This window comes from Coffea arabica, chromosome 1c, assembly GCF_036785885.1.
Source record: "Coffea arabica cultivar ET-39 chromosome 1c, Coffea Arabica ET-39 HiFi, whole genome shotgun sequence".
Taxonomy (NCBI): domain Eukaryota; kingdom Viridiplantae; phylum Streptophyta; class Magnoliopsida; order Gentianales; family Rubiaceae; genus Coffea; species Coffea arabica.
The window spans coordinates 58,750,826-58,820,728 of record NC_092310.1 but is presented as its reverse complement, the minus strand read 5'-3'; the positions used below and the strand labels follow the sequence as shown (position 1 = coordinate 58,820,728).

General features: G+C 37.5%; 6 protein-coding genes and 1 non-coding gene across 49 annotated transcripts in view; 3 read left to right on the top strand and 4 right to left on the bottom strand.

The window, feature by feature from the left end:
• Positions 1-7,693, bottom strand: part of LOC140004228 (lysine-specific demethylase JMJ31-like) — an 8,485-nt gene extending 792 nt beyond the window's left edge. For 4 of the 36 annotated variants that reach the window (XR_011841803.1, XR_011841804.1, XM_072083086.1 and 1 more), the window contains exons 1-15: positions 7,389-7,679; positions 7,187-7,264; positions 6,903-6,986; positions 6,654-6,809; positions 6,394-6,462; positions 6,143-6,269; positions 5,088-5,163; positions 4,841-4,957; positions 4,142-4,261; positions 4,005-4,023; positions 3,803-3,884; positions 3,372-3,643; positions 2,019-2,134; positions 1,817-1,910; positions 559-654 (exon numbers count right to left, since the gene is read on the bottom strand). Coding sequence is in view for 24 of the 36 variants with exons in the window: in XM_072083086.1 (XP_071939187.1) it covers positions 595-654; positions 1,817-1,910; positions 2,019-2,134; positions 3,372-3,643; positions 3,803-3,884; positions 4,005-4,023; positions 4,142-4,261; positions 4,841-4,957; positions 5,088-5,163; positions 6,143-6,269; positions 6,394-6,462; positions 6,654-6,809; positions 6,903-6,986; positions 7,187-7,264; positions 7,389-7,499 (1,581 nt within the window). In the remaining 12 variants the exon portion in view is untranslated. Of the gene's footprint in view, positions 655-1,816; positions 1,911-2,018; positions 2,151-3,371; positions 3,644-3,802; positions 3,885-4,004; positions 4,024-4,141; positions 4,262-4,840; positions 4,958-5,087; positions 5,164-6,142; positions 6,270-6,393; positions 6,463-6,653; positions 6,810-6,902; positions 6,987-7,186; positions 7,265-7,388 lie in introns of those variants that run through there. The other 32 variants (XR_011841793.1, XR_011841796.1, XR_011841797.1 and 29 more) reach the window with 22 other exon arrangements.
• A 4,657-nt stretch (positions 7,694-12,350) lies between these two features.
• Positions 12,351-32,063, top strand: LOC113696244 (protein SPIRRIG-like). Its single transcript, XM_072083054.1, has 19 exons — positions 12,351-13,286; positions 15,769-15,838; positions 15,929-16,014; positions 16,435-16,570; positions 16,657-16,713; positions 17,093-17,269; positions 17,453-17,644; positions 17,766-17,831; positions 18,920-19,034; positions 19,298-20,472; positions 20,954-21,650; positions 21,727-21,829; positions 21,919-23,027; positions 23,149-24,796; positions 24,999-28,034; positions 28,594-28,902; positions 29,034-29,340; positions 29,431-29,577; positions 30,226-32,063. Exons 1-19 carry the CDS (start codon positions 13,102-13,104, stop codon positions 31,399-31,401), a joined length of 10,791 nt encoding a protein of 3,596 aa, XP_071939155.1. The 5' UTR covers positions 12,351-13,101; the 3' UTR covers positions 31,402-32,063.
• Positions 32,064-33,199: 1,136 nt separating this feature from the next.
• Positions 33,200-33,271, bottom strand: TRNAE-UUC (transfer RNA glutamic acid (anticodon UUC)). The gene has a single exon. It is a non-coding gene; the product is annotated as a tRNA-Glu (tRNA).
• Positions 33,272-33,348: 77 nt separating this feature from the next.
• Positions 33,349-36,620, top strand: LOC113733017 (pentatricopeptide repeat-containing protein At3g63370, chloroplastic-like). The gene has a single exon (XM_072083050.1). It carries the CDS (start codon positions 33,386-33,388, stop codon positions 36,245-36,247), a length of 2,862 nt encoding a protein of 953 aa, XP_071939151.1. The 5' UTR covers positions 33,349-33,385; the 3' UTR covers positions 36,248-36,620.
• A 7,854-nt stretch (positions 36,621-44,474) lies between these two features.
• Positions 44,475-47,580, bottom strand: LOC113690254 (uncharacterized). Of its 2 annotated transcripts, XM_072049147.1 has the most exons (7): positions 47,273-47,580; positions 47,068-47,173; positions 46,371-46,459; positions 46,252-46,291; positions 46,102-46,163; positions 45,423-45,535; positions 44,475-44,906 (listed from the first exon to the last, which is right to left on the bottom strand). In XM_072049147.1, exons 5-7 carry the CDS (start codon positions 46,102-46,104, stop codon positions 44,684-44,686), a joined length of 339 nt encoding a protein of 112 aa, XP_071905248.1. In that variant the 5' UTR covers positions 46,105-46,163; positions 46,252-46,291; positions 46,371-46,459; positions 47,068-47,173; positions 47,273-47,580; the 3' UTR covers positions 44,475-44,683. The 2 variants fall into 2 exon arrangements, with proteins under 2 accessions (XP_071905248.1, XP_071905249.1); XM_072049148.1 differs by having other exon boundaries at positions 45,423-46,163.
• Positions 47,581-50,959: 3,379 nt separating this feature from the next.
• On the top strand, positions 50,960-57,630 carry LOC113732984 (peptidyl-prolyl cis-trans isomerase CYP63-like). Of its 7 annotated transcripts, none has more exons than XM_072083019.1 (14): positions 50,960-51,121; positions 52,638-52,732; positions 52,881-52,935; positions 53,209-53,297; positions 54,245-54,269; positions 54,378-54,416; positions 54,500-54,617; positions 54,796-54,956; positions 55,063-55,420; positions 55,521-55,603; positions 55,753-55,957; positions 56,047-56,397; positions 56,479-56,559; positions 57,023-57,630. In XM_072083019.1, the coding sequence occupies exons 2-14, from the start codon at positions 52,655-52,657 to the stop codon at positions 57,372-57,374; spliced, it is 1,995 nt and encodes a 664-aa protein (XP_071939120.1). In that variant the 5' UTR covers positions 50,960-51,121; positions 52,638-52,654; the 3' UTR covers positions 57,375-57,630. The 7 variants fall into 7 exon arrangements, with proteins under 7 accessions (XP_071939120.1, XP_071939115.1, XP_071939124.1 ...); XM_072083014.1 differs by having other exon boundaries at positions 52,630-52,732; XM_072083023.1 differs by having other exon boundaries at positions 52,615-52,732.
• A 317-nt stretch (positions 57,631-57,947) lies between these two features.
• On the bottom strand, positions 57,948-63,584 carry LOC113715900 (2-methyl-6-phytyl-1,4-hydroquinone methyltransferase, chloroplastic-like). Its single transcript, XM_027240208.2, has 3 exons — positions 62,762-63,584; positions 61,997-62,303; positions 57,948-58,544 (listed from the first exon to the last, which is right to left on the bottom strand). The coding sequence occupies exons 1-3, from the start codon at positions 63,325-63,327 to the stop codon at positions 58,389-58,391; spliced, it is 1,029 nt and encodes a 342-aa protein (XP_027096009.1). The 5' UTR covers positions 63,328-63,584; the 3' UTR covers positions 57,948-58,388.
• Between the last annotated feature and the right edge of the window lie 6,319 nt (positions 63,585-69,903).

Below are 69,903 nucleotides of genomic sequence, written 5' to 3'. Positions count from 1 at the left end.
GAAGGAAATCAGATAGAAATTAGTAGCGTATACACCCTTTATTTTCATATATCCATGAAAGTTTAAGCATAAAAATGTCAGCTTTACATTTTAGATGATTCATGCACACCTCTTATTGCTGGTTCACTAACACATGTAAAGCTTGGAAGTAGAATATCTCCATGGACATTGGACAAAACAAATTTGGCATTAACAAAGGGGATCAGACGAAATAATGGTCCAGATAGAAATACAGATACTTGATTATCTACGTTTCACTTAACTATTGAGGATCAAGGATCAGTTACTCCAGAATCAGGTTCCTTGCCAAATAAAGCCAAAAAATAAATTATAAAAGGCAGAAGAAAGGCACTTCCTGTAAATGTATCTGACAAAACCAATTGCAGTAGAAGTCCCTAGGATACATCAGTAATTACCAACAACAGGATCAGGTATTGTACAAGGCATATTTCTTTTTCCTGTCTAACACATGCACAAGCGCAAACCAATAAAAAAGAGTCACCTCAGAAGTGAATTTGAATAAGTTAGGGACCAGTAGTCCTTAGAAAAGCCAAGTACCAGTCAACGTCTCATTTAACCAAAGGTTTTGAACCATCAAAATGTACTCCCAAATACTGGTCCAGCACATTCTTGAATGCCTGAGGCAACAGACAACTAAAAATAAAGGCTAGCACTATGATCATGAAGTAGCACACAGTCATTTCTAATTCTTTTCAAAACGAAAGCATATGATTGTGCATTATTGACCAACATCTTCAGAGACAAATGCGCATAAAGAACAATCATACCAGAAATGTGTGCTCACATTCTTGAAATGTTATATGCAAGTAACTAAAAGAAAAATAAATGTCATGGTCAAAATAATGCCAGTAAAGACTTCTCTAATAAGCTAACATACATAAAAACCAAAATTAACAAAAGAAGTAGAATGGTCAAAGTTTGTGGCTCAAAAGCGGAAACGAAGTGAAGGCAGCAACAAGTGTACAAATGGAGTGCATAAGGCACCTTGATGTGATAAAATCAGCGATCTCATACCACCACGTTTTTCCTCTAGTAATAACACATTGACGAGAGATGAAATGCTAGCTCTCTTAGCATTTCAACTCAGGATGCATCAACAGCCAAGTATTTCTACCACTAGCTTAACTACAAAAGATCCTTTCCGGAAAAGTAAACTTTATAAATGGAGCAGTACATAAGGAAATTCAATCTTGTCTTAGAACAAGGATTCCACTCTCCATTTTCCTATGTTCAGATTAAAAGGACTTTGAACATGATGAATGTATTTTAACTTCATATTGTTAAAAGGACTTTCAATATGAATGTATTTTTTTATTGTTCACAGCAAATTATGATGTCAATACTAGAGCAACACCGAGGTCATAAAGATTCAAATGATTCAAAAGAATCCTAGACACTAGACACTGCAGCTTAATGCAATGGATCTGCCAGTCAGCTGCAAAAGCATTGAGAAAAACATTATTGGCATACACAATCGTATTATATCTCCCTCAAGCAACTCTGAAGTATAGAGAAATACAATGACAATCTCCAAAATATATCGTCTATACTGGTTAATATAATCAGAAAACTAATGTCTCAAATCTTCACATGTAATGACATACTTTTAACTGCCAAACCCCCTGCCTCCATATAAACCACTAATAAATAAAATAAGAAAAGAGGAGGAATCACTTTAAGCTTGTGCAGGAGCAAGTAGTTAAAGTTCAAATTAAGATTCTAATTTTCAGCATATCAGGTCAATGATTCAAAGCTACTGAAGTTACCCAAACTTCAAGTACAGGACTTCTCATACCTGACGTGCAAATGACTCTTTTCCATTCAAAAGTGCATCCATTGCAGCAATCTGGTTGTCGAAAACACCATAGAAAATCTGGAAAAACTGGCTTCTGTAAGAGTCACGTATTGAAGGATAGGGGAAAAAGTCAGCAAATATCTTACTTCAAAAGAAGATAAGAAATCAATAACCAATATAAATAACAACTATCCAACCATACCGATCTTCTTCACCAATCAGCTGATCCATCTCCTCAAACTTTCGAGTAAGGACCTCTGCCCCAACGGGTGAGAGCACAAGCAATATCAAGGCCTCAAGAGTTCTTGGGAAATTGTGCTGTAATTGCAAAAGGCTGTAAAATGAATGCAAAGCAGAAGGGAAGAAAAGAAGGAGAAGGCAGCATCTAAGCATGCTGATTCACAATGATGCTTGATATTACAAGCACTTCAAAGAAACAATCAAAAACTGGAACAGCAAACTGTAGATAGATCGAACCTGAATAAATACAGATGACATGTGAAGAAACAAAATGTGGTCTCTGGGCCTAAAAGTGGGAAGAAGATAAAAACAAAAATGAAAAGAAACAAAAGGACAAACTCTCTCAATTGTCTTAAATTCCAGTATCTAGCATTTAACTGGTATTAACTCAAACATGATCAGTTTCACTTTACATTTTCTCAAAAGGGAATCTCTAACCAACAAAGGAAAGTACAATGAACTTCCCGATTGCTTACAATGGAGGGCATCTCTATGCCAAACTTACACCGTCTCCTAACAACAACGAGACAGGCACTTCCATTTCTATATTCACCTTTGGCAAGTTCAACTGCAACTAAAACTAAGCTTGTGACTTCACATCTTCTCTATCCAGACACTAGCAAGTAAAGGCCTGTAAAAGCTAATCCAACGCAAACTACTTTTTAAAGAATGATCATGTGGCTAAACTACTTTTAAGGATGATCATTTGGCTTGTTATAAAGCAGAGCAGATGTCAAAAGTCTAGATTGCTTCCAGTGAGACCCAGCGGCATGTTTGACAAGTCCAGAACTGGCTTCAGTGCACTACATGGTGACAATGCCACCAAAATACTCTAGACAGTTAGAATGAGCTCTCTATAGTCAAATGGATTTGCTTCAGAATGGGGATCTTAATCTGTCAAGCTATCAAAAATTGGCAGTCATAAACTCAACATTAGTTTTTCCTTGACCAATTCAACCTAGAAAGTCCCTCTGTCAAAGCTAAATGCAAGTAAAAAGGTGAGGATAACCTGAATTACGATTAGATTACACAGCACAAAGGACTCACCTGAATTTTCAACTAGCAGATAGTTCTCAAATACCAATTGTCATCTCTACCTAGAAGATCCCCCTATACGTTATATAATGTTTATCTCAAAACAGTTCAGTAAACTTTAGAGCTCTATAAGACAAGAAAGAAACTGCCCACAGGGCATCAAGTATAAGGCAGAAAACATAAACAAGGAGCATGTCCAGATGAATATAATCGAATGCATAGTACATCAAAGAGTCTAGTAAATAAAAAACCAGCTTTGAGGGAATTATATGCAACTTACTGCCATTGCAAGCAATACACATCGAAGGGCAAGCGGTTGGAGAGTCCACAACAGCAATGCAACTGGGTCATCTTTCAAGTTGAATAAGTCCGGTTTCATTATTTCATTACTTTCATCTTTCCCTTCAACAGCCAAATTATTTGCTGGGGTGCTATTCACTGGTTGGTTTGGATTGACACGTTCATGAACCAAAGAAACAAGTTTCTGAAGAGCAGAGACTGCAAGTTGATCCGTTTCATGCAACACGCTCATTTGCCTTAGCTGTACCCCTCCTGAAGAAAATTTGCTTACCCAGTCATGATCCAGAAGATGTTTACTGCAATCTGTCAGTTGCAGGAATGCCAGAACCAGTTTTCTCCAGAAGAAGGCCCAACAAATAATAACTGAATTTTGTCATTTAACAAAAAAATAATCATCTCGAAATTCTTTACCTGGAACCCTGGTGTTTGGTTGGTCGCTTTGATTACCATCTATTTTGTCGTCCACAAGAGAAGGCAAATGCAGCAATTGGTTCTACCCTAATCATAAAAGGAATGGTCATTATTCTCAATGCTCAGTTTATACTACATCATCAAGTCTGTTAAATCCAGAATTATTATATGATAGATGATAGCTTAACAAAGAATTGCTTACCATCTCTTTGTCAATCAATCTTCAATCCAAGGTTAAAAAGATGGAAAGGGAACATGCAGAGAGAAAGAAAATTAGCTTATTGCCAGAGTAATTAATCAATAAAGATCAAAAGGTGAAGAAAAATATTATAGGACAACCTTCTCAGTATTCTACGCAAATAATAGGAATCCATGTGGTCTGACAAACCAGACATCATGTCTGAGCGCCACCAGAAGTTAACAGCAATGGTCAAAGTTTCACTGTCCACTTGGTGGTACCTGGTAAGGAGAAAGAGATAAAGTAAAAACTAAAATAAATATACTTTTGCTCAAGTACAAGTACATTCTCATATAGGAAATCCTCTTTCTCCTAAAACACAATGATACACAAGCACATATATTTAAATTCTTTATATACTTTCGGAAACATATACCCATGGCTCATGGCTGTCTCAAAATCTTACTATTATACAGCATATTTCTCCTAAAAAGAAATATATCAAATTCAAGACTAGTTTATAAACCCAGAAATAGGTTTAACAATAATTACAAGATTGTACATTTGTTGCATTTAGTGAGTTATCACACCATGCCTCAAAGGCATAGTCACATATTACAAAATATTGGGATGCCTCAACTTTCTTTTTTTAAGCCCACCAGAAAAAGATACTTGCAGAATGATCTTGGTGCAATCTGTTACCTGGTACCTCAATGACAATATAATCCTACAGTAGTGCATAAAAGAAAGGTACAACAAAGCTAGCAAAGAAAGAACAACTGATTTTCAGTACAACGTTCTTCCATATTAACAGAATCAGGAAACAATTCAAGAAGAGAAACAAAAACATATGAAATTACCACCCCTCAGGAATGAAAAGAGCATCGCCGCCATGAAGAATAATCTTCTGGGAATATTCATCAGAATGTTCTGCCCTTGGATGTGCACAAAAGTTTGGTTCGTCTAAATCTAGGGTGCTGAAAAAAAAATAAGCAAAGAAAAATGCAGGCAGGCAACAAAATACCTAACAACAAAGAATTAGACAAAAGAGCAACTCTTTCCATTTCAGACTTCCATTCTCCACTCCAAGGATATATAGTGAAATACCTGTGATTTGAAGCCTCCCCATATATGGGGCGTGGATACAGAAAGGGACATGCAGAAGGTGGCCATAACACAACTGCTAACAAAGCAAGTTGAGAAACATACACAGGATCAGCCTAGATAAGATTGCCAAAATCCAAAAAATACATATACACTATTACTGTCAGCACCCACTACATAAAATGCAATACATGATACACGTATGTTTGAATGTATATGTATTGTGTATTATGACTCTTTTCATGCACCTGCTACTTTATATTGTGTATATAAGTACATAAGCAGTCATACACTATCACCTTCAGCAACTAGTTTGAGCACTCATAGATGAGAAAGAAATAAAAGGTTGAAGAATCATAAGCCCCTCATCTATCACTACCTTCTCTCTTTTTTCTATGGGAATCAATAAGCAAAGATCACAAAGATGTGATGCCGTGAAATCAAACAAAAGCAAAACCAACCTAATTTCAAAAGTTATTTACACATTCGATATACACATAACAGATTCAATTAGTGTTTATCTAGCAAAATGATGCATTGACTCAATATTTTGTAAGCATAGACTGAAAAATGCATTTTAGGGGGCACACATTTCAAAGTTACATGCATGGTTGATAAGCAACTAAACCTACCACAGTAAAACCTCACTTCAATTATATGAATCTAGAAAAGGACTTGAAAGAAAATCCAATAACTTTGTTTTGGTGTTTAAGTGAAACCACAAAGGCATTTTTACAGTGATGGACAGGATTCTGCAAATGTATGAACTATGATCTTTTTGCATGAGATAACATATCTATGAATAAAAAACAAATGTAAATGGATCACTTTAAGCTGCCTATTCTGAAGATGATAAACAAAAAAGAATCCCATGTGCAGCTTAATAATCAACCTGAGAGCTAGTAGATACAATTCACCAATATGTGCTATAAACAGAATGCTAATACCAATTCCCAGGACAGCAGGAGGGACCCACAAGAGAAGATGAGAGTAAACACCAAAACTAAAAACCATTTAAAGCTGAAAAACCAATAACGAAGAACCATAGAAAATCAAACCTTGCTTACATCCAGAGACTATACATAGAAGGTTATGGTGTGGATCGTAGTGAGTGCTTGATCTACTTTGAGCACTATTCATCCACAAATTGATAGATGATATGGTTTTACTCTCCAAAAATGGAGGCTGTACAGATGAATGAAATCTGTTAGACAGCTAGGCAGCCAATACAAGCATTAAAAAATTTTAAAAAATTAAAAAAGTTAGGCAACCTAGATTTATTTTAAAAAATGAACCGAGAAAGCAGTACCATTTCAACGTCCTCCCTCAAGCATTCCAACTGAACCTTCTCTGTGCACTCAATATTCAGAATTGGCACCTGATTCAGTAATCAAAGATTAATACCAGTTTAGGTCATCATATGCCTTAAGCAGTCTACATAATCTGCACACTCCACTATGAGACTAACAGAAAGTTGCTTGAATAGCTCTAGATGTTGGAACTTAGATGATATGATATCGAGCAGAATTGGAAAAATCTCTCAATATGTATTTTCCAAGAATTTGGTACCTGTGCAAGATAAATCTGCTCAGGAAATTCAAATTGGCCAGTATGAGATTCTGTGAGAGTATGCTTCTTTGATTCAAGAAAACTATCTTCACCATCACATCTATCACATAAATTGTCCTTGCAATATCCAATAAACGTAGAGAAAGGCAATGAAACCTATAAAACTCCAATGAACAAAAATGAGTAGAAGTGAAACCAAGACCAGATGATTCACATCCATGAGACAAGTTTTAGAAGCTAAATAATTACCCTTTCATGGCTTCTAATGTCTCCGTAAAATACTGGCGCTTGTTGGGAAAGCATGGCCTCCACTGTCGATGACCCTGCCTTTTCCTATTTCGAGTAGTATAGATATGCAAGTATGAAATTCCAGATGGCTCAAATGAGTTAGCAAGATATAATTCAGCATTTTAACAGGTGGTAGAACTTGAGCTGGTGGTATTTTATCCTACACAAGAAAAGCGATAGCGCCTAGACTACATATTCAATGTTGATTTCAGACAGACAGACAGACAGAAGGGAAGGAAAAAAACCTGCAAATAGTCGAGACCGCCATTTGAGGGGTTCCATTGAGAAAAAGCCTTCCAATTTTTTATACAGCCGCTGAATACCTGTTTCATAAATGGTACAAGCGTGCATATTCGGAGATTGTTCATGAGCAATAAACAATATTTCCTTTAAACAAAGATAAGTTTATTGAGATTTATATGAAGGACTATTGAGTGGAAAGCATACCGCGGGAACGTTGAGAGGCTCAATCTCTGAAATGAACTCTTCAGCCGACGGAATTTTGTCAAACATCCGCATTCGCGGCAAGGATGCCGCCGACGATGACGACAAAGACATTTTGCTGCCAATGCTACCCTAAAGCTGAACTGAGTGGTAACGAGTTCTCTTTCCCGATGATGCTCTGCCCGCCGTTGTCTCGTGATCCTCCGGATGGTACAGCTGGGGTTACTCTATTTTCTCTCTCTCCTTTTTTGGATTAATTACAAAAACTACCCCGCCGATGTTTTTTCTTTTACCTTATCCTTTACATTATTACTCAATTCCATGTTACCTAACGAAATGTCAAATATCAAAAAGGTGTAACCTATTTTGCACTTTACCCTCTAATACCATTTTTTTTTTATTTGCCTGTTTATCCCAAAAATCATTAGTCAATCCCAATCTTCTTGTACCATTCAAGACAAATAATGTTTTAAAAAAATCAATATCCCTGCTGTAATCTTGAAATTTATCATATATGCATGGATAAAGGCCTTGTTAATTTTATCCCTATAATTATAGATTTCTTAGATAGAGAAAAATATCTTGCTCATTTCATGCAATGAGGAAAAAGCATTAGTGCAAAATTAAACAATTAAAATGTAGTTAAAGGTCGGGTTTATTACTTTATTTATATTATAGAAAATTAAACTATAAATGTTCAATGGGCACTCTTTTAGATAGGCCTTGGATGTTAATTTTTAGAAAAGTGATGTCAATTTTAAAAATTACTCGTACTCTAAGGAGTTTCAACAAATATACTACAACCCATGGTAATAAGCTCCCATTTTATATTTCCATGGCAATCCATGGTAATTATACTTTCAAAACATAATATAACACTCCCAAATGTTAATTGGGAGAAGAAAAAAATTATAATGTGGAATATATCAAATTTCATGTTAAAATCACGTCTACTATTATTAGGATTAATTTCAATTTACACTCATAAATTTGTTTTACTTTCTCATATTGTATTCTAAACTTCAATTTTGAGCATTTTGCGCCTTAATTTCTCAAGTTTCTCCTACTTAAACCTGATCAATAATTACATTCACAAAATTAATGAGATGAGAGATAGTGAAAATTGATCATAACGTGCCATATTGTTGAACTTTTTGATTACTTTCAACATATTGCTATCGATTTATATGATCTGAATTACTAATATTGTTAGCAAAATTAATGATGTAATAGATATTATAAATTAATGATAATGTATTATTTTTATTTTTACTATAATATCTTGGTAACTTTTGACCACATTTGGCACATTATCGTTGATTTTTTGAATCATCTATGCCTTTAATTTTGTTAAAGCTATTATTAATTAGATTTAAATAGAACAAATTTGAGAACTTAACGTGCAAAGCGTTTAAAGTTAAAATGGAGTTAGTCCTTATTAATGTGTAAAAGAGTTTTCTATATAATAATAATAATAATAATACACCGCTTAATTCTCAGTAGTCAGGTACCTCATGTAGTGACAATAAAATATAGCAGACCCCCGTGCAATTTGATTTTTAAGCGGTTAAACGTATTTTATTTTTCTACATGCTTGCATCAACTCCAAATTAGAAATTACGAGAACCAGATACGTTTTCTCCCGTATTTCAACTCACAAATTCAAAACGCGTGGAGCCGCAGTCAAAGCTTTATTATTAGTAGTATCTTTTATTTCTTTTTTATTGATCAAATGGACCCCGCTTCACACTTTTCCTGTTTTCCTAAAATAGCATAATCTCGTTGAAATGTGGTAAGGTACGCGGAGATCGTATTGAACGGATTGCCTATCAATAATGTTAACCAACAAATTGAAGCCAAAAATGCAAAAGAAAAAGAGGGTGGAAGGAACATGAGAGAAACAACATGGCTGGGATTTTCTTAGTAAGAAGCTGATAAGATAAAATTTCACTGCTCTTCAAGGTATTTAAAATCCCGTGAACAAATCCTACTGCCTTACCCTGTCAAAGTGACCGAATGTCTCCGAACTTACACGTTTGCCTTCCCCCGCAGAATTTTGATGCCAGCTTACAAGCTTTTGAAATTATCCTGTGTAATGGGAGCCAGCCCTTTTTTCGCTTGCCATTTAAAGCTTGTCTTGAGTCCAGCTTTTACTCACCATTTAACGCAATTAAACCATCTGATGTTTGAAAGCAAATACCGATCAAAAAGTACATAACCAAGCAGTTGTAAGTAGTCCATCAAAGGTTCCTCATTGATGGTTGAAACTCAAGGAAAATAGATCTAGTCCTAGCTTCCACTATCGGCGTTAATTAGATAGCGCAAAGTTGAAAGTCGTTTGCCATAATCACCGTAATTTTCACACGAGTCATCAAATTTATCACAAGTATTATTAACTAGTTTCAGCACGTTTTAAATGTGTGCTTATTCAAAATGTATATATATATATATTTTTTATTTGTGCAGATAAAAGGGAATGCATGTGTAAATGAGTAATAATCAATGTACTGATTTATTTATCTGATGAATTTGACGTCATACATGCGAGAGCAACAGTCACTTGATATGGAAGAAAGACCATGTGAAGAAGCAGTAAAATTACCAATTACTGAGCAAAATTTTTGGAAAAGGGTTGATTAAATAGCAAAGAATTTGTCAAAAGGCTATTAGCAAATGGTCTGGACAGTTAAAAAATAAAAGGTCACAGAAAAGGTTTACACCAAATGTTTCTGTACAGAGGTTGAGAGATGTTCAAAGTTGACACCGTCTTGAGTTTGGCTCACATGATGGACACCGTCTCTTAACCCCATGTCACCTGAGCATTAATAAAAAGGGGGATTTTTGGTGAAGACTTGTCAGCAGTGTTGTGTGGATTTGTCCTGATCGGTGATCATCACCTTACACCGCCATTGCCGCGTGTTTTCTTACCTGACGGCTGACGCATTGAAAGAGAAATTTCGTAAAGAGTAGATGAAGGCTTTGTTTCTGTTGCAATCCAAGAACTTTGATATTGACTTTTAATGGTAATGTCGTGGTTTAATTGATAGGTTTGATACCTTCTACTCTCTCTCTCTCTTTTTTTTTTTTTTTATTATTTTCCGGCTACCATCTAGTTTGCATACTTTTCCGTGATTAAAAAAAAAACGCAACAAACATGATGGTTTTGGTGACCCAGTCCATTCAACTTAATGGGCTGGCAGCTAATGCTTCCAATTGCATTATAGATAATGTGCGCGTAAAAGAAAAATCAGACTGCGCAATCAACGGGTATAATTTTCTAAAAGGTGCTACAAATTATCCAGTATTAATTAAATAAACCTTTCTTATTTTTAAATTTTAAAGAAATACGATGAGTTTCTTTATACTTTTAGGTAATAAAATGAGTTAAATCCTTTTGTATATTTTACGTGCTTCTCAGTTCATCATCTAACTAATTGGCTATCTTCTTGTTGACCACAACCTCGAATTTTCACATCACCTTTTAATTTCATTTAGTACTTTTTTTTTTTTTGGAGGAACTTTTATTGCATTGACTTCTTTTTTTTTTTTAAGTACGACAAAATCTATTCTATACCATGGGAGGGAAACCTAAAAAGATTCAAAAAATATCCAAAGAGAACTGAATTACCATCAGTCCAGACGAGTGCCTACACACCCGTTGATGAAATCTTTAGAAAAGTCTGGATTTTTACTACTCTAGAGTAGTTGGGTTTTTACTGCATTAACTCGTTGCGGTGAGATGTTGTCACATGGCATTTATAGAGTTTCTATTAATGAAATGAATTAATTGGTAGGCATACAAGACATATATGATCATTTATAGTTCAGCAGTTATTGAGTAGGTGAAGTACTATCATACAAAAAAAAAAAAGGTACTATGGTACATCACAACTGGAAGATGTAATTTATTTTTACTTGTGATTATAGAAAAGTGAAAACTGTGAAAAACCACGAATCATGTACGTAATTAAATTATGAGTTACTGTAAGATTTTTGTACTTAACAAGCTTAGAAAGTTTGGAACTTTTAAAGAAGAATAATATATGATCATTGTACCAAATGCAATCTTTTCGGTTTAATGTGAATCGATAAAATTATGGCTACATGCGTGATTGCCACCAGCTAAACGAACTCCATAGTTATTACTTGCGCTTTATTAAACTAAGAATGAAGCACGACTCAAAAATCCAAATACGATATCTTTGTAAGTGTTGCAACGTTAATATTATTTAAAATAATTACTATTGCATTTTTTGTGATATGATATATGTGAGATAAAAAGGTGATTGAAAATAAAAAATGAACAACCCTTCAATTTAGGTTGGGAGGGAGTGCACGTGAAAGATTTCGAATTTGAACCCTTCAATTTATATTAAAAAAATCAACATTTCCTCAATTAGACAACCCACAAATGAACAATTACCAGCTGAATTAGTCAAAAGTTATCTCTTCAAGACTCTCAATAAATTAAATAGATTTATTTTCCTTCCACTTCCCCTAGTATAGAACTATTTGTAACAATGTTGCAGTAAAAAAAAAAAAAAAAAAAAAGACAACCCACAAATGAATAATTATTACTACTACTAGGGATAATTCAAAAAAGACTCCAATTAAATGAACAAAGTACTACCGCTGCTATAGTAATCATAGTGGATTTTTCAAAGTACTTCCGAAGCTTGGATAACTTCAGACAAAAAGCCCAAAATCAGCATCTAAATCTTAATATAATATGGTACATCAGCAATAGGAAAAAAGGATAATAATAAATAAAGCTTTAATATATTATGGTACATCAGGAACGGGAAAGAAGAGGATTCACGTCTCGATCGTCAATAGCAAGAATCCACGTGGACGCCCAAGAGACATATGGATCCCTGACGTGTTAAAAATTTTGAGTTTCAAGCCATGGAAGAGGAAATCAACGTATTTTTTCAATACTAAAAAGGCAGTGGTAGCAGCAACAGTACTAAAAATAAAAAATCAAAAATAATTTGTAGAGAGGGAGAGGGAAAGGGAGACAGAGAGATATAGAGCGAGAAACAAGGCGCGGAGAGGCCGTCCGAAAACAACACAACGTACACAGCACCCAGCGCTGCACCCTGCACCTTCACCTGCTACTGGACTGGAAGTTCCTCCTCTTTTTCATTTTTTTTTATCTTTCAAAGAAATTTCTGGCCGTCGTCGCTTTTTCTTTCTTTCCAACTCGCTTCTTCCCATTCTTGGATTAGACTTTAGGCCTCCTCGAAATTCGAACTAGATACTCCTCCTAATACTGCACTTTCCCGAAATTGCGTAAATCACCTCCATCGCCCGATCACCCCAACTTATATCCATTTCCCATTTTTTCCCCTTCTCAAGTTTATACCATATTTAAATTTGTTCAGATCTTGCTAATTTGATTTGCTTCCCTAATTTACTCCGATCGATCAGTCCAATCCATCTTTCCGTCCTCCGATCACATCTTTCTTTTATTAATCCAATCTTAATGTAATGTGAAGAGTGTATATACAAATTCCTTGTTTTCTAATACTAGTAGCATATTTTGTCAGGCTAAGTTGATTTTCTTTCTTTTTTCTTTTTCGTGGAATTTTGGGGTTGGTGAGCTGAGGTGGTTCTGATAGAAGAGTTCTTTTAAATTTTTGGGTTATTGGATCGACGGCCGCCCGGAGGTAGCTGTCGGATGAAAGAGGAAAGGGGTGTCGGATAATACTAGTACATGTTTAACAAAAAATCGACGATGAAATGGGCAACATTGCTTAAAGACTTCAAAGAAAAGGTAGGTTTATCGCAGACCCCATCCGCCGCAGCATCCTCGTCTTCTTCTTCTTCTGCTGTCTCCTCCCCGTTTCCTGATCACAATGCGTTCTCATCCAACCAAGAATTCTCGTCATCACCTTCAAGGTTTGTCTTCTCTGCTTTGCTTCTTCCTTTTCTCTTTTCGCCCCGCCGCCCCCCCCCCCCCCCCCCCAAAAAAAAAAAAAAAAAAGAGCATGCAATTGACTATAATTTTGAAGATGTTAACTAACTGATTTAGTTAAAATATACAATTTGTCGCATTTAAATTTCAGTTGAGCGTGCTCTGAATCTTATGTGCGTAAGAATAGTGATTTCGTTAGATATTCAAGACACCACTGGTTAAGAAGAGAAAAGGAAAGTGGAAAAGGCAAACACTCGACCCAAATGTTTGATGAAGTAACGAGTTCTGAGCTTAATAGGCCTGGTTACCTGTTGTTTTAGTGGCGTTATATAGAAACACCCGGATTTGACAGAATAGAAAATGATTGGGAGTTTAATATAGAGTGACCTTTAAACGATTGTGAGTTTAAATTAGATTAAAATTTTTTGGGCTTGAAGCCATGGAAATAAGGTGCCTTGATAGTAGTGTCTGCTGTTAGACTTAATATGCTGGGGTCTGGCAGTTGAAAAAACCTGTCACATATGTTGCCTAATCATATGAAAGCAGTTTTAGTTGGCATTATGATGGCAGTTGAAAAAACCTGACACATATGCTGCCTAATCATATGAAAGCAGTTTTAGTCGGTGATTCTTGGTGTGCTTAAATTTGATGCATTGTCTGTTATATGTGCTTGACGTGGCATATGGTAAAGTATACATGTCAAGAATTTTCACTACAATTTGGACTGCTTTATTCAAAACTTTATGAGGGTCATGAGATGATTTCAATGCTAAGAAGTATCAAGTTGCCACATGCTGTTAGTGATTGCAGTAAATTTAGTTATTACCCATTTTGGAGATTCCAGCATTAAAGACCTAATGATTGGGTTTAGAATTTTTGGGTCCCACACAGACTTGGTAATCAGTTGTGGTGACTTTAATTTTCCTCGTTGATCTTTTGGTCATGTGCAAAATTTCACACGTGCCAGATCCTTGCCCATGCAATACTTGCTGTTAGGTTTTTTAGTGATCTGTTTTGCTCGAAAAGCAGGTTGCTTCCTTGTAGATTCTGAGACGAGGTTAACAGTTGATGTGTAATGGACTGAGTGGTAACTGAACTTACAAGCACTAGATTGCGAATGTAATCAGGAAAGGAGGATCTGTGGAGCTGAAAGATGTGATAAAGATGAAAATTGCTTGGTAGTTTTAATTGGGAAAATGCTATTTCTTTTGTGATCACAAGCAGTGGGTTGGGTTCTAACTAAACTCATTTTCTTTACTGCGATAGCATATTAATATTAATCTAGTATTTGAAGCAGGGCAAACCTGGGACTTCTAGTTTTATTTTCTTTATGAAATGTTTTCAGCTAGAGTTTGAAGATTCAGGAATGAAAGTGAAGAAAGATTTGTTTATTAGTTGATTCTACTCTTTTTTGGTCTCTTAAGCCTGAAACCCTCATATGATATGAAAATGTGTGGGTGCCTAGAGAACTTTAGGTGGTTTTACCAACAACTTTTTTTAAGCTTTCTGGCCTAGTATTTTGGTCCAGATGGGCTATTACATCCGTGCGATCGTTGCATAGGTAACCTTTAGATGATTATTGGAACTGAGACAATGAGGCAATCAGGGGGGAGATGATTTATTCTAGCTCGACTTGTCATTGTATTTTAGTGCATCATGTCACTGGTTCTCATGGGATTAAAGGGCATCAGACTTTATTTGGTTAATCTAGCCTGTAAGTCTATTTCTGGAAGTGGTTCTTGGTTTTATGGGTGATTGTGTATGTTCCATTAATTTACTCGTCTAATTTTCTTTTTTCTTGCATTCTTCTTGGATTTTGCATTTAATTTTGCAAATTATGTCAATGGGATGAGAACTTGTTTTGCTTGTATGTGGAAAAATACCAGATATGTTAATGTTTCCTGTAAGTCTAATTTTGGAAAGTGCTTAGTTTTACTGCTTGATTGTGCATATTCCATCGATTTAGTAATGTAATTTTCTATCTTTGTACATCGTGCTTGGTTTTTGGGTTCAAATTTCCTTTGGTATAATTATTCAATTGTTTATCTATCTTCTATTTAAAAGTCTAGCTTTCTTCCAAGCCTAAGTAAAGCCTTCTTGGTATTTCATGCATGAGAAATTATTAAAAAGATGATCATATCTTCCTCCGTTTATTTTCTCATTTTTCACGCAATTTTGATTTGGCGGTTCATCATTTTTTTTTTCTCTGACAACAGTGCTGATTGTCTATTAACTTTGTTAGGGCTTGTGGAGCATTAGCTTCAGTTTCTTTAAGTTTATGCTGATTGTCTATTAACTTTGTTTGTGTTCTTTTTTGTGGTTTTTCATTTTTTTCAGTATATCTTTTCAATCTGATTACTCTTACAGATACAGAATAAAAAGTGCATATCATCTTCAAATTCTATATAGACTTACTTGGTATCTATTCTTTAGTTCTTTTCAACAAATCCTTTTTCTTGAAAGCAGGGACAAATATGAACTGGAATTGGATTTTAAGAGATATTGGGAAGAGTTCCGGTCTTCAATTGCTGAGAAGGTTTCTGCATTTATTTTGCAAAATTGTTGTCTTTATGGTTGCATACTTAGAAATATCGCAAGGGCTAATGGCTTTTCTCTACCATTGCAGGAGAAGGAAAAGGCCTTGAATTTAACTATTGATGTTTTCTGTAGATTAGTAAAGCAGCACGGAAATGTTGCTCAACTAATTACGATGTATGATAATTGGTTTCCTTCTTCTCCTTGTCCATTTGATATGCGCGTTCTTCTTATACTTTTCAATGACGTTACTATATCCTGGCAGCTTTCTTTTCAGAGTTTATCATGCCATTTTGAGAGGTTTTTGGATGATTGTATTATTTAGATGAATCTCATAAGGCAATTAGTAGTTCTTTGGTTTTTATGTAGTGCTCTTCAAATTTCTTTAACATTGTAAGAAATAAATTATCATCAAGAAGTCCTAGGGATATTCTGTAGTCATGATCCAAGTTTGACTTTGTTGCCTTTTGTCCTAGGGATATTCTGTAGTCATGCTCATTGTCATCCCATAGTGGACTCTTTTAATTCTGTTTCCAGTTATCAGTTTTTTTAATGCGTGTTTACTTGTATGGCAACTTCTAAACTATTTTTTTACAGGCTGGTAGAGACACACATATTTTCGTTTGTTGTGGGAAGAGCATTTGTAACAGATATTGAAAAGTTGAAACTTAGCAGCAAAACCAGATCTTTGGAAGTTCGTAGAGTTCTAAACTTTTTTGCAGAAGTCACAAAGGTTCATATATGATCTTCTCTCTGTATGATTTTTTGTCTAGATGACATTCTTTAACATTGTGATAAAACCTACTCAAATGTATTTAGGATGGTGTTCGTCCTGGTGCAAATTTATTGCATGCTGTGGAAGTCCTTGTATCTGGGGTATGTCTCTGGCCTTATCAGTTTCAGGATTACTCAGTTCAATTGAATGCATTCTGTTTCTCTTGCATTTTTACTGTTTTTTGCCTCCATCTTGAAGCAGCCAAATTATTTTTTCCTCTCCCCTCATTTGTATAGGAGTATGGATTAATCTTTTCAGGAAAAGGAATTAAACATAAATTGCATTTTTTAGTTGTTACATGGGTCTCTCGATACCCTGTATAATGCATTAGACAATAAGTAATCATATCTTCCATGGCTTTGCTTAACATCTTTGTGCAGCAAGTGGGATACGTAACTAGTGTTACTTTCCAAATGGTGGACAGATAGTTGCATGGGCATTTCTTAATACTTAACGCACAAATTTTGTCCATGTATACAGCCTATTGATAAACAATCACTCCTGGATTCTGGGATCTTATGTTGTCTCATCCATGTTCTCAATGCTCTTCTGGGTCCGGATGGAGGCAACCAGAGGCAAAAGAATCTTGATCATCAGGAGCCATTATTAACAGAAGGAATCCAAAATGACGACAATGGATATGCCCGCCGGCTCGAGGTAGCTTCTTCCTGTATTTGATGGTCCTGTTGATCTAAGCTAATTGAATTTTCTGCATCTCTATACAATCCTGGTTTTCTAGTTTTATGAACAGAGTGCAACTTTTTCTTCTGAGGCGGTAAAAGAATGCTTTGCCATAGCAAAAAAAATCGAAGTTGCTTATAGCTGTTTCTAAAAATGCAGGTTGAAGCAAGTGTTGTCCATGTTATGAAAGCTTTGGCCAGCCATCCTTCAGCTGCACAAAGTTTAATAGAGGACAATTCACTTCAATTACTCTTTCAAATGGTTGCCAATGGTTCTTTAGTTGTTTTCTCCCAATATAAGGAAGGTCTAGTTCCCTTGCATAACATACAGCTTCACAGACATGCAATGCAGGTAATCAACTAATCATTTCTTGGTGTACATTTGTGGGATTGGATGAATTTTTTGTGAGCATTTTTGCAAGTTATCATCATTGACACTTGGACTTTTTGTTTGATAATGATTCATCTTTCAGATACTTGGTCTTCTACTGGTTAATGATAATGGCAGCACTGCCAAGTATATAAGGAAGCATCATCTGGTATGCTCTTTAGCTTAATTTGAATTGTTGATGTTGTATGTGTTTCATGAATAGGAAAGGCACTTCTGGGCTGTTTTTTCCGTATGTTGTTTGCTTTCAAGAACCTCACCCTATATCTTAAGTCCAATTGATTATGAATGAGGCTGCAGGTGGGCATTTTGATGGAATTGGATTTTTGAATGCTTGTTTGTTGAATTTTTTTCGTTGATATTTATTGGATCAATGGCGAATCATGCTATTCCTTATGAGTTTAATGCTGAAAAGCTGCAACTTCATTTTGCTGTGCTGAGTATGGTGAGAGTTGTCAAAAGACTTTCATATTTTTATTATTTTTTATTATATATATATTTATGATCATGTCCTAATCTTGCCTTTTTTTGGGGGGGGGGGGGGTTTCAACCCTTCAATTCCATTTTCTTATTGAATTATGTTTAGTTGAATCGACAATTCTTCAGTTACTGGTTCATTTCTTTATTGTTTTATCGTAATTAATTTTCAAACTAAATTTGATGGTACTGATGATTGAATAAAGAGCCTTTAGAATTTTAATAGAAGTAACTCATTTTCGTATTGGCGGATGGAGATTCAATAAAGTGCAGCAGAGGCCTCTTTTAATTGTCTCTGAAGAAGTCACCGCTGAAGGAATTCAAACTGTGGCTTGTTTTTCTTTCCTATATTTTGAGTGGTTATGTTGCCCTGCCTAAATAAAAAGAACTATTTCAAGTTAAAGAAATAAAACGAATTTTTGGTGGCCTCCTACTGAGAAGCTATTAGCTATGCTTTTTTTTTTTTTTTTGATAATGCTATTAGCTATGCTTATTCTTCACTATTTAAGGTTGATGCTTCCTTCTTGTGACCGTGCACCCAAAAGATTGCACATCTTTAAATTTCGTTGATAGTCTGGCTTCTAGTTCTTTGCTGGTATTGAAGGAAAAAATTTGGCACTTGCGTCCTGTTTTATTTGTTCCATCCCTCTCTCTCTCTCTCTCACACACAGGTTTCCTGATTGATGTCATCTCGTTGTGCCTAAATTTGCTGACAGTTTCCTGCCTGCGCTGCTGCTGAAACATTTTCTCTCTTTGTGCCAGATAAAAGTACTTCTGATGGCTGTAAAGGATTTTGATCCTGATTGTGGGGATTCTGCCTACACGATGGGCATTGTGGACTTACTTCTTGAATGTGTTGAGTTGTCGTACAGACCAGGTAAAATGGCTTTTACTTGAGGTGACAAAGAAATCTTTATCTGAAGACAGAAGTTCTTTTACTATTCAATAGTCTTCAAGATCATGGATTCTGAAAAGTAACAAAGAAATCTTTGTCTGGTGACATGAGTTCCTTTTATCTAATATTTAAGTTCCTCAATACTGAAAAGTGAAAACATTTTTTTTCTCTGAGATCCTACAGATTAGACAGCTTGTCTATTATTTTCCTGTTGAATGCTGAATATAGGCGAATTTGACTTGTAGATGCTGGAGGTATCAGGCTGAGGGAGGATATCCACAATGCCCATGGTTACCAATTCCTTGTCCAGTTTGCATTAGTTCTTGCTAAAGATAAAGGTGGTCAGAGATTTCATTCCAACTGTATTCCCAGTGAAGACCCTGCTCTAGGAAATCTGTCTTCTGATGATTGTATTGAGAGCAAGAACACTGGGGAAAAAGGATCGGAGCTCTCTTCGAAATGTCTCTCTCCTACATTATCGAGGTTGCTTGACGTTCTTGTTAATCTTGCTCAGGCTGGTCGAGCTGATTCTTATGGATCACCTGGGTCCAAAGTGTCCAGAGGTTCTCATGCAAAGCCTGCAGGGCATGGCAGAAGTCGTACATCATCAGCTGACAGACTAACTGATGAACTTTGGGAGAAAGATAATGACAAAATCAAGGATCTTGAAGCTGTTCAAATGTTTCAGGATATTTTTCTTAAAGCAGGTAGTAGGGAACTGCAGGCAGAAGTATTAAATAGAATGTTCAAGATATTCTCCAGTCATATTGAAAACTACAAGTTGTGTCAACAGTTGCGGACTGTGCCCCTTTTGATCCTCAACATGGCTGGGTTTCCCCCATCTTTGCAAGAGATTATTCTGAAAATTCTTGAATATGCTGTGACTGTTGTTAATTGTATTCCCGAACAGGAACTACTTTCTCTTTGTTGTTTGCTCCAGCAACCAATTACATCTGAATTGAAGCATACAATTCTTTCTTTCTTTGTTAAGCTGTTATCTTTTGATCAGCAGTACAAGAAAGTCCTAAGAGAGGTAGGTGTGCTTGAAGTTCTGTTAGATGATCTAAAACAGCACAAACTCCTCTTAGGACCAGATCAGCAAAAGAATGATCTTAATCAGTTGGAGAGAAAATCTAGTTCAAGCAACTTCAAGAAACATATGGACAGTAAAGATACGATTCTTTCTTCACCCAAACTCTTGGAATCTAGTTCTGGTAAACTCCCTCTTTTTGAGATAGAAGGCACGATTGCAGTTTCATGGGATTGTATGGTCTCCTTATTGAGGAAAGCTGAAGCTAATCAAGCATCATTTCGGTCCTCTAGTGGGGTGCCCTTTGTCCTTCCTTTTCTTGTATCTGATATTCACCGCCCTGGTGTCCTTCGGGTCTTATCCTGCTTGATCATTGAAGATTCTGCTCAGGTTTGATAACTTTATTCATGGTTTTCCTCATTCATTTTGGCTGTAGTTCTTTCTAGTTTGGATCCCTCTTTGCCTCGGGTATTTTACCCTGGATTGATTCTTTACTGACATTAAAGGAAAAAATGAATTTGATCTTTTTCTGGTACTTTTCTATGTGGTTGCCCGGATTAAGATGACTAAGATCTAATGTCTACATGTGATACCAATTCTTTCTGGTGCAATATCCTTTTTCAATTGCTAACAGCCAAATCTTTGGCATATGTATTCCTGTTGAGGTAATCGACTCTAGTTCATACAAATTGTTAGTGATAATGATTTCTTTATGGTTGTGCATGAAGAATAATAGCATCAGTAGTATGTAATTGCTAACACTGATGGTTCTGATGGCAGTTTGATTTATCTCTTGCAAGGGAATAGCATGCTTTCTTGTAGATTACCTGTTTGGAAGAGATGGACTGATTATATTTAATTTTTGAAACAGGTTCATCCAGAAGAGCTGGGAGCACTAGTTGAAGTTCTAAAAAGTGGAATGGTCACAAGTGCTTCAGGATCTCAATACAGACTACAGGATGACGCAAAATGTGATACATTTGGAGCCTTATGGCGGATTCTGGGCATTAATGGTTCTGCTCAACGGGTTTTTGGTGAAGCAACTGGATTTTCTCTTCTGCTAACCACGCTTCACAGTTTTCAAAATGATGGATACACAAAAGAGTATTCCTTGGCGGTGTACATTAAGGTGTTTACATATTTGTTGCGTGTAATAACAGCTGGGGTTTGTGATAATGCTGTTAACAGGGTGAAGTTGCATTCTGTTATATCCTCCCAAACATTTTATGATCTTCTATTGGAGTCTGGGTTGATTTGTGTGGAGTGCGAAAGGCAAGTTATACAGTTGTTGCTGGAGCTTGCTCTTGAGATAGTGCTTCCTCCCTTCTTGTCATCGGAAGCTGTTGCATCATCGGATAATTTGGAAAATGGGTCTGTTAGTTCTCTTATGATTATTCCATCTGGGTCTTCTGTTCCTGATAAGGAACGGGTGTATAATGCTGGTGCAGTTAGGGTCCTGATACGATCTTTGTTGCTCTTCACTCCAAAGGTGCAATTAGAAGTGCTAAATATGATTGAAAAGCTTGCTCGTGCTAGCTCTTTTAATCAAGAAAACCTTACGTCTGTAGGTGCGAAATCAAAACTTATCCTGTTTATAGTATTATTTTGATGGGCACTTAAAACTTGCTATTTGTAATGTTTCAGGTTGTGTTGAACTTCTGCTTGAGACAATATACCCATTCCTTTCTGGCTCATCACCGCTGCTGTCATACGCTCTGAAGATTGTGGAGGTTCTTGGAGCATATAAGTAACAACTTGCTGGCACTTTTTTAAACTTTTTAATTTGTATCTGTTAATTTGATGGCTGTGTTGAATTTAATGTCCTCCATTCTACAGGTTATCAACTTTGGAGCTTAGAGTGCTCGTTAGGTATATCCTGCAAATGAGATTAGCAAGTTCTGGTCGTTTTCTCTTTGATATGGTGGAAAAACTGATTCTTACCGAGGATATGGATTCAGAAAATGTTTCTTTAGCACCGTTTGTTGAGATGGATACGAGCAAGTTGGGTCATGCTTCCATTCAAGTGCCACTAGGTGAAAGATCTTGGCCTCCTGCCGCTGGTTATTCTTTTGTCTGTTGGTTTCAATTCCGGAAATTCTTGAAATCACCATTGAAAGAGGCAGAGGCTTCCAGACCTGGATCATCCAGAAGGCAAAGCGTAACTGGTGGACAGCTTCCTATCTTTCTCCGAATATTTTCTGTTGGGGCAGCAGATAGTGGAAGCACCTTTTATGCGGAGCTTCGTCTTGATGAAGATGGTGTTTTGACCCTTGCCACAAGCAGCTCTTCCTCCTTATCATTTTCTGGCTTAGAAATTGAGGAAGGTCGATGGCATCACCTTGCTGTTGTACATAGTAAACCAAATGCTTTGGCTGGACTATTCCAAGCTAGTTTTGCTTATGTTTATCTTAATGGAAAGCTTAGGCACACAGGGAAATTAGGATATTCTCCCTCTCCTGCTGGGAAGCCCCTCCAAGTAACAATTGGCACACCAGCTACTTGTGCTAGAATTAGTGATTTGTCATGGAAGCTTAGATCTTGTTATCTTTTTGAGGAGGTGCTGTCACCAGGTTCTATTTGTTTCATGTATATTCTCGGAAGAGGATATAAGGGGCTGTTTCAAGATACTGATCTTTTGCAATTTGTTCCAAACCAAGCATGTGGTGGAGGTAGTATGGCCATTTTAGATGCTTTGGACACTGATTTACTTCTTTCTTCTGGCACGCAAAAGCCTGAGGGTGCAGGCAAGACAGGTAGCTCAAAGGCTGATCGTAGTGGGTTTGTTTGGGATTCAGAAAAACTTGGAAACCTGTCGCTCCAGCTTTTGGGTAAGAAACTGATATTTGCATTTGATGGCACGAGTACAGAATTACTGCGTGCTTCTGGAACTTCTTCTTTGCTCAATCTTGTTGATCCAATGTCCTCTGCAGCTTCTCCTATTGGTGGTGAGTGAATTATCAACTCCTTTCCCTGTTTTTGATTTATAAATGTCGTATATCAAATAAGTCTGTTTTTGTATCCTTTATTTGTTCATTCTAGTTTCATCTTTCTTTTGTTTTTCCCCAGGAATACCACGTTTTGGACGGCTTCTTGGCGATGTTTTTGTTTGTAAGCAGTGTGTGATTGGTGACTCCATTCGCCCAATTGGTGGAATGGCTGTTGTCCTAGCCCTTGTTGAAGCTTCTGAAACCAGGGAGATGTTGCACATGGCCTTGACATTACTTGCCTGTGCACTTCATCAGAATCCTCAGAATGTGAGAGACATGCAAAAATACCGAGGATACCACTTGCTTGCTCTTTTTTTGCATCGCAGGATGTCATTGTTTGACATGCAATCACTTGAGATCTTTTTCCAGATTGCTGCATGTGAAGCATCTTTTTCTGAACCCAGGAAGGTTGAAATTCCTCGTAATTTATCACCTACTCTATCCCCTCCAGAAACCAGCTTTGAGGAGCTTAATTTATCAAAATTCCGTGATGAGTTTTCATCAGTTGGGTCTCATGGAGATTTGGATGATTTCTCTGCCCAAAAAGATTCATTTAGTCATATTTCAGAGCTTGAAACATCTGACATGCCTTCTGAAACATCTAACTGCATAGTTTTATCAAATGCTGACATGGTTGAGCATGTCTTGTTGGACTGGACCCTTTGGGTCACAGCTCCAGTACCTATTCAAATTGCTCTTTTGGGCTTTCTTGAGCATCTAGTCTCCATGCATTGGTACAGAAACCATAATCTCACAATTCTTCGGAGAATTAACCTTGTTCAACATCTACTAGTAACTCTTCAAAGGGGTGATGTTGAAGTTCCTGTGTTAGAGAAACTAGTTGTACTATTAGGGGTTATTTTGGAAGATGGATTTCTGGCTTCTGAGTTGGAACACGTGGTTAGGTTTACAATTATGACATTTGATCCACCAGAACTGATGTCACGTCATCAAATAACACGAGAGGCAATGGGGAAACATGTTATAGTAAGAAATATGCTACTTGAGATGCTAATTGATCTACAGGTGACAATCAAATCAGAGGAGTTGCTTGAGCAGTGGCATAAAATTGTTTCATCAAAATTGATAACTTATTTTCTTGATGAAGCTGTTCATCCTACAAGCATGAGATGGATCATGACTCTTCTTGGTGTCTGCCTTGCGTCTTCCCCTACGTTCACACTCAAGTTTCGTTCAAGCGGAGGATATCAAGGTTTGGCAAGGGTGCTTCCAAGTTTTTATGACTCTCCGGATATTTATTATATTCTGTTTTGTTTGATATTTGGCAAGCCTGTTTATCCAAGATTACCAGAAGTCCGAATGCTCGACTTCCATGCCCTTATGCCAAATGACGGAAACTACAGGGAGTTAAAATTTGTTGAATTATTAGATGCAGTGGTTGCAATGGCAAAATCAACATTTGATAGGTTATCTATGCAGTCAATGCTTGCCCACCAAACAGGCAATTTTTCGCAAGTTGGTGTCGGTCTGGTGGCAGAACTAGTAGAAGGAAATGCAGACATCGGTGGAGATCTTCAGGGCGAAGCACTGATGCACAAAACTTATGCAGCTCGCCTTATGGGGGGAGAAGCTCCTGCTCCTGCTGCTGCTACCTCAGTCCTTAGATTCATGGTTGATCTGGCAAAGATGTGTCCTCCTTTCTCTGCTGTCTGCAGACGAGCTGAATTTCTAGAAGGCTGTGTTGACCTTTATTTTTCCTGTGTGAGGTATGTATGCTTTTGATTTTTTTGTTCTTTCTCAATAATCTTATTTTGTTGAGGTTCACTGGTGTTTCAAATGCTTTTAATTTACGAAATGGAGATAAGGTAACGTCCAAGAAAACTAATAATTGCATATATTGAGGAATATATCTTTCTCAAGTGAATTCTTCTCATGTAGTCGAATCGTTGGACTTTTTTTTTTATTTAGGGCTGCTCATGCTCTGAAGATGGCAAAAGATCTATCTGTAAAGGTAGGAGAGAAGAACATAAATGATGGTGATGATACCTGCAGCTCTCAGAACACTTTCTCAAGCTTGCCTCAAGAACAAGAACAATCCATTAAGACTTCAATAAGCATAGGGAGCTTTCCTCAGGGGCAGGTTAGTACAAGTTCTGAAGATGTTGCCATTATGCCAAATAATATGGTTGGTCATATATCAGAAGTATATAATACTGCATCGCAGCAGGAGGTGGAGAAAGTAGTTCAAGAAGATGTTCAATCAATTCCTAATTCAGATGTAGAACCTGGTGACCAGGGGTCCACTGTGACTTCTGGCAGTAATGAGTTAAGTTTCCGTGATGCAAAAAGCACACAAGATCAAGTTCTCGAAGATTCTCAGTTTGAATCCCCTAATGTATCTGAGAGATCTAGTTCTAGAATCTCAGTCACAACTTCCTCAACTCCTATTGTGGCATTGACTTCATGGCTAGGATCAGTGAGTCACAGTGAATTGAAAGGGCATTTGGCAGACACTCCTTCTATGGAATCTTCTACATCTATTAATGAAATCGAACCTTCTTCTGATCTTAAGTCCGGTTCTCAGGGACAGTTTTCCGCAAACACATTATTTGCACTGAACCCGAAGCTACTTCTTGAAGTGGATGATTCTGGTTATGGTGGTGGGCCATGTTCTGCTGGAGCTACTGCTGTGTTGGATTTTATGGCAGAAGTTCTTTCTGATTTTGTTACTGAACAAATCAAATCAGCTCCTCTCATTGAGACTATTCTGGAAAGTGTCCCTATATATGTTGATGCTGAATCTGTTTTAGTTTTTCAGGGGTTGTGCCTTAGTAGATTGATGAACTTTGTTGAAAGGCAGCTACTGCGTGATGATGAGGAAAATGAGAAAAAGTTAGATAAGAGCCGCTGGTCCTTGAACTTGGATGCTTTATGCTGGATGATAGTCGATCGTGTGTATATGGGGGCTTTTCCTCGGCCTGCTGATGTATTGAAGACTTTGGAATTCCTCTTGTCCGTGTTGCAACTGGCAAACAAGGATGGTCGAATTGAAGAGGCAACTCCCACTGCAAAAGGGCTGTTATCGATTGGTAGAGGAAGCAGGCAGCTTGATGCCTACATACATGCATTGTTCAAGAATATGAACCGAATGATATTGTTCTGTTTCCTTCCCTCATTCTTGATCACTTTAGGAGAAGATGAACTTCTTTCAAGCTTAGGCTTGCAAATGGAGCAGAAAAGATTGTTCCCAAACAGTTTACCTGAAGATAGAACTGTTGATATTTGTACAGTTTTGCAGTTACTAGTTGCTCATAGACGGTTAATATTTTGCCCCAGCAACCTTGACACTGATCTTAATTGCTGCCTCTGTGTTAATCTGATATCACTACTGCGGGACAATAGACAAAATGTACAGAGCATTGCTGTTGATATTCTCAAGTATCTTCTGGTGCATCGTAGGGTTGCATTTGAGGACTTGCTCGTCTCCAAACCTAACCAAGGGCTTCCTCTGGATGTCCTACACGGTGGTTTTGACAAGCTTTTAACTGGAAGTTTATCAGCATTTTATGAGTGGCTCCACCTTTCTGAACAAATTGTCAATAAAGTTATGGAACAGTGTGCTGCAATTATGTGGGTTCAGTATATTGCTGGTTCGTCCAAGTTTCCTGGAGTGAGGATAAAAGGTATGGATGGTCGTCGTAAAAGAGAAATGGGGAGAAAGTCAAGGGACATATCAAAGTTAGACCAAAGACATTGGGATCAGGTAAATGAACGGAGAATTGCACTTGAATTGGTTCGTGATGCAATGGCTACTGAATTAAGAGTTGTCCGACAAGATAAGTACGGTTGGGTGCTCCATGCTGAAAGTGAGTGGCAAGCCCATCTCCAGCAACTTGTACATGAGCGTGGAATCTTTCCAATGCGTAAATCCTCAACAAGTGAGGAGCTGGAATGGCAGCTTTGCCCCATTGAAGGTCCATACAGGATGCGTAAAAAGCTTGAAAGGTGCAAACTAACGATTGATACCATTCAGAATGTTCTGCATGGACAGTTTGAGTTAGAGGACTTAGAACTGTCAAAGGAAAAACCTGAAAATGAACTCAATACTTCTGACGAGTCTGATTTGTTTTTCAATCTTTTAAATGGCAATATAAAAGAGGATTCTTCTGATGGTGAGATGTATGTCGAGTCGAATTTGAAAGAATCAGATGATGTAAAAGATGTTGCTTCTAGTAGAGCTGGATGGCTTGAAGATCGGGACAGCAGTATAAATGAAATGAGTGTTCACTCTGCTGCTGAATTTGGTGTGAAGTCCAGTGCTGCCTCATTTCGAAGAGCAGATAGTGTTCAAGGAAAGTCAGATCTAGGGTCTCCAAGGCAGTCTTCTTCAATGAGAGTTGACGAAGTGAAAGTGGTTGAGGACAAATCTGATAAGGAGTTGAACGATAATGGTGAATACTTGATCAGACCTTATCTGGAACCTTTTGAGAAGATAAAGTACAAGTACAATTGTGAGAGAGTTGTTGGTCTTGATAAGCATGATGGTATCTTTCTCATTGGAGAACTATCTTTATATGTCATTGAGAACTTTTATATTGATGATTCTGGGTGCATATTTGAGAAAGAATCTGAAGATGACCTATCTGTCATTGATCAGGCATTGGGTGTAAAGAAAGATTTTTCTCTCAGCATGGAGTCTCATTCCAAGTCAACTTCCTCCTGGGGTGCAGCAGTAAAGACATATGTTGGTGGAAGGGCATGGGCTTATAATGGGGGTGCTTGGGGAAAGGAAAAGGTGTATAGTAGTGGAAATGTGCCCCATCTATGGCGAATGTGGAAGCTTAATAGTGTTCATGAGATTTTGAAGCGTGATTATCAACTTCGACCTGTTGCTATTGAAATATTTAGCATGGATGGTTGCAATGATCTTCTTGTCTTCCACAAAAAGGAGAGAGAAGACATATTCAGAAATTTAGTTGCCATGAATCTCCCTAGAAACAGCATGTACGTTTTTGCTCCCCAACTTGTCTATTTATGTGTTATTATTTAGTCTTCTATGGGAGAAATATATATTAGCAAAGACGCATACACCCTGCGTAATAGGTATTGATGTTACTCATGGCTAATACTATTTTAGCTTGTAGCCTCAGGATTTCAAGGTACTACAGTTACTCATCTGCTTGAATTATTGATGCTTTGTCATCGGCTTGAGCAAAGATTAGATTGTAGGCTTCTTTTTTTTGGATTTTTGCTTTTATAATGCATATGCATCACTAGTGGAGATTTCGTTTGTACTGATCCTAAGGCTGAGATACGATTTGTTTGATTTACTTCTTCTGACTACTCTCAATTGCCTTTCTTTTCCTAACTATGTTTTTTCCTCAAAAATTAATCTTTTTACAGCAATTTTCTGGATTTCCATTTTTACTCGAACTGGTGTTTGGATAGGCTTCATTCAGTTGTGAGATTATGTTATTTCACTGCAGCTGACAGAGTTCCTTTTTGTTTTCTGTGCCCTTAAAAGTTGATACAAGATGCCTAATATTGGTAACTTTGTGAACAGGTTGGACACAACAATCTCAGGTTCAACAAAACAGGAAAGCAATGAAGGCAGTCGCCTTTTTAAGGTTATGGCCAAATCGTTTTCCAAGAGGTGGCAAAATGGAGAAATCAGCAACTTTCAGTATCTAATGCATCTAAACACTTTAGCTGGTCGTGGATATAGTGATTTGACACAATATCCAGTTTTTCCCTGGGTTTTGGCTGATTATGAGAGTGAAGATCTGGACTTGTCAGATCCCAAAACATTCCGCAGGCTTGACAAACCAATGGGGTGTCAAACACCAGAAGGAGAAGAGGAGTTTAGGAAAAGGTTGGCCTTTTAGCTCTCATAAGCTATCTCAATGCCTTCTAGTTTTTCATGGCATTGTCTTGTATATCATTTCTCGAGTCACTTTGATCCAGGATTAAATTTATTATTTATTAATTTTCTTTCTCCATCAGATATGAAAGCTGGGATGATCCCGAAGTTCCCAAATTTCATTATGGTTCTCATTATTCTAGTGCTGGGATTGTGCTCTTTTACCTTATACGCCTGCCACCATTCAGTACTGAGAACCAGAAGCTGCAGGGTGGACAGTTTGATCATGCTGATCGTCTTTTCAATAGTATAAAGGATACATGGTCAAGTGCTGCTGGAAAAGGTAATACATCAGATGTCAAGGAACTGATACCAGAGTTCTTCTATATGCCAGAATTTCTGGAAAACAGATTCAATCTTGACTTGGGTGAGAAACAATCAGGGGAAAAGGTTTGTCTTATTTGTAAAAATTTCCTTCTTCCTATTGCCTTTTTTCTCCACAGGATAACAGCCGTCCTAAGAGCATGTCTTGTTTGCTAGGTTAATGATGTCATATTACCTCCTTGGGCAAAATCCAGTGTAAGAGAGTTCATCAGGAAGCACAGGGGAGCATTGGAGTCTGACTATGTTTCCGAGAATCTGCATCACTGGATAGACCTTATCTTTGGGTACAGGCAGAGAGGAAAGGTGGGCAACTTTGACTTCTGTGTTTCCGTAAATTTTAACTCTTTACAATGTATCTTTGCTTTCTCTTTAACATTTGACATATGATATTCTTGTAGTCATTTAGCATTTGTAACCCGTCTTAACAGCTAGGTTCTAACTGTTGCCTAATCTATGTGAACCATATGCTTGAATCCTCATTTGATTTCTAAGTCAAGTGCCCAGATGGTAGGGCAAGGTTCTGAGCTCTTTTCTCTATTCTGATATCGATGTCTTGTTTCCTAGCTGTTCACTTTTAGCACTATTCTCTCTTTTCATTTAAGCATTGCACAAGAGGTACAAGATGAGAAGTGAAAAATACTGGAATCTTAAGCCCAATTCAATGAAGTTGTCTTCTTTTGTTAGTTCATTGATTTCATGTACTGAAGTCAGTCTACTGCCTTGCTTTATTAGATGCTTGGTGCACGTTCATCCAAGACTTATTTCTACTGCTATAACAGTTTGGTTCTGTATTTCCATTCGATTAAACGGACAAGAGAAAACTGATATCTATTATATTGCTGTTAACAATTCTGTCATGCTAATGATTTATCTTCTTTATTTTATTCACTGTTTTTCTTAGTATACTTAATTTGTCTATTTCTAGCTCAAATTTGTTTCTTGCAATGATAGGCTGCTGAAGCAGCAGTAAATGTCTTCTATCATTATACCTACGAAGGCAGCGTTGATATTGACTCAGTAACAGATCCAGCAATGAAAGCCTCGATTTTAGCACAGATTAATCACTTTGGCCAGACTCCTAAACAACTATTTCTTAAGCCACACCCTAAACGGCGGTCTGACAGAAAATTACCTCCTCATCCACTCAAACACTCTCTGCATCTTGTTCCTCATGAGATACGTAAGAACTCATCCTCTATATCTCAGATAGTAACTTTCAGTGACAAGATTCTTGTGGCTGGGGCAAATACTTTGCTGAAACCCAGAACATATGCCAAATACATTGCCTGGGGTTTTCCTGATCGTAGCTTGAGGTTTATGGGCTATGATCAAGATAGGCTTCTCTCAACTCATGAAAATCTTCATGGAGGCAACCAGATACAGTGCACCAGTGCTAGCCATGATGGCCAGATTCTGGTTACTGGGGGGGATGACGGGTTGCTTTGTGTTTGGCGTGTTGTTAAAGATGGGCCACGTGCTCTAAGGCAACTGCAGTCGGAGCGGACACTTTGTGCTCACACAGCCAAAATAACAAGCCTTCATGTCAGTCAGCCTTACATGATGATTGTGAGCGGGTCAGATGATTGTACTGTTATACTATGGGATCTTAGCTCATTAGTTTTTGTTAGGCAGCTTCCTGAGTTCCCTTCTCCAGTTTCTGCAATATACGTAAATGATTTGACTGGGGAAATTGTGACTGCAGCAGGTGTTACACTTGCTGTTTGGAGCATCAACGGTGACTGCCTTGCAGTTGTCAACACATCACAACTCCCATCTGATTTTATACTATCACTTACAGGGTGTACCTTCTCTGATTGGCTGGAAGCTAACTGGTATGTCTCTGGTCACCAGAGTGGGGCTGTTAAGGTCTGGAAAATGGTTCACTGCTCTGAGGATGTAGTCCCAACCAAAATGACTGGAAACTTGACTGGGGGCTTAAACCTTGGAGATGAAGTGCCTGAGTACAGGTTGGTTCTGCACAAGGTATTGAAGTTTCACAAGCATCCTGTCACTGCTCTTCACCTTACAAGTGATCTAAAGCAGTTACTGAGCGGGGACTCTGGTGGACACTTAGTTTCATGGATGCTGCCAGATGAAAGCTTGAAATCTTCAATTAATCAGGGGTAACGATGAGAATTCAACGATATTTTTTTGGTTGAGGACCACTATGTCCGGCTTTTGATATCTGTCCCTGAACAAGTTCTCTTTCATTTTCGAAAGAAGGGACTTTAGCGCCACCTCAGACTAATAAGACAAGTGCTGGACGAGAACAGAGACTACTGATCTTTGGGATGGGGGAAGTAATCTGTTGGTGCTTATGATACTTCTGAAGCATATAGTCTCCGTTCTTTGCCTAGTGCCTTAAAAGATGAGCATGCGGGAGGCTGGGTGTATCATATGTTGCCTTCTTGGTGGGTTCACGCGGAAGGTGGGTCTTGACTTTTGGATGAGCCAAGGTATCAACTTTCCCGAGGCTGTTGTACATAAGTAGGGTAAATGAGTCAATGAGGTTGTATAGCAGGAGGATTTGTTGTTCAAGATTCAGCTTTTTGTTACCTGGAAAATGAAGTTTTGTGGAGTGTAAGCGGTTCATAGAGTGGGTATTCTTTTTGGCTTAAATTCATTTTCCATGTATGGAGGAGGGGGGGCTATCGTCACCCCCTTTTTGTTTCAAAATATATGATCAAATGTACAATTCTTATACATCGTGTACAAAAATGGAGTGCGGGCCTTAGGTTCCGCCCATTCTGTATTTTAATAGCATGGAATGGAAATGTTTTTCTGTTAAATCGCGATTAGCCGCTTCTTGTCTGCTAAATCATTTCAGTACCCAAAGCAGCTGCGTGTAACAGTTAATAGCTCTAATCGGTGATACTTTAGGGGTTCAAACTACCGTTAACCCATTTTAGTTTCTACGAATCGGTGTCTTTACATCTGTGAGCAAGCTAAGTTCATCCGTTCATTCCCCCGCATAGGATAACTTTCAAGTAATCAGCATTTCTGTCCTTTTTTGTCTTTTTCAATTGGTTCGTCCCTCTATTCTTCTTTCGAGAAATGAAATTTGACTAATTAAACCTAATCCCAGAAGTCAACCCAAAAGTCGGCAACTCTTGGATTGTTCCCAGGGACTTAACTACTCAAATCCCAACCCCCCCAAAGCCGATGTGGGATAGAAACTCCGACAGGGGCCAAGTCCATTGGACCCGCTGTTACTAAGCGGTGAAGACCCCCCACAAGCCCAGAGAAAGACGACACAAGCGGAAGTTTCTTGTCTTATGCTGACGCCGGCAGATTACTGCCATTGTTTTTCTTCTTTCGAGAAACGAAATTTGACTAATTAAACCTAATCCCAGAAGTCAACCCAAAAGCCGACAACTCTTGGATTGCTCCCAGGGACTTAACTACCCAAATCCCAACCCTCCCAAAACCGATGTGGGATAGAAACCATTCGTTTTAGTTTTTCTTTTTGATGTCTTTCCCTTCCTCCTTACTTTGATCTTTGATTATTGATTACAGTATTTGTTCTGATTCAAAAAATAGATTTTGATTAGAATTATCAGCAAAAATAATAAAATGACTTTGTTGATAAATTCAAGTAATTGAACGTAGGAAACTGGATTTATTATCATAAACTAGATTTTTTATGCTAATAAAAATTTGATTTATTTTAATATTTTTACAAAAAAAAAACTACTTATATTGTCCTTCACTCCTTTCATAACAAGAATGTTTTATCACGCTTTTGAAATTGTGAATTCTTTCCTTCTTGCTTGATTATAAACTTGTAATAGTATTTTATTTCATGAGAAAACAAACTTTTAAAAGAGATGTAGTATATTTTATTTCATAGGAAAAAACACTTTTAAAAGAATACTTTGGTTTTCAAAATGAATACAATTCAAGAAAAAAAAGCCAAAAACTGTCTTTCCGTTGCCGGGAATCGAACCCGGGTCTCCTGGGTGAAAGCCAGATATCCTAACCGCTGGACGACAACGGACCTTGGTGCTGGTGATGAACATATTTTATATGAAGGTTAGTTACCATTGCAAAGTTCTGATCCTCACATGCCAAATTGCACAAATGACATGCAAATGCAATTGAGCCTGCAGTAATGGCTACTTTGAGCCTGCGATTGAGCCCGCACCTTCCCTTCCCTCCTACCTCTACCATAAATTCCACTTCCAGCAAAACTAACGGGATTCCACCTTTCGTAAAATACCCCGTTAAAACCTTTTCTCTCAGAGAAATATGTCGAGAAGGGAAGCTCAGAGAAGCCTTCAGATCATTTGGCAACGACTTGACAAGCCCAGGCCATTCTTATAAACCTCCAGATGAGGCCTACTCCTTAATTCTTGAGCTTTGTGCAGCCCAAAAAGCATTGTCACAAGGCCAGCAAATTCACGGCCACGTTTTAAAATCAAAGTCCGTTGCTGATGCAGTATTTCTAGATACTAAGCTTGTCTTCATGTATGGGAAATGTGGGTCGTTGTTGGATGCCAGGAAGGTGTTTGATGAAATGCTTGAGTTGAATATTTTTGCTTGGAATGCCATGATTGGTGCTTGTGTTGGAAATGATCGACCTTTGGGAGCGTTGGAATTGTACAAGGAAATGCGGATGTTGGATTTTCCTCTCGATGCACATACTTTTCCTTCTTTATTCAAGGCTTGTGCTGCGGTTGAAGATCTGTGTAGCGGCTGTGAAATTCATGGACTAACGATCAAATTGGGATTTTTGTCCAATGCCTTTGTGGTTAATTCACTTGTGGGCATGTACTCTAAGTGTGATGATATCCCTGCAGCATACCAATTGTTCAGTAGAACGAGCGTGAGAGAGGATGTTGTGGCATGGAATTCTTTGATTTCAGCGTATGCAGCGAGTGGGATGAGTACAGAAGGTTTGGGGTTATTTGAAGAAATGCTATATGCTGGTGTAACTCCTAGCAGTTATACATTTGTGCCTGTTCTTCAGGCCTGTGAAGAGCCTGCACTTGGGAAATTGGGCAGAGGAATTCATGCTATTGTTCTAAAATCAGGTCGTCATCTTGAGACACATGTTGCCAACTCTTTGGTTGTTATGTATGCAAAAAACAATAGTATGGATGAGGCTGCGAGAGTTTTCAGTGAGATGAAGGAAAAAGATAATATTTCATGGAATTCAATGCTGTCAGGTTATGTACAGAATGGATTGTATGAAGATGCTCTCTGTGTTTTTTCTGAGATGAAAATTTTGGTTCAGAAACCCGACCAGATTTCACTGGTAAGTATGCTTGCAGCCTCTGGAAGATTGAGAAATCTGTCGCATGGAATGCAAATTCATGCTTTTTCTTTGAAAAACAAAATGGATAATGATTTGCTGGTTGGAAACACCCTTGTGGACATGTACGCAAAGTGCGGCAGGACAGATTACATGCACTTTGTTTTTGATAGGATGCCTTATAAAGATTCTGTTACTTGGACGACAGCAATTTCTGGTTGTGCTCGGAACAATCTTCCCATGAAGTCTTTGCAACTGTTTCGAGAAATAAACGTGGAAAAGATGGAGGTTGACATGTTAATGATTGGAAGCATTCTCCTTGCTTGTAGTGATTTAAAGTGCCATTCTCTTGTGAAAGAAATTCATGCTTATTTCATGAGAAGAGGCCTATATGATCTAGTCACAGAGAATACGCTTGTTAAAGTTTATGGGGACTGCAAAAACATCAATTATGCTTGTAAGGTTTTCAAACTAATCGAATTTAAGAATGTTGTGTCCTTCACGAGCATGATGTCTTCTTATGTCGATAATGGATTGGCAAGTGAGGCTCTTGAACTAGTACCTCGTATGAAAGAAAACAAAATTGAACTAGATTGTGTTGCAACACTGAGTATCCTGTCTGCTGCTGCAGATTTATCGGCATTGAGGAAAGGAAAAGAGATTCATGGCTTCCTACTCAGGAATGGGTTTATTATTGAGGGTCCTGTCGCCAGCTCTCTTGTGGACATGTATGCTTGCTGTGGGATTGTGGATGACTCATATAAGGTTTTCAGTAGTACCCTGAATAAAGACTTGCCTATATGGACGAGCATGATCAGTGCATACGGAAAGCATGGTTATGGTAAGGTGGCCATTGATTTGTTTAGGAGGTTGGAAAGTGAAAATCTAGTTCCTGATCACATTACTTTCTTAGCTGTTCTTTATGCATGTAGTCATTCCGCTTTGGTGGAAGAGGGCAAAAAAGTTTTTGAATCAATGCAAGAAGAATACAAATTGAAGCCATGGCCAGAACACTACACTTGCATGGTTGATATGCTTGCCCGTGCAAATTACCTAGAAGAAGCATTTCATTTTGTGACGATGATGAAAGCGGAGCCTACAGCCGCTGTTTGGTGTGCTCTCCTCGGTGCTTGCCGTGTTCACTCAAACGAAAAAATTAGAGAAATTGCTGCTAGTAAACTTATGGAACTAGATCCAGTGAATCCGGGAAATTATGTGCTGGTATCCAATGCATATGCTGCGACAGAGAGATGGGAAGATGTGGAGGAAGTGAGATCGAAGATGAAAGGAAAAGAGTTGAAGAAAGATCCTGCATGTAGTTGGATAGAGGTTGGCAATAAGTTCCACGTGTTCGTTGCCCATGATAGATCTCATCCAGAGTCTGACGAGATTAAGCAAAATTTGGATCAGATCACTGAAAAATTGGTAAAAGGAGGAGGATATGTGCCTCAAACTAAATATGTTTTACACAATGTAGAGGAGAAAGAAAAAGTAAAGTTACTAACTGGACATAGTGAACGGCTGGCTATATCATATGGGCTACTCAACACAACATATGGTACCCCGATACGAATCACCAAGAATCTTCGGGTCTGTGGTGATTGCCATAACTTCACCAAGCTAACTTCAAAGTACCTTAAACGAGAAATCATTGTACGGGACGCCAACAGATTTCATCATTTCAGGGACGGAGTTTGTTCTTGTGGAGATTTCTGGTGAGACTCTCTCAAACCACACTGAAGTTATCAGAAATCAGATGATGATGATGAATGTGCTACTGGGTATGATAGCCTGGGCCAGTGTCAAAATCCCGCTCATCCAAGTTCCCATCTGCTGTATTTTTATGTCGGACCGAACTTATTTACATCCCGGTTTCTAAGAACTCAGTCTATGTTTATGATAAGAACACTAGGAAGCGCCGTAGTGTAACTCTGACATTTTCTTCAGAAAAACGAGATAAAAGAAAAACAGAAACCTCTACATTTGTCAATTTCATCCATCAGAAAGATGCTTATATAGCAATGAAAATGGTGGCAGAAATGCAAGAATTAAATATACCTATTTATACAGTTCATGATAACTTCATTTCTAATACTCGGAATTGTGAGTTCTTGCAGTTTCTTCTCAAAACAGTAAGAGGTTTTGGAGGATACACACCACGACGATGCCACCGTTTCATGCTTGGTTCTTATTGATGTGGACAGAAATATGTGCACTTGTAGTCATATTCGTCCACGAACTACTAGCATATTAAATATGGGTTTGGACAGAAATATGTGAAATTTCACCTTGTCTGTCCACGAACTCCCGATGCAAAAGGAAGCATTCCGAAAAACACTGCACCTTGTCTGTCCTCCATGATACTACTACAAGTTTAACTCTAGTCTCCCGTAAAAGCGAGTGTGTGTGTGTGTGTTACCGTTTTTTTTTTTCCTGCAACGATAGAATTTTTATAATTTAATATAGCCTAATCTAAGAGAAGGAAAAAGAGGACTTCGAAGATTTTATATAAAACGATCAATTAAAATCGTCACATATAATGATAAATCTTATAATTTAATATAGCATAATTTAAGAGAAGAAGAGAAAGGGAAATTCGACGTGAGCAGAACCCTAAGCCTCGCACACCACTCACCACCCAAGTGGTGACCACCATGTCAAAGGCCTTTGTTGGGGGGTTGCGATGCAAGAAAAATGGATTGCGGGGCGCAGTTGCATTTCACTGTTAGGCCATTACTGCAGCTGCTGCTGCATGATCTGTGAATCTTGGCCTGCTTTGCTTTGCGGAGAGCGAGCATCCCAAGGGAAAGGAATAGTCTGCTAGAGTGCTCCTACCACACAGTTCATCATAATTTTGCATCCAGACTCCAGACTGCTCCCTTCTGAATAACAACTAATGATATACAGGCTACTCTTAGAGCAGAATCAATTAAGGACCACACTCACTACTAGTATCTGCAATCCTGTATTCATTGTCCATTACATTCATTTTCTCCACCCGCCCTGCTGTACTGTACTCAGGTACTGTTTGGATTGTAACTTTTTAATTTTTTTGCCGTAAAAAAATATTGTAATGAGGATGTTTATAGAATTAAAAAAAAAACTATTTGTTTGTTTTTTTGTGAATTAACTGAGCTGGTGCTTCAACTTCGAGGCCCCACTACTACTTAGTCGCTTTTCGACTTCATTCTACTACTATTTTCATTTCATTTGTTTCTTTTTTCTTTTTTTTATATAAAAAGAAAACTTGGAAGTGGAATTTCCTACTTTCCTCCTCAAAGACTGCTCTCTGGTTATCAAAGTTCCGATAACCTGTATTCAGTTCCCTATCATATGTTATAAGCCTTATATAAGTGACAATGAACATGAAATTGATATGTACCAAATCTCCTATCGGATCACAATAAGGAAGGGTTTTATTTTTTATTTTTTAATTCTTCCATCAAACCCCAAGGGTTTGGTATAATTAACCCATAATACACGCACATAAAAAATATATAAAAAAACAAAATCCAATTCTAAGCGATATGAGAGTTATACACGATAGATACCGTACTAAATGATGGTTCATCTCTTTTATTTTAAAAATTTTTAGGCCTTGCTTGGATTGAAGGTTTTCGTCAGAAAATATTATCGTTTTCCGTGATCACATTTCCCTATCACCTTTTTCCCTCACATATATCAAATCGCTACAGTAATTTTTCCATGAAAAATGACGGAAAATGCAATCCAAACACAATCTTATATTTGCATCTATGATTTAAACATATTTTAGATACCATACACGCACATAATATTTTTCAAATAATATTTCGCTTGCATCACAAGCACATTTTTCAACCTATTTTTTTATATTTCCAACCATCTTTTTATTTCACATACATTACATCACAAAAAGTGCTACGGTAATTATTTCAAATAATACTCTATCCAAACAAATCCATTGTAATTTTCAATTGCCTTTTATAAGTGAACTCCAAAAATATACACATTTTCTATAACGTAGACAAACTTTTGAACTTATACTCTTCAATGTGGCTACTCACAAATATTATTGTTATTACACAAATATTATTGTTATTACTATAATATTTTTAGTTTTCCCATCTTTTTTCCCTCCTCGGGGGATTCATCGACTGTGTGATGCATCCAATGCTGCCAAAGTTTTTTTGAGACAAACTTGTATGGAGCTTCTTTTTTTTTGCGTCAAAGTATTGCGCGCCAACTAATTTGTTTGTCCCTCTCATTTTGGTTTTTTAGGAATTAACGACGTTTTGACCGATTTCATGACCAATATGATATTAACATGCTAGGCCTCTGATTCCGTCTGCGTGGTGTCATAAATCATAGTCACGACACTTTAATCCAGCGCTGGCGCTGGCTGGTCACCGGTCACGGCAGAGAAGCTTTTAAGCGCCCTGCTCCTCCTGTGCCCCTACCGCCTCCGCTGAACGTTCTCGCTGCTGAGCAGGCACGCCGTGTTAACTTCTTTCTTGCTTGTCATCGCGATATGATATGATGGAAGAGCTCATACATGACAATATGACATGCTCCGGAAACTAACGCATCCATCCAAGCTTTATGCTCACTGAAACTTTTCTTTCTTGAAGTGGTACAAGATACATATTCTTAGCTCCGGTCTCACTCATCGAGCAGTGCGTTCTAGACAATTGTTTCGAATGTGTGTCGATAAATTTAAAAATCAACTCAACTCATCTATATATACTTTGTGCATTTTAACGATGATTTTTCATCCATCAGTCCCGGTCAGTCGATAGTCGCATTTGCTGTCTCTTCCCATCACCATCATACGGATTGTTGTTTTTTTATTATCCCCATTCAGAGAAGAAGCTGTGTACAAGTAAAATCGGCTTCTGATTCGGAAATAATCCGCTCCCAGCGTACCTGGCTGTTCTTTGATTGTTCGATTGAGTTCCCCTTCCCCATCGCATGTTTGAGGGATCGATACAAGTACTAATAAGCGGGCACAATCGCATTACTAACATGCATCATGTACCTGGCTGGAGAGAGGATTGATATGCTCATTTGTAACTACTAGTCCTCCTATATACAGTAGGCTATATAAAGCCAGAGAAATCGAAGCCAACAATTGCATGTGGCGCCGGGGCCGGCCAGAGAGAGAGAGCGATTGTGCATGCAGATGCAGTAATAGTAGTACCTACCCAGCTACCCTGCTGCTGTTGTGGCAGTGCATCAGCACTAACCAGTAATCAAGCCCGGCCATTCCATATTCCATATCTACATATCCCATCCATATATTCAGTAACAGCGGGGAGGAGTGTGATAAATCACGAAATTAATCACCAAATGTTTCATAGCTTTAGTTTAGGTGCTGGTTGCAGTCATCTTTGGGCTGTGACTTGATTGTGACCCGGCCGCCTCATGACCATGCGTCGTTAAGCCCTTTCAGGCCCTGCCTCGCCGCCCTACTCAATCCTTCCGCCGCCTGCAACGTGTATGCAAAGCTATAGTACTAGCTAGGTAGGAGATGCAATCTTAGTACTATCTACTGCATTAAACCTACCTAGGCTGGCTATACAGCAGTGTCTTTAGCTTCTGGGTGGTCTGCTGCACTTTTAGCTCGAGCTTGCTGGCTTGCCGCCTTTTTTGGCCTGAATACGCGGCTTTAGTTAATTCGTTGTCAAAGTGAATGTGAGAGAGACAAAGGCCTGTGTACTGTGTAGTCTTCAATCTTTATCGTTATTATAGCATATGCACGTCTTCACAATTATGTATGTGTGTGTATATATATATGTCTGTGTGTGTAGCGGTATCATTCATTTATATGTAGCGTACTGTACTGTACTGTCTCGCCACCGCTCCTATAAATAAGGATCCAAGTTTTGCGTTCCTTTCATCTGTTCTCCTCTCCCCTTTTTTTCGCCCTCTTAATTAACGCGGCCATCTATCTGTGCGTGTGTTTCTCATTTGTGTTAGATGCCTAGCTTGGAATAAAAAAGATTCCATATGCATCTATCAGTCGTTCTGTCTTGCTTTAAAATTCTTGTTCTTGTCTTTGCTTTTCATTCTTTCCACCCTAACGTGATGCATTAGGTTTCCTCGTCTTGTTCCTACTCAATACCCATTGCATTCTTTTTCAGGAAAAAAAAAAAGAGTTTTGTTTTGTTTTATGCCGAATGCTTAGACAGTTGAGTTTGTAATTTTTGCGTTTCTTTTTCCTACCTCAGTGAGGGTTTTTTTTTTTTTTTTTTTTTTTGCTTCCTTTTCTTTTTATATTAAAAAAATTCCGTGCTACATCAAGCTACTTCCAGAGGTTTTTGTATTTGTAAAATGCTGCAGGGACAAGGCTCTAGTTACGGTGGGAGGGGGAAGTGGTAATTTCTTGCGGGTTCTGGAGAAACCAAGGAAGCTGAAATATAGCCGGCCATGAAGTCCGCAAGGGAAAAAGTGAAGCTGCCAGCATGATCTATTTAGGGTTGTTTCAGAAATCTGAACCTAGCTAGGTCATGCTCTGACAGCCTCACTCCTTCCTCTTTGGGGACCCGATTAATACCCACAAACAAACAACAGAGATTCCAGACCTCGACCCACGTCCTTCTTTCTTGGCTCTCAACAGACAGAAATCTCCTCCTTGTGCCCTTGAATCTTTACCGGTGAGAGTATTCTCTCCTTTTGATTTTATATGGTATTTTATATTCCCATCTTGGCCAGTTCTGCACATCATTAATTTACATTTTCCTCTTTATTGCTTTTTTGGGAGAATTATGGTGAAACTGCTATTGGTGCTGGCTGTAAGAAGATGCATCAATTTCATACCATGATGAAAGGCAACTGTGTAGTTTCCATTTTAGTTTGCGTTTGCTGCTGCTTGGGGTTTTTTTTTTTTCTTTTTTGTTTTTGCAGAAATGAGAACTAATGAGTCCCACCATCAGACATTTCCTTGGCCCGGCCTCGGAAGCAGCAAGAAGGTGGCGGCGGTCACTGGAGCTGTGCAAGGCTGCAAGCTCGGCACGGATCCGTGAAATTTTTTTTATTTCCTGCTCTGGTATCTGTGAGAGCTTCTTTTAGTTTTTGGTTTGGAGCTTTTGCTAGCGGGACTCGGGATTTTTCATGCGATTTGTTAGCAGAAATATTTGTGCTTTCTGTTCGGTCAATGTGAACTTAAAGTTTCACTTGACTTGAAAGATCACATGATAGTAGTACCAATGGGTCTGTTTGGATTGTGAATTATTAGAGATATTTTTACTGTAGTACTTTTTGTGATGTGATGTATGTGAAATAAAAAGGTAATTGGGAAGGTAAAAAGGTGTATTGAAAATTGTAACGATGATGTAAGCAAATAAATTTGGGGAAATAAAACCCAATTCAAACAAATTCAATGCCCACTAACACTACAATCACAGTTGACTTGTCTCTTTTTTTTCTTTTTTCTTTTTTTTTTTTTTGGGTTCCGGCTAATAACCTAAATAAGTATTCAAATTTTAGTGATTTATCATGTTTAAATTTCTCGATTTTTACAAACTCTCAACTATCCACATGCAGTGATTTTTGGGCATTGATGGTAATTTTATCTTCGCAAAGCTTTTCTTGAAAACCAAAAGAATGATGCGCCCTTGTGAAAGATGTGAACCTTTTGACGGGCTGGAAGGAGAAGGGAGTAACATTACATACGTACATGGTGGGAAGAGGGTTTTGAAACCTGGGGCGGGAACAATCCGCCTAGATTCCTACGACTACCATAGGCTTGAAGGGAAGAAGGAACGAATATGAACCTACTATGGGACAAGAAAGCTGCCACTGTCTTACTAGTTCATGAGAGCATATATAAACGCAGCAGAATTAATTTCACAATCCCGGATATGTGGTTCAGTTTCACTCGTACAACATGCCAATGTTGACCACAAGTAAAATAAAATGTTATTTGTATTTTTGTCATTTATTATATCATATAATTTAATAAATAAAAAAAATTTTATGTAACGGTACATTTAGTGTAACTGACTCTTATTGTTCTTATTCCTAAGAGGAGAGAGTTTACTGTATGAGGTGATTCAACGAGGATTTAATGAGAATTAAACTATCATTAGATTAGATGGATGTATTATGTATCATCAGAATTATTCGGTGGTTAAGGAACAACTTTTCTAGGCTGGATTAAAGTTGTTGCAAAGTTTTAAATAGAAGTAATTGATGGATTAATACATTACACCTTTTCAATTAGGCTAAAGCAAAGGTCAACAAGGGCCACAAGAAGCCTATATATCAGCGGCCAAATTCCACGCTTTCCCAAACTCTAATGTGCAAACGGGAAGCTGCGGTGTCTCTGGCTCTTGATTTTTTTTTTTTTGTTTTTTAATTACTTCTGCAATTATGACATTAACATTTAACGCTATGGTTATAACAACTAAGGTTCTATTTGAAATCTTGATTTTTTATGAAGTTTGTATAAAATTAGTTTTTTTAACAATTTTTACTATAGAAATTTTAAAAAATTTATTACAATTTTTAACCTACACACTTAAAAAATATACAAAATTTTCCTTTATAATTTTTATTTTTTTTCCTCCTCCACCCAATCCACCACATCCTTCATCATCGGCCACCACCGCTACCGGCGCCAGTCACTATTCTGACAATTAGTTCCGGCCTTCCTCTTTTTTTTTCCTGTTTTCCTCATCCCCTCTGCTCCTCTCCCCTCTCCCTTTGATCGATCCACAGTAAATTTTATAAAAATATTCAAAAAATTTCACCTTTCAAACAGACCCCAAATTTGACTGCTCAATTGGTGAGAAATACACATGGTGCCTATGTGATGAACCCAGGCTAATACAAAAGGTCAATTACCATGGTATGCATGTATATAATCTATTAACCTTGATGCCCTTTATTGTTTTTTTGTCAAAATTGATGCCCTGTTCGAGCCAGCTGTTTTGGGAACTTTTCTTGAGAACGCCAAAATTTCCTACTTTTTGATACTTTAACAAAAGGGCGTGGCACTGCATTTATGCATCTGTAGGCATATGCAGACACTCTGTCTACTCAAACCAAACAAGGCCCAAGGGAATTACTGCCAAGCTGATAACATTTTTGTAGAATTTTTATTTTTATTTTTTTGTAGAAAATCATAATCCAAACGTAGAATGTCAAAATGTTAGCAACCTTTACAAAAGGAAAATGCTGCTATTTCTATAGTTCCTAGTATCAGATGGGTCTCGTCTTTTACACACTTGGGATTCTCGATGACATGTTTTTCTATACTAATTCAATGCCATCTATAGTATTGCGCCAAGTGTCCCGTTATTATTTATACTTTAATTTTCTAATAATTCAACTTGATTTGGTTTAACATAAGTGTAAATAATAACAGGACACTTGGCACAATATTATAGGTGACATTGGATTGACATAAAAAACATGTCACCGAGGATCCAAGTGTCTTTTACAGATTAGAGTCCTATAATTTACTTAGTCCAGTGCAATGTATTTAAATTAGCTCGAAATGCTTTTTGTGTAAAGCTGACAGCAATTAATTGGCATAGCCTGCAAGAAAGAAAAAGGCAACGACCCGACAAATGGCACTCCAATGTTAGGAAAGACTAGGAGGTATAAAACGCGCGATGCGCGTAGATACCTAAAGACAATATGCCCTGCCAAATGTAAGGATTAAGGAAGTGATTAAATTTTGGTGCATTCTTCTTTTATCCAGCATGGCACGCAAATTTTTTTTTTTTTGTATATCAGTATGAATATGCATGGCAGGCCTTTTTTCTGTATTGAATAGTAATGTTGTAATCGCTTTTATACATTGAAAAAATCAACTAAAGATAAACACGACATCTGAAAAGGCAAAAGCAAGATAAGAGGTTACTACCACATTGACATTTGACCAAAAAAAAAAGGTAGGCTACCATACCACCAGGGAGTGCGTGGCCAAATGAGGAAGAAGTCATCAATCACCAAGACAACACCTCAAATCATTTCATCTCTCGCATATAATCTAACAATTAACAAGAAATGGCACTGAGTCCTCGGCATAATTTACACACTATAAATAAAATCCCAGTAGCAAACAATTTAAAATCTTCTATTGTTGCAAACTATACTGCCTATTCCTATTACACACATGTGAAGATCTCCTTGTGCTCTGATCCAGATGCTGCTCCTCTTCTGGATTCATGGCAGTATTTTAAAGTGAAAAAACCATGAGATTATAAAGGCAAAAACCATGCACCCAAGAAGAAAATTCATGACACCACGACCATGGCAGTAACTTCGGGTGTCGGAGAAGACCATAGGTGCTGTTGAAGCTGCAGTAGCTATACCAGTGCCATTGTTCACCTCAATTGCTTGTTCTCCAGCAATGTTCATCGCAGGGGCACCACAAATTTCACAAGTTCTGGATAAACATTTACACAAGATACAGGCAGTCAGTCCAGATGATACACCAGAAGCAACTGATATAAGCTTTTTCTAAATGGTCAAAAATCTGCTTTTATACGTTGTGGTCTCCATATATTTAGAATAGTGGTGATTGGTGTTTTGAATGGTGAATGGAGAGTTTGGTGTTTTGAATAGTGGTGATTGGTATTGTATCATGTTAAACAGAAGATGGCAAAGCTAATTTGTAAAACTTTCATCCTTTACGGATTCGTCAATCCCACAAGTCCGAATACATCATTTGATATTGGTATCAGCTATATCTGTAAAAAGAGAAAAACAACAAGAAGATACTGCCACATTCTTCTGTATATTGATGTCAAGATCATCATGTTGCAGCCAACAACCTCAAACACTTTTTCTAAGTTCTTAATTACAATTTTGCAGCTCAAAAGATGCCAATGTTAATAAGAAGCTATTAATTTCATCCAATTAATGTGTTCCTTTTTATAGACAAAGTGATGCCAGAATTTACCTCCAAGATTGATCAGGAACATTTTGAAGTAGATATCCAGCATTAGCCTTCTCATTTGATGCACCAAGCAACCGTAGTTCTTGAATCTCCTTCTCCCACTTATCCATATGTTCCTTGTAGATTATGTAGACATATATGCTTCAAAAAATAAAAAGTTGCTACAACCTGATCTTGAAACCCTAATAACTATTTTTTTAATGACTCAGAGAATTAATTTTTCTTCAAATTCATGATTAAGATCCTTCAGTATCAACTTCTCTGATTCCAGCAGCTTAGACACCTTCATCAAGCAAAAATGAAACCCAGCACAAAATTTATATTCAAACTGACAGAAACCAGGCATAGCATAATTACTTGCAATAAAGAAAGGTAATCTTTCAAACTTTTACTTCTAGAATTACATCATGCCTAAGCGAATAGGACTGTTTATATATTTTTTAGTTCTTTCGAAAATTTGGACTCTTCAACATAAAAGTTAGTTTAAGTATAAAAAACCCAATTAACTTTCTAACAAAACTTACACAGTCATCATGCCTTCCTTAAGAAAGTTTATGCAGTTTGTAAATTTCAGTAAACATGTAAATTCAACATAAAAATGGAATGGACTTCTTGATAAACATGCAATAACTAAACCGCAAATAATTGACAAGATAATAAACAAGAATGCCTGAAATGATACCATGAAGATGATCTTCCAATGATCCCAAGGGCATGAACTAATAGACAAGTAGCCTCTGGTCCCTATTAGCACAATAACCAATTAAATTTACAAGGTTAGAGTGATATAAAAGACTAAACATAAGAATCTCAAACAAAATTTTCCGATTACCCTAAAGCCCATTTCTATCCAATTGCTTAACTGCAACAACCTGTCCATTCCAGTAATCCAATTAATTAGCAATAATAAACTTGAAAAGCAGCCAGAAAAATTTCGATAGAGGATCGAACCTTTTCAAGTTTAGTGGATCGAACCTTCCTCCCCCAACTCCTCTCTCTCTCACCAACTGACTTCACCACAGATTTCATTACAGCTTTTCCTGCCATGGAAGTAAACCCCGACACAGAACAATTATCAAACACTTGCTAGACAGATATGAAATAGTGATAAGAGAAAACGAAGCTTTTATAGCTAAAAAATGGAGGCTCTTTTTGAATAGTGGTGTTTGATGAAGAGCCTCAGAAAGACCCTCAAAAATAAGAGCGAAGGGACAAATATAGCTATATTCAAACATGGAGGCTCTTTCAAACATGAAGGAAAATAAAAAAAAAGAAAGAAAATAACAAAATAATGAAGGCAGTACTTTAAGGACATAAGATGCTTCACTGTTAGCAGCTCTTCCTCAAACGAAAAATAAGAGTCCGGAAATCGAAAGGACCACAGATCTATACTAATAAAATGCAGAATTAATTGAAGGTTACTGTTAGTTTCCTCTTCTTTCTTGTTTATGGAACCCCAGAAGGTAAAAAACAGCTGGGAAAATAACACAAAAAAAAAACAAACAATTACAATAAGAATTAAAAAAAAAACAGTAAGAAACGCCTCCTCTTTTTTCTTGTTTATGGAACCCCAGAAGGTAAAAAACAGCTGGGAAAATAACACAAAAAAAAAAACAAAAACCATAAAAGAGAACAATGGAGGCAATACCTTAAAAAAGCCGAACAAAAGCAACTGGTGGAAGATACTTCTATGCTACCAATCCGCAAGAATTCCAGCCGCAGCAAAGGTTAAAAAAGAGCAAATGGCGGGAGTACTACCAAACCACAACCATTTCAGCTTAAAATCGATGAAGAAACAATCGGGAAAAATAGCACAAAAAATCCATAAAAAAAGAAAACAATGGAGGCAATACCTTTAGAAGGATGAACAAAAAAAGAAAGCGCCTCGCAGAAGATACCTCTATACCACCAAACCGCAAAAATTCCATCCACAGCAAAACGAAAAGGAAAAAAAAAAAAAAGAGGGAACGACGGAAACCATTTTGGCTTAACGACAGAGGAAACTATATGTTGAAGAGGAAAGAATGGCTCTAGCCGAAAGAAAAAGTCCATTAATTGTCCAGCTCCATCGAGTACAAAAAAACAAAAAAAAAACACATGACTCAGCAGAAATAGTACAATCGCAGCGGAGCAGAGTTGCAGTGGAGTGGAGAGCAGAGGAGGAAAAAAAAAACAAGAGCAGTAAATTTGTACAGCTGTCCGTTGAGTAGAATGACTCAGCAGAACCAGGTCTTAAAATGTGGCACGTGAGTACCACGAGGGCCGACGAAACAAAATGAGCCTCAGGGTCGACGAAAAAGAGCCTCAGACCAAAACCCCCCACTCGCTCTTATTCTATATATGTTGAAAATTGCTCTTCATTCACTCCACAAAGTAAAGATACCTGCCTAGCCCGTGAGAAAGAAAGGTTAAAACTTAAAATCTTGCACTTTTTTTCCGACAAATCGACTCCTACGCCAATAAGCGATGAAGGGTTCCAAGGAAACTTAGAGGAGACTAACCTAAGGAAAAGAGTTGGATTTAAAGATGTCTAGGAAAATTTACGAAGCTCAAAATCACCTCTAAGGAATACCTTCTGAATTAACTACACGTTCGAGGATTCGATCTTGCAACCTGTAGCCCAACAAAAAAATTAATTTAAAGTTTTGTGTTAGGCGACTCATCTACAGGAGTTAGTTACTTGTACTCTTTCACGCTTGACAAATTTCATATAACAAAACAAAGCCCAATCTAAGGAGTATAATACGATGTATATGTACCAGTAATCTTCTTTAGTGTAATCAACAAGAGATACTAGCTCATATGAGGTTGTTAGGCAAGATGCCTGCCCTTTCTCCGGCAGCCATGTTATTTAATTAGTTCATAGAAGGCCGGTGCCATGCAAAATTGCAAAAAAGGTCCCCATGGACGCCACGTGATATACATATACACCCTGGATAATTTTCTACTTCATTTGAGAGTTGAAAGGAGCTGGGCTGAAATGAAGATATATAACACGAAAAAGATGGGGGTACACCCAAAGCCAAAGTTAATAAGAGGTGCGGGTTTAGAAACTCTTGCTTGTCTACAATTTTTTTTTTCGTCACAACGATAATATTTATATAACGCACTCTAGTCTAGTCTAGAAGAAAAGGAGCCAACGAGAAACACCCTCGGAAAAAGCCACTTGAAAAGCGGCAATTACAATTAAGTGTCAAGTATATGGTGGGAGACAAAAGTTGAACCCTTGACCTTCCACCTCCAAAATCTTAGTGGTGACCAACAGCCTCCAAAAGGCTGTTGGTGACTTTTGCTTGTCTACATGGACCACCGCCATCTTCATTGTTCATAGAATTATTTGTATTTCCTAGGCTTTTCAATCCTAATAATAAAAGATCTGTGAGATACACATGTGATCAATGTTTTAAAAACCGGACCGTTAATCGAACCGGTGAGGTGAAAGGGTCGAGGTTCAATCGGTCGGACCGGTTCAACCTCGGTTCAATGAATTTTTTAAAAAATAATTTATATAAATATATATGTGCACAAAATAAAACATGTAATGGATAATTTAATACTTTATATGATGAAAAGTTTACTATTTTTGAATAACTTGGATTTTTAAAAATAAATTTTTTAAATTATAAGTTAAAACAAATAAATTTCATCTCAATTTCAATTATATCTACCAAAAAAATCTTAAATATAATCCAAAAATATCACAATATTTGAAATTATACAAAATTCACGTCTATGAGAATTTAGACATTGTGAATTTAAATTTTAATTTACATTTTGGAATTTAAATTTATAATTTAAAAAAGGAAGTTTGGAGTTCGAAGAAAATCAAGAGAATTGAAAATAGAAATGCAAATTTGATAAGAAACAAAAAATGAGATAAAAGTGAGTGGTTGTGGTATTAAATAATTTGGGTTAAAGAAAAATAATTCTTTTTTAACTTTTTTAAATTTAATGGACAAAAACAAAATTAAAATATGGAAGAAAACATCAATAAATTAAAAATAAAGAGATTTGATTAAAAAATGAGTGGCAAAAGAAAAGATGATAGAGAGAGAGAGAGTGTGTGTGTGTGTGTGTGTGTGTTGAAAATTAAAAAGAAAGAGTCATGAAAGGATAATATTTTGTAAAAAAAATGGAACAAAAGAAATATGAGTGTTTGTTTTATATAAATAAGTTATCAAAAAAAACTAATAAGATGTGATAGTGCAACGGTTACTACATTGGTATTCTATTACAAAGGTCTTGAGTTCGAATCTTGATAACTACATTTTGCAAAAAAAAAAAAAAAAAAAAAAAGAGGAAAACTCAAAAACCGGAAAAAACCGGTTCATGTCCGGTTCAGCGGTTTCGCGGTCCGACCGGTTTTTGACCGGTTTCTTGACAAAGTCAAACCTGGCAGTGAACCGGACCGGAGCCATGGCCGGTTCGCGGTTCAACCGGTCGAACCGGCCGGTCCGGTCCGGTTTTCAAAACACTGCATGTGATACATAAATACATACATATATACATATATATTTATAGGAATACTTTTTCTAATTTAGAGAAAAAAGAAAAAGACTCAAAAGGGATCTCATTCCTTCCTACCATTCTCTCTCCCATGTATAAATATCCCTTTATTCCCTTAGTATTTTCGACCTTATGAACATCCATCAAGTTCAAGAATGAAAGCAAAATGGTTCCTCCTAGACCTCTCTCTCTCTTCATTATCCTACGAATGTTGTACCCATACTTATGAAATTGTGGGCCATTAGCAATTGAAGCTGCCAACACGATCTTAACTTCCTTTCGACCAAGGGAAGATCAGATCTCGCGGTAGCCTCACGAGCTAAAAGGATCATAGAAATTACCATTACAATTGAGGACAACCTTATTAATGGGCATACCCTGCGCTCCATCTATTCTTCTTTACAACAAAGGTTGGTTAGAACAAAGGAAACGTTGAGAAAAAATAGAAAAATAAGTTTGTTTTTAAGGATTTTCCTCCTTGGTTTAGAAACTAAAGAGCCAGTTTTTGTATTAAAGTAATTTTATGGAAGTGGTCGAGGAAAAAGATAGATGAAAGGTAAAATTGAAATTTATTTTCTATTTAAAATCACAAAAGACATACCCTTAATCAAATAAATAATTTCTATTGTTCTTAGTTTAATATTTAATAATTATACTTTTAGTTGAAAATCACGAAATTTTTTGAGACAATCATAACTGCAATATATCTTGACTGATAATTGTTTTTACTAATACACGTTGACTGGAATGTATAAAGGGCATTTGTGGAATAAAATATTTATTTATCTCTTGGAAGTAACTTTTTGATCATGCCTTTTTAGAGATGAACTGATTTTGTTACCAAATCATAAATCTTAAGGGAGGTTAGTGTAATTTTCCAAACGTTAGGGGTTGATAGTGAAATTGTTAGAAATTTTAGGGGAAGTTTTGAAATTATCCCTTACGTGGAGTCCCATGATAGGTGCATATCGCATCAGATTTTTTTTTTTTGAAAAGTCGCACTTGATTATTGTAATAAATTGGTCTGTCACACACGCGATCCCCCGCTTGGGAATAAAAAAAAAAAGGGAAAAGAAATCCCTAGTTTTTATCTTACTGGACTCCCTTCTGATTAAGTACTACACCCTCTGCGATTGCCTGCCGCCGACTTCTTTCATCACTCTGGATTAATTCAACCGGATTTATACCGAGTCCAGGTTTTTTCCCGTGTAATTTTGCTTTACAGTGTACCTTCCGTTAAAATCCTCTGACTTTTTCGGATTATAATTTTCCGGTAATTTCGTCATTGTTTTGAATTATTTTTAACCAGTAGATAAGTTCAATTCGAAACTGACAGGTATAAACCTGAGAAAAGGATTTTATTTTGGTCGGATGTAGCGTTTGAGAAGAATTACGGTTTAGGGTTTTGCAGATCTCCTCACACCTTAACTTAGCGGTGTTGTAGTCATCGTTTTAGGCAAGAGCTGTTCTTTGGAATGGTAACGGCGTGGTACAATCAGTCAGCTAGAAAGAGCATTGGTAAAAATTAGGGTTTTGGGCCGTACAAAGCTGGGTTTTACTGGTTTTTAGCTATGTAAAGTTTCAATCTTGGCGCTGTTTCTTTCTCTTGTTATTATATAGTATTTTTATTCTTTTTTAGTATAGTTAGTCACCAAGTATCCCTACCATAAAGTCATTTTTTCACCTTGCGCTTCTCATTGTCAAATTGGATAAATCTGCTCCCTGAACTTTTCAAAATTTTCCGACCTGATAACGTCAACCAAATAGACACAAACTACGTTTGTCTTTGTCATATGAGGTGCACATTTTGCTAAATCTCACAATTAAATACTTTATAAAAGCATTCATGCTTGGATGTGGATGAGTGCATATGTGCTCGCATACTAATGAATTTAATTCGGGACATATCTGTTCTTTCGTTTTTATACATTTGAAAATACATTTTTTGCACCACATCATTAATTTCACTGAGGGCATATAACACCTCACATTAAAAATCCATATTGATTGGCGGTTGTAGTAGGCTGATTGTGTGAAACTGGGAAAAATCGACAAGTCGATGGCCAGACTGATCCAATTGAAAGAATTAAGGGCAAAAGGAGAAAGTTATTTTGGGGGTTATTCTGTTATTAACCCATTTATGTACCAACCAGTTCTATATGCCTTTTGGGTTGCAATATTGGTTACATTATATAAATACTGACAACAATTGGCTGCTTCATGGACTTTTTCAAGAGGACTAAGCCAGAATTTCCCATTAAAGTATTAAACAATATATTGACATTTTGCATCATTTTGCAAAGTCTTATAGTACTAAGTTTTTTGGTTTCCTTAGAATAAGCGGCTTGTGTTTAACCTGATCCGAGGATGAGTCTCATGGCAAATTTAATATATATGAGGTATAGAAATTTTTGTCCATTTTGTCCATCCCAATTACGAATTGGAAGTTCATATTCCTTGTCAATGAGAGTATCTAATCTTTGTTTTGAATCATTTGATGTTATTCTGCAGCAACTGACTCTGATTGTGGCTCTTGATTTATTTATTTCCTTTTGATTTGGGAGTGGTGGGATTGAAGTCTAATTTCTCTCAATAGTTTTAATCACTGACTGTCAATTTTGCAATAAGCCGAGACATTTATAGAAACAGTGTACCACTTATTATGTGTTACTGTGGAATTGTATTTTAGCTGGTGATATTTCAGCATTGCAGAGGAATAGGAGATAAGGATGTCTAAGAAGAAGAATCCACTTGTATTCTTTGATGTGTCAATTGATGGGAGTCCTGCAGAGCGAATTACTATTGAGGTTCAATCTGATCTTTGAGATTTCATACTTGATATACTTTTGTAATTTTCTTTATTTGATTTCTGCAGTTTACAACCTGTTGAGACATTGCATTATTCAGGGAATTCGTCACTTGGATACTGATGATGTTGTGTTTTTAAATGTGTAGTTGTTTGCCGATGTTGTTCCTAAGACGGCTGAGAATTTTCGGGCACTTTGTACTGGTATACTTCTACAAATCATGTTGAATGTGTGATTAGCTGAACTCACATGGCATTGTCTCTTTAAATTAGAAAAATTGGCTGCTTAAGTTGTTGGACTTTTTTCACTAAATCAAATCTTATAACTGTAGAGTCAATGTACCACGTTCTTTCAGCTTTATTTCAGTGTGATAATTCATTTTTTAATTTTCTAAACTAATGGTTGGTGCTAAAGGCATAGTGGTCAGTTGTGAGGAGTCACTCTTTGCCTGGGAATTTTACTGTGTGATTCTGTAGGTGAAAAGGGGATTGGATCTTCAACTGGAAAGCCTCTACACTACAAGGGATCTAGTTTTCATCGCATAATCAAAGGATTTATGGCACAGGTACATTTGCTAAAAGAAGATATGCATCACATTTTCACTAATGTTTTAATGTGGCATAATCTATCAGCTGTTTTCTGGAATGCATATTTTAATGTTCAATGCATTCAGAATGACGTGGTGTTGCTGACTGCTTAGTATTTAAATGTTTTGCGTGAAAGGATGACACTCCTTAGACCTCTTTCATCTTGACTTCATGGAGTTTTCTTCTTCTAGTACACCCATCAAGGCTCATTTTCTGCTTCATAGATGTATATTTGAATATGATAGTGCCTGTACCCCTAACCGTTGGACAAAATTGTTTTTTGTTCTTATAAATATAGCATTACATCCCCCTATAAGCAATTGAGAAGGTGCTTATGTTTCTGTCTTGACTTGTGTTGCATTTTCTGTGTTGACTCTGTCTTCTCATACTTTAACCTGAAAATTAACGGCATGGATTACAGCAGATTCACCAATTATTTTCAATAGGCTCGCGGATTCTGATGAATTTGAAACTCTTGAAAAGTTTGAGTTTCAAAATTTAATGTGATGTTTCATTCTGCCATAATGACTTTCTGATGGAAATATGAATATGCCTTTTGTGCCTATTAATCTTTTTGCTGGAAATAAACACATTTTTGTACAATTTTTTCATTGCAAATTTTCTTCTGCATGCACACATAATTTCTTTATCTTCATCATGTTTGTAGTTCTATATCCTAGTTGTGGCCTCCTAAGCTACAATATGATGTTGATGTTCAATGGCTTATTATAAGTTAGATGTCAGTTGTTTATATTCATGAACCGGAAATACACAGAGGTGGCCACCATCTTATCCATTGTCACGAATAAGTTTTAGCTTTTGCATATTTTTTCCCTTCTTGTGTTTGTGTGGAATAAGTATGACCGCATATGTTGCTAAGATTTTAAAATTTGTGTTTCGTGCATCTTTCTTCCTGTACCTGCAGGGTGGTGATTTTTCAAAAGGAAATGGTATGGACTTTTATCTCCTGGAACTCATCTTTCAATTGATCCAGATGCTCGGTTAACTTCCATCTTCATGCCCAGACTTGTAAGGCACGACGTTTTAATGGTTTGCAGGCACTGGAGGAGAAAGCATCTATGGAGGGAAATTTCCTGGTAGAATTTTATGCATGTTATAGCATTTCCTAATTGATGATGGTTACCTTTTGAGGAAATTATGAATTTGTTTCTTTCCTCAGATGAAAATTTCAAACTGGATCATAGTGAGGCTGGTCTTCTCTCAATGGCAAATAGTGGTCCAAACACAAATGGTTCTCAGTTCTTCATAACCTTCAAGCGCCAACCTCATCTTGATGGGTATTTGTTTTGTGATTTATGTTGGCATGGCAAATTTAATACTCAAAGTTGACTGAGAGGCTTATCTGATTTGTTGTTTCCATTACTGGCAACATAAACCAACTCTAAAATTTCCTGTGACTATAAATTGGTCATTTGTACGTTTTTATTATTATTATTTTTTGCTTGAACATTGCAGGAAGCATGTTGTGTTTGGTAAGGTTGTAGAGGGAATGGAAGTTATTAGGAGAGTTGAACGAGTGGGGACAGCAGATGGAAAGCCGTCTGGTGTTGTAAAGATTGTAGATTCTGGTGAGACATCTCAGAGCAGCACGCATGATGCCTTTGGAACTCAGACAGGTAATAGTAAAATCTGGAGACAAATCATCCTGGTCATTGTATGCTTTACCACATTACACTCCCTTAGCTTTTATTGTTCTGATTGCTTGTTGTCTTCCTTAACCAGGAAGAAAGAAAAAATCAGCCAAACCTGTATCTCCCGACGACAGTTCTGATGGGCGTGTTAAAGGAAATCGTAAATCAGAAGACTGGAGGAAGAGGAAAAAAAGGAAATACTCTTCATCTGATTCATATAGCTCTGATACAGATTCTGAATCATACTCTTCAGATACTGATTCTTATACAGATTCTGAATCTGATTCTGAATCAGATTCTTTATCTTCAAGTTCTTCCAGTGATGGAAGGCGGCACAGAAAGAGGAGAAGGTTGAGAGAGAGAAAGAAGCGTAGACATGGAGAGAAAAAAGGGACTGGACGAAGTGTCAGGAGAAGAGTTAAAAAGGATAAAAGATCCAAGAGGAAATGGTATTGGTTTTCTCTGCATTAAATGTATATTTTGATCCTATTTTATGCTTCTAAAGTTCCTTTTTGGTCCTCTTTTCTAAAACTTTGTGAATTTTTCCAGGAGTTCAGGAAGTTCTAGTGGCTCAGAGAGTGACAACAGTAGCAGCAGCAGGAGAAGCTCTGATGCTGAAATTGCAAAGCGCCGTGAGTTTGCCTGTCAAAGTGACTCATTAGCATAATAAGTTGATACTGGAACTGAGAAAATGATCTATACGTTCTAATTTACCTCTCCAGCCATCTGTGTTAGTGTGTAAGACATCTTACCATTTGACTTTCCTAATTTCTACTTTCAGCAAATAAAGAGAAGAAAGTTCCAGCCCCTGTAATAGGGCGGCAGAAGGATAATAAACAGAAGATGGCAGAGGGCAACTTATCTGATGAAGAGAGAGAACCTTCTCAGAAGAATAATGAACTTTCGAATAATGGTGACAGTACAGGAGCAAAGGCTGACAAAGCTACTAAGCTGGATTGTGATTCAGATGATTCAAGAAAATCAAGGTTGTAAATTTGTCTTATTTGTTAATTGTCATGATATATGAGATGACTTGTAATTAGGGATTGATCTAAACCTTTTCTATGTGCATCAGTCCTAAACATGGTGCTAGATCAAGGCAAAAATTGAGCAGTCAGAGGAGTTCTAGTACGAGTCCTAAAAGAGGCATGAGTCAGGGGGTCAATAACGAGAGTAGAACTCTTAGGACATCCAGTCAACTAAGGGACAGAAGTCCACTGCATGGCAAACCTCCACCCGCTGCATTAAATCAGCATGAAGACTCCAGAAGCCATTCGCCAAATGGAGCTACTGGACGCATTAGGAAAGGCCGTGGCTTCACTGATCGCTATTCCTTTGTGAGACGCTATCGTACCCCATCTCCTGAAAGATCACCTCAGATGTCTTATCGCTATGGCGGGAGAAATATTGCGAGGAACCAGGATAGGTAACTCCAAGCCGTGTAGTTTCATAGTCTAATTGGTAAAGGTGTCAACTGTTCTTAACTGGTTGATTTCATTTTTATCAGGTATCCAAGCTACAGAGGCTATTCTGAACGCTCACCACCACGGCGGTACAGAAGTTCGCCAAGAGGCAGGAGTCCACCAAGGTTCTGTGCTGGCCCACTCTCATATTCCACCTATATCTTTTATGTTATATCCAAGTTGTGTTTTTTGTTTAGTTGTGCTCCATGAAGATCCATATCTAACTTGACTGTAGTTTTATCTTTTGACACAGTGGTTCTTCTATTGTCAAGCTGTCTTAATTTCTGTTAGACATACATAGGTCTCAAGTTAGTTCTCATCTCTTTTTGGTAGATATGAATGGAGGAGTCCGTTAGGGTTCCGGACCGACCCCCTCTCTTTCCCTTCCCGGCACCCCTTTTTCTATTCCCCCTCCATCTTTTATGTTATATCCAAGTTGTGGTTTTTGTTTAGTTGTGCTCCATGAGGATCATATCTAACTCGATTGTAGTTTTATCTTTTGACACGGTGGTTCTTCTATTGTTAAGCTGTCTTACTTTCTGTTAGACATACATAGGTCTCAAGTTAGTTCTCATCTCTTTTTGTTAGATATGAACGGAGGAGTCGTCGAAGTAGAAGTGACTCTCGTAGCCCTGATGCTCACCGTGGCCGTGAAAGGCGTCGCAGCAGGAGTCCTGTGCGCAGTCCTGGCCCTGTCAACACACGGGGTGCAGTAAGTGATAGACTTAAATCACGCCTAGGACTACCAGTGGATGACTTTCATCCGAGTAGGGGGGTGTCAACTTCAAGCTCTAAGGGCCATGGTTCTCATTCTGGATCTCCTAATGCTACTCAACAAAAAATAGCACAACAAACTACCAGATCTCAATCAAGCTCCCCTGGGGAGCAGAGGGGATTGGTCTCATATGAGGATGTTAGTCCTATTGGAGTGTCAACATAGTTGTAGGTTCCACCATGATGATGAAGATTGGTAAATTTGCTGTCGCAGAAGATTATTAGAGTGGTAATGAGAAAAGAACTATGGGTTCCAAGATAGTTCTTGCATTTTCATACGTAACACTGTCCAATAGTTTATTTGAGATGTTTAGCATTTCCTTATTCCTATTCTGGTGATTTAGCTTCCTGTTTTTAACATGAATTATTACTTAAGACTTGAGAACAGCTATCCGATTTGAAGTCCTTTGTCCTGTTTCTAAGTTTTTGTATTCCGGGGAATAGTTCCAGTACATGTTATATGCAGCCTAGTGAACTTCAGAATGATGCTGTATAAATTCAAGGTGGCTTCACATAGACTGCATGTCAAAGGTCCGTTATTGTTAGAAATGTAGTGTCCTGGCATACTCTGCAAAGATTGAAGCTTTGTGACGTGCGGAGGCAATGGTGTTGTATTCACATACAAGAGGTTCTGTGAGGCTGTCGGTAATCTATCGAATAAACGGGTTTAGGTCAGTTGGCAGCATGAAGCATGTGTGGCCGGCCAATTTAGAGCATGGTCCGATGTAAAAAACTTAAGGAGAGAAACCTGAAAAATGATATACAAAATCAACTAGATATTCGACAAATACTCCAAGAACTACAGAAGGGTTACTGGATTCTGTGTCATAAAAATGAAGATAGTTGCTCTAACTCAAGGATACAATGGATACGAGGAAAAGTGTTCACTGCAACTGGGATTCAGAAGCTGCCTATCTTTCTTGTGTGAACAGGCATGGCTTGTATATTGGAGAAGCAAGCCTTGAGGTATTATATCGTCATCATCACTACGAATATTTCCGCAAACCCCTAGTAGCTCTTATATCCCTCGCATGTGAACAAGCATGGATTGTCTATTGGAGAAGCCTTGAGGGATTACAGCATCATCATTACTACGAATTAAAGATGTCCGCAAACTCCTAGTAGCTATTACGAGAAGCATATCCCTAGCAAGAAAACCAGGTAAAAAAGGTCCCCTTCCTTATATTGGTTGACCTTTGGGAACAATTTGATCTTTCAGCCACATGTAAATAGGAACCAAGACAAAGTAGGTAGCCGCCATAGCACCAAGCACGAAGCGTAGGAGAAAGACCAGGGGATTTGCAGGTTTTGATACATCCTCAGCTTTTGGACCAATCTGCAAAAATTTTTACAACCATGCAAATGCAACAAGTTAAAACTGAAATTGCGACAAGACTTTCGCAAGAGGAAAACGTGCATTCACAACATAAAGCAATGGATAAACTTTGTGTTGAGAAGGGACAAGATCATGGAAACAAGTAAAGCTAAGGCAAAACAGAAACTGAAACCAACAATTGAAGAAATTCTGTAATATTGGACTAGGAGATAAAGATTATCCATTTGAACTCCTTGGCTTGGAGATTTGAGTTTGTGATTAGCTGATCTTACAAGTTACAACAACAGCAATATGAAAACCCAGCGTACGTATATGCACAATACCCTCACAGACTTAGGCATGATTAACTAATATTAAGCATTAGCAGTATCAAAGTTTGACAATTTTCTGGAGACAATCTTACAGAACACAAATGTATGCATGATTGCCTTTTGGATTTAGGCAGACTAGTCACATACATTGCAGTTTCTAATTCCAATTAAGAGGGCCAAACATGAATCCATGAACCATACGAACCACCAGCATACAAGAAAAGGACGTCTCGAGGGAGGTTAGAGCCTTAAAGTTCTAATAATATGAAAGCAATGATATTGCTGCTGGATCCTGATAGGAAATTGACTTAATTTCTTTTAGTCAAGATTCCTATTTGGTGTGGAAAGTAACTAGTTTCCTAATTGGATTTAGTTACTTGAAATAGTAGTCAAGTAAAACCCTATTTAGCTAAAATTAGATGCTATTTTCTACTTTATATGAGTTTAGGAAATACTTTTGGTTTCCAATTGTTATTTGATTTTTTGACATTAATGTTCTCTATAAATAGGTAAATTGCCATACTACAAAGACACAAGAAAGAAGTGAGAGAGCTCTTAATGGGTGAGAGGGTTATACAAGAGTTGGGATTTAGGAATCAAGTTGTAATCTTGTAGTATTTTTTTCTCTCATAGTAAGAACAAGTTTTTCTCTCCGTGGACGTAGGCTTGGTGATTAAGCCGAACCACGTTAATTCTTGTGCGTTACTCATCGTTCGTGCTAGATATAGTTTTCTATTAAATTGTTGGTCTTTTCTTTTTCAAATAATTGACCTGATACCCTAACAAGTGGTATCAGAGCTCCGTTTGGGTTTTGATTAATTATTTGAAATTGAGTGGGTGGTTGTATACCATGGGTTTGGAACTATACAGTTTTCAATTCAACCGTTTAATGGAACTACAAGTTTCACTCTTTGGTAAAGAAGAGTGAAGGATGTTCTAGTTCAACAAGGCTTGGCAAAAGCGTTAAATGGAAAGAACAAGAAGCCAGAGAGCATGAAGGATGATGAGTTTGAGGAGTTGGACGCAAGGTATGTGAGCACGATTCGGCTCTATGTAGCGGATAACATCATGAATAATGTGATAGATGAGGAAGATTCTGCAGTAGACCTCTGGAAAAAATTGAAAAAACTTTATCTGGCTAAAAGCTTATCCAATAAGTTACATCTAAAGCGGCAACTTTATGCACTAAAGATGGAGGAGGGTGGCAGTCTCATGGATCACATGAATACGTTCAACGGAATTTTGGATCAACTCCAAAAGGTTGGCGTAGATATTGAGGAAGAAGATAAGACCCTTTTACTTCTTACCTCAGTCGCTGATTCTTACGAAAGTGTCGCGACAACCCTGTTATATGGGAAGGACACTTTAGAGTTCGAGAATGTACAGTCTTCTTTGTTAGATCATGAAAAACAAAGGAAGGCAAATCAAGATGTGACACAAGAAACTACTTTAATTGCTCAAGGTAAGAATAAAAGAGGAAAATAATTTGGCGGTGAATCTAAGGCAAGTGGTTCAAAGGCCAAGAGAAAGTGTGAAATTCAGTATTTTGGTTGTTATGAGTTTGGCCATATCAAAAGATATTGCCATCATCGAAAGAAAAATGATGAGAATGACTATGATAATGTTACTGGATATGCATCGAGTGGATATATTCTCACAATCTCCAAAGGTAATAATACTTCTTTTCGTGATGGTTGAATTTTAGATTCTGGATGTGTTTCACATGTTTGCTCCAAGTTAGATTATTTTGATACTCTCCAAAGAAAGAAGGCAGGTTTTATGTCCTTGGGTGATGGATCTACTTGTCAAGTCAAAGGTCTTGGAGTAGTAAAAATCAAAATGTTGAATGGAGAGATTCGTTCTTTGGGTGGTGTGGCTTATGTCCCAAAGTTACGAAGGAATCTAATTTCTTTGAGCTAGTTAGACTCCAAGGGTTATCATTTTTCCGCTGCAGGTGGAGTTTTGAAAATCACACATGGCGAGACGGTCTTGTTGATGGGAAGAAGTATGATAATCTGTATCATTTGAATACCTCAATGGATTGGGAGCGGAAGGGGATCCAAAAATGCTCTCAAATTATAAATGGTGGTAAGAGGAAAAATCCTACTATGGAAAAGGGTGAATTGAGGCCCCTCTCATGAGTCAACTAGATGTTGGACTCGGTTAGCTACACACGTTCATTTGCTGATTGAATCAGTTGAAAACAAGACCGTCTTGATTCGGATGTGTAGCTAGGCACCAAGGTACTTGGTGGGAAAACATTTTTGGATGGCTTGCTGTGTTTGTTAAAAGAAATATTCGCCAAGGTGGAGATTTGTTAGGAAATTGGCTTAATTTCTTTTAGTCAAGATTCCTATTGAGTGTGGGAAGTAATTAGTTTCCTAATTGGATTTAGTTACTTGAAGTAATAGTCAAGTAAAGTTCTATTTAGCTAGAATTAGATGCTATTTTCTACTCTATATGAGTTTAGGAAATAGTATTGATTTTCAATTATTATTTGATTTTTTGGCAGTAATGTTCTCTATAAATAAGTAGATTGGCATACTACAAAGATACAAAAAAGGAGTGAGAGAGCTCTTAGTGGGTGAGACGGTTATACAAGAGTTGGGGTTTGGGAATCAAGTTGTAATCTTGTGGTGTTATTTCTCTCATAGTAAGAACAAGTTTTTCTCTCCGTAGACGTAAGTTTGGTGATTAAGCCGAACCACGTTAATTCTTGTGCGTTGCTCATCGTTCGTGCTAGATATAGTTTTCTATTAAATTGTTAGTCTTTTCTTTTTCAAATAATTGGTCTGATACCCTTATAGATCCTAATGTATTTCCTGATAATCTTTGTTTTACCAAGATCACCTTTTCAATCTACCTCAAGTAGGATATTCATTTATGCAAGTGGACAAGCAAAATTTGATGTCTTAGCCTGCAATGGAAAAGAAGATGCCCCAATTTCTTAAGGTTTATTTGGTGGCTGAAGAAGTAAACCCAAGTCCAATGAGCTGAGGACTTGGCACTTGTTGGAGGAACAATATTGAAAATGGCAAAGACTAGTTGAAGTATGAAAGGCCAAATACTTAATAATGGTGTAAGTTCGACAGGGTATATCATAGGTTAATGCGAACATGGAAGAAAAACTGAGAGTTTTACCTGCAGAGGTGAGTCACCAGATGCAGGTTTTACACCTGTTACAGAACATCCCATGATGAGACCATGTCGTCTAACACCACGATACCATTTTGGGCCAATCCTCTTCAGTTTAACATCCTTAAATCCAGCCTTTTGAAACCATTCGATGTACTCTTCCTCCTTTGGGAAAAGCATCCACATATCTGCAAAAAATCGAGACAACCAGAATGTTGGATGTACCGGACCAATTATGCAAGCCTTGCCTCCAAGTTTCAAGACTCTATATGCTTCCCTGATACCACGCTGTGGGTCTGGCCAGTACTCGATACTAGGGGGGAGGGGGGGGGGAGAGAGAGAGAGAGAAACAGTCATGGAACTTGTTAAAGATAAAGAAGATTGTCTCTACATAACTTATAGCTTGCACGTTTAGTTTGGCATGGGAAAGAAGCTAAGTTTTAAATAAACTAGGAAATGAACCAGTTCAGACTTTAATTAAGAAACACAGTCACTAATTTCAACATGATGAAGCACACTAGGCATTGGGGAATTTGCATCTCACTAACAGCTAGAAATCAATGTTTGTTCTTTTAGTATCATCTCCAAACAGGAAGAGATGCTAACTCTGTGTTTCAAAGTTTCAAGCTTCCATGTCATGATGGTCGGGATCTTGTATTACGAAGTCATCAGAAAACAAGTTCAGGAAGCAACATAAACACGAATTATATTCACTCAATTTAATTTTAAAGAAAGCAGAATAACCAATAGGCAAAAGATTGAGGAATGCACCTGCCAGCAGAGATGTATCTGTCAGCATAATCAGTTCTAAAGGGAAGGTCCTCTGCATCGCCCTCAATAATTTTGCAATCCTTCAGGGGCTCCTTCTGCTTAGCCTTGGCAAGCTGATGAGGGGACTGATCAAGAATGGTAACATTCTTAGCATCCACATGCTTGACTATTCCTAAAGTGGTAAACCCTGTTCCTCCACCAACGTCTACCACTATCATATTCCTGCTTGTGAGCTCAGCTGGCTCAAGTGCCTCGTCTCGCATGTCTTCAGTCCAGTGCCCAGGGTTTATCACATGGTCATAAACAATAGACAGAAACCTGTAAAACCAATATGCCTCTTTCTTGTGCTGAATGAATCTGGGTTGTGAAGGCGGCCTAGATTCCGCAAGGCTGCATCTCAAAACAGGGATTTTGCTTCTGGCCCTGATATTTACCCCATTTCCAGCACAAGATACTAAGCCCAGCTTGGGAAAATGCTTCCCGTGTAAATCTGACCCACTGAAACCCAAGGCAGCTGGCGCAACCCTTATGAGCTTTTCAACTCCACTGACCATTGAAGAAGCCATCCCCTCCGACCAATAACCAAAACCCACGAACGAAAAAGCTGCGATTATCAACTTTTATTCACCAAAATTTAAGCTTTTTCATAGAAAACCCAAGTGCATATTCCAGCTTTCCGGTCGTGAGGCAACTTCAGTACTTACACAGCCACCGCTGGCTCTGTTGGACTTAACTGAAATGGAAAAGATTGTCCCATCCCATGTACTACTGCACTTTGTTTTCGGTCTTTTCCAATTTTTTTTTAAATTTCTCCGCTTATTGAATATTCCTTCTGGTGATAATTTATTTTCGTTTTCTTTTTTTTTTTTTTCATTTTCTGGTAGAAGATAATTTTTGGAGAGACTGGGTTGGGCCCGCTAGATTAAGAATCTTGTGGTGGTAACGGAACGGCGGGGAATCAAATAAGGACAGTTGCCACGTGTCAAATTATGATTCAGTGGTTACAATCAGTAGTTCAAACGCCAAAGGTTGTCTCAGAACGTGCCCGGCTTCCTACCTTCTTCTACCGTGGATTTGATCTCCTTTTTACTATTTTTTTTTATCAATTGTCACGATCTACTTTTATTCTAATCTATTTCTATTTCTACTTTAGTTTATTATAGGAGAGGCCAACTAAACTAACAGGAGAATCGATGAGATTGAATCACCGTCGAATCAAACAAACGCGATGTCTAGCTAAACTGATGGGAGAGCCGATGAGATTAAACCGTCGTCGAATCAAACGAAGTGCATTATACATTCGTATAAATTTGAAAAAGTTATAAAATGATAAAATAATGAGAGATGTAGTTTGGATTGTAAGTTATTTGAGATATTTTTACTGTAGCACTTTTTGTGACGTGATGTATGTGAGATAAAAAAGATAATTAAAAATATAAAAAAAAATGTATTAGAAATTGTAATAATGATGTAAGCAAATAAAATTGAAGAAATAATACTTAATCCAAACAAACATGTTTGAACACTCCACCTTCCATTTCACTTAAATTTTAAGTCATTAGTGATGGCTAACAAGCCAACGGCAGTTGGTTTTTGGCATACTGGCACAGTTTATTTCTTTAGTTCTGTGTCTCACTCTCTCTCTTTTTTTTTTTCCTTCGTTTTTCTTTTGGCAATGGTTTTATTTTCTTTTGGTTCCACTTAACTGGTTTTGTGCTCAAAATTTACATGCATGCAATTGCATTTATAAACAAGAATAACTCAATGTCGTAGCATTATGCTTTTAAATAACATAGGTCGGGCCAAGGCCTGTAAGAGTGACACAGAGACATTCGACCACATTTGTCCAGGCTTGCTGGGGCGGGCCTGCTATGGTTGGGCTGGACTGGTTTCAATGGCGCTGGACCTTCTGCACTCCCAGCACCGATGCTTGGATGGCCATCCGTAACACACAAGTCTGTTCGTCAACCAGCTTTCTAACTCGGCTGCTACTGGACAATAGTGGTCCTCCAGAAACCTTTTTGTTCTTGGGCGAACATTTGAATAGATTTACTCTATATACATGCAGTGATTCACCGAATCAAATATTGAAAATGTGACAAAATTTCAATCACTAAATGTACAAGATTGGATCTACCTAAGTTTTTGCCGTTCAATGAATTTATTAATTTCGTCTTCATTAGAGATAAAAGGTTTTGGAATTCAATTCTTACATGTTTTTGTCCAAAAAAATTAACGAATTCTGACTTACTGCCAAAAAAAAAAAAAAAAAAAGGGTTGTGCGGGGGAGGAGTACAAGGTTGGGCAGCCATATTAATGGGGGCTGCTGCGGGGAATCATTCCATCGCTTACAATGATGATCCTACAGAAGAAAATTGCCGTATTAAAGAAAGTGGGTGACAAACTCAGTGGGACTGGGATATTTGCGGAGCCTAAGCTAAATCGCATGTACTATTTGGTCGACAACTGGCAGCACTGTGCTGGTCTGGCTTTTATGGTCTTCATGATGGGCGCCGGGGCAAAGCAGGTCTCAAACTCAAGCAATTGGGAATCCAACTGGTGTGATCGTGTTGAACGCGATTCTAACAAGCTTGATTTGCTTGCTCGCTCGCTCATTAAACTCGTTGTTCCAGTTAGGTTGGCAGAGGAGGCTGTGCACGCCGGAGATGTTTTACGTTCACAGGGAAGGGGCTTTTGCGCATTTTATTGTGACCGGGAGAGGAATGACAACTACAACACGCAAAATGCTACCATCTATGGCTTTGCATAATTTGTTAATGAAGATGCGAGGCAACATGAAAGAGTGATGGGTATAATTGGCTCAGCCGATTTATACTGATTTAATAAATGGGTATGGATATACTTAATTATTCATTTATGATCTGCTTGAAATTTTTCATTGACGAGAATTAATGACATTTTTATCGTTATTGGATTGTTAATAAATTCAAATTTATCTACTTAACAATCACAAAAAAAAAAGAGTTTAAATGTGTAATTATTTTTAAATAGATATAAATAGATAATGGAAGACAATCCATTACCCACTAATTACGCGGGCTTAAATGAGTTGCCCATGTAAATCCATTCAAAGTGTATTGCACATCGAAAGTCACTTATACTAGTAGATGAATTTGGAGTCCCTTGGGATTGGTCTCGGGGTAGCCTAATTAGTTTTCGAGATCGTGTGTTCGAGTCATCTCTCTACCAGCTTTGTGTATCTTTGGGGGGCGAGGTGCATAGGCCTAGAAGATTAGTCTGGCAAATTCAAAATACTTCCTGCATTGAAAAAAAAAGAGAAAATCGTCCAAAACGTCCCTCACATTTTGTAAAATGACTTTTTTTCGTCCATCACTTTTAAAAGTGTAATTTTATGTCTCTTACATATTCACATCGGTCAAATTTAGTCCCTAACTAGGTTTCCGATCATTTTTTGGCCGGAATCCATCACGTGCAAGGCACGTGATCATTTTTGAAGGGTAAATTTGTCAAATTATATTTTACATAATCTGTTCTATAGTCCTCCACATTTTATAAAACAAATTTTTTTGTCCTTCACATTTTATAAAATAATTTTTTCATCCCTCACATTTCACAAAATGAATTTCTTCATCCCTCATATTTCAAAAAATGAATATTTCCATCCCTCACTAATTATGTATGTGAGGGAAACCCTAAAAAAAAAGCGTGTGAATACATTTTGTTTAAACACGTGTATATGTCTATTTGATTTTGCTTAATAATACGAATAGCATAAGTATATGTATGTGTCTATTTGATTTCACTTAACAATACGAATACCATATATTATACGTGATCATTTGATTTCATCTGGCATTAACTAGTAAATAATCTTGCATTCATTGTCAAATTGGCCAATAAAGCTATTTTCGGTCAAAATACAATAAGAATATGCAAATTAAGGTTCTATTGGTAAATATTAGTCATAATCATACAAAAAGAGAAGATAGCCCACAAGTTGGGCCCAATTACATACATGTGTTTATGCTATTATTATTAAATCAAATTAAATAGACATATACATGTGTTTAAAAAAATGTATTCACACACATAATTAGTGAGAAATGAAAAATTCATTTTTTGAAATGTGAGGGATGGAGAAATTCATTTTGTGAAATGTGAGGGATGAAAAAAATCATTTTATAAAATGTGAGGGACGAAAAAATTTATTTTATAAAATGTGGAGGACTATAGATCAGATTATGTAAAATATAATTTGACAAATTTACCCTTAAAAAATGATCACGTGCCTTGCACATGATGGATTCCGGCCAAAAAATGATCGGAAACCTAGTTAGGGACTAAATTTGTCCGATGTGAATATGAAAGGGATATAAAATTACACTTTTAAAAGTGAGGGACGAAAAAAGTTATTTTACAAAATGTAAGGGACGTTTTGGACAATTTTCCCAAAAAAAAAATAGTAGATGAATTTGGAAAGATGAACATAATTGGGTCATGATTTACAGGCTTATACTTTGAGGTTCAAAAACCAATTCACTAACGAATGCTGAGGTATTTTCATGGGCCAGTCGTCCATGACCTTCATTATCCAGCGGTTTTACTCTGAAAATTGAACCGTGCGAGGACTGAACCACAAAAAAAAAAAAAAAATCTTGCGTAAGGGAGGATACCTTGGTTTAACCATGTAGGTACAGGATGCAAGCATAACCACTCGCTGATTGGTTTATTTTTTCAGTTTTTCAGTGTTAAGTTGCAAGTAGCTAGCTACTAGAAAACATTTTTTATTTTTGCAATGCGCATAACGGAAGGCTGCATTGATTTCTGTAGCTCACTGAAATAAAAGGAGGGACAAGAAGAACAAGCAAACCCAGGCAAGCTTACGGGATGAATATATACATATATATATATAATGGATATGGTGGTGGAGGGCTACGAGCTCCAATTATCTTGTTTGCAGCAGATTCTGGGCGATGATTATGAATAGAATATCATCGCAATGATGTCATCCAAACCTAACCCAGAAAACGGGGAATTCTTTTCTTTTTTGTTCTAAAAATAAAAAAATAAAAAGAAGTTACCACTAGCATTCTTGTGCCGACGACGAACACAAAGATGTAGTGGCGGCAATGCATCTTCTCCGAGGTATACAATAAAATTGGTGTAAAGTAGCGGTAAAACTGCAACCTTAGTTTGTCGAGTTGCATTCAACCGCATCGAAACCTGACCCTCTCAACTCACCTAAATGAATCTTATTAATTAACTCGAAAATACCTTGCAATTAAGTGACATTTGCATCATTAGATTAGATGTGTTTGGTCAAAGAATCAGCTCAGCGGCAATTTACTATTCAGTGTTGGCCTTGGGTACCATGCGAGGAACGTTTCTGATCATCTGATCATTTCTTCTTACTGTAATGTATTGTATATTTGTATGGCATGGGTCTGTGTGTGTGTGTGTGAAGGACATGTGAAGGGAGCATGCAGCAATGAGAGCGAGCCCATTGCCTTTTGGCAGCTTGGATGCTCTTCCCAAGCAAAAGTGGAAAGCAAAACCCTGCCAAAAAAAAAGTACTATAATGCCGGTACGTTTTTAAAGAGGGACTAGTGAGGAGTAGAAAGAAACTCTCTCTCTCTCTCTTATCATATTTTACCATCAAAGCCTAAATTAAAGACCGTTGAGCATCTCTTTTGTTACCGCATCCCTTTCACTTTTGTCCTCTTTCAGTACCATAAAATATCACTAATCACTTCTCCTAGGAGAATGTACCCGGATACCAGTAGTATAATGCATTTAGTTTTCCATTCTCCGGTCGTCCTCCCGCCTCCTCGCCACTCCATACCCCCATAGTCCATCTTAGTTATAATGATGATGCCCAGCTATAGGAGAAAATTGGGGTTAATTTTGTTTAAGAGATCTCTGATACCAACCTTGTTAAAGATCGATCACATATGAGTGATAATGAAGGCGAAAGGGCATAGGGTAAAATGAGGATTCACGTGATAATTAGAAGAGCAAGATGTAGCATAAAGGCAACCCTCCCGCCCCCATCCCCATGTTAAATTGCAGACGCTCAAGTCATGTGCAGCTAGCCATATACAGATGAGATGGTGGATTCATTCTACCTTGTTCTTTAGGATAAAAAGATGTCATGTGCATGTTAGGTAATGCTCATCTGATTCTACCTTTTAGATTAGATATTTCATATTTGTGTGTTTCTGACTCTCTTGCTCGGGTCTTGACACCTTTTTACCGTCCATTAATTGGCTGACATTAGATGTGGAGATCACTTCTTGATTCGTGTCTGTATGATGGATGATTTAGACCCGTTGGGGGGCGTGGTGTTGTTTTTTCCCTTGTTTACTGCTACTATCCCCGCAAGCATTGAACATGGTGGTGGTCTGCTGTCATTATGCTTTTTCCTTTAAGCCACAATATGTCAGCCTTCTTCATCAACATCATCAAATGAAGTAATGAACTTTTTTTTTTTTTTTTTACATTTAAAAGAAAGAAAAGAGCTACTACATTTTTACATGCCCGTTTCTTGCCTCAACGAGTTGAGAGCAAGTCAACTCGATTGGCCCGTGACTATGCTTCTTTTGGCGGATGATTAAAATATATAGAAAGAAGAAGAGAATAATATCTAAACTGTGCATCTGACATCTGTTTCGCTGGTAAACAGTTTTGGGAATTACACATGATAAAGAAAAACTGTCTGGTTGATGTTATATACTAACAAACAAGTACTCCAAAACTAGCCAGCAATAGTACTGTAGTATATATAAGCTGGTGAGGAATCTCATAGTCCGAGAGAAAAAGAAGGTGGGGGGGGGGTGGCAGATCTTCAAAGTGGTCCAACTACTGAAACCCGCGAGGGGGGAGGAATAGGAATAGGAATAGGAATCAGAATCCCCATCTCTTCATCATTGATTCAGCATTCCCAAATCCAGAATCTGCCCAATCAGCGATTAACATAACATATAGTAATCAAGGAGAAGGATTCTCTCAGCATATGCGATGATGCATTGTATCGAATCGGGGAGCACATTGCCCGCATTTACTCTACTGACCTAGCAATTAGCACAGTGGCCTCTGCTTGCTTGCTCCTTTTCTCTCCTCTGGATGTGTATAAACAAATTGGACCCGCTGCAAAGTTATTA

Bases quoted from the DNA above. Each gene is read 5' to 3' on its own strand.
- LOC113733017 (XM_072083050.1), top strand. From the start codon at position 33,386: ATGGCTACTTTGAGCCTGCGATTGAGCCCGCACCTTCCCTTCCCTCCT.
- LOC113732984 (XM_072083019.1), top strand. From the start codon at position 52,655: ATGTCTAAGAAGAAGAATCCACTTGTATTCTTTGATGTGTCAATTGAT. The intron at 52,733-52,880 runs GTTCAATCTGAT...TTAAATGTGTAG, and splicing joins CAGAGCGAATTACTATTGAG to TTGTTTGCCGATGTTGTTCC. The intron at 55,604-55,752 runs GTGAGTTTGCCT...TTCTACTTTCAG, and splicing joins TGCTGAAATTGCAAAGCGCC to CAAATAAAGAGAAGAAAGTT.
- LOC113696244 (XM_072083054.1), top strand. From the start codon at position 13,102: ATGTTTAACAAAAAATCGACGATGAAATGGGCAACATTGCTTAAAGAC. The intron at 16,714-17,092 runs GTATGTCTCTGG...CCATGTATACAG, and splicing joins TGGAAGTCCTTGTATCTGGG to CCTATTGATAAACAATCACT. The intron at 19,035-19,297 runs GTAAAATGGCTT...TTTGACTTGTAG, and splicing joins TGAGTTGTCGTACAGACCAG to ATGCTGGAGGTATCAGGCTG.
- LOC113690254 (XM_072049147.1), bottom strand. The intron at 44,907-45,422 runs GTAAATTCTGGC...ATGTTTATCCAG, and splicing joins GTTCCTGATCAATCTTGGAG to AACTTGTGAAATTTGTGGTG.
- LOC113715900 (XM_027240208.2), bottom strand. From the start codon at position 63,327: ATGGCTTCTTCAATGGTCAGTGGAGTTGAAAAGCTCATAAGGGTTGCG. The intron at 62,304-62,761 runs GTGCATTCCTCA...CCTCCCCCCTAG, and splicing joins AGATACATCTCTGCTGGCAG to TATCGAGTACTGGCCAGACC. The intron at 58,545-61,996 runs GTAAAACTCTCA...AAATTTTTGCAG, and splicing joins CTGGTGACTCACCTCTGCAG to ATTGGTCCAAAAGCTGAGGA.